This window comes from Capricornis sumatraensis, chromosome 5 (genome assembly GCF_032405125.1).
Source record: "Capricornis sumatraensis isolate serow.1 chromosome 5, serow.2, whole genome shotgun sequence".
Lineage (NCBI taxonomy): Eukaryota > Metazoa > Chordata > Mammalia > Artiodactyla > Bovidae > Capricornis > Capricornis sumatraensis.
In genome coordinates this window covers 80585205-80657293 of record NC_091073.1, presented here as the reverse complement: position 1 = coordinate 80657293, position 72089 = coordinate 80585205, and positions in this window count along the sequence as shown.

The window sequence follows — 72089 nt, the reverse complement described above, 5'->3', positions numbered from 1 at the left end:
CACAATTATTGACTACCTACAACATAGCTAGTGCTATAACAAACCCTTAGCCTTTCTGCTTTTAAAATGTGCTCATTCAGATGTTCATCAATTCTCCATTCAAATATGCTTATTCAAGATTGCTTTCCTTTCTCAGTGAACACAGCTTAGTTTAAATCTGTGACACCTAAAGTTTTGAGATGGTCCCACACTGAATTTATCCAACTTTTGTACTTTTTCTAAACTATCATTTTGCACAGCCCTGGGCAAAATAATATTCAATGCTTCTTTCTCCCTTAAGTTATAAAAGGTAAAATATCTTCCCTGCACCCATAGCTCCAAATAATTTATTGTTGCATTATAGCCTGCATAATCTTGAGGACATGTAAATATTAAAAAGCTGACAATTTTGAAATTAAAATGACTGAAATCTGTATTTGTTCCAGGTATCTGTTCAAGTCCTTCATGCAGAAAGGCTTTGAAGGGCAGACATTTGATCAGGAGCTTTCTTTTGCTCAACTTCTTTCCTGAGAGTTGAGTGAGAACCTCTGTATTAATCAAGCATGTCCCCCTCTTTCTAGTCGGAGTTGTCTGGTAAACAAAAGTGCATGTGGTCAGGATGACAAAGTGGATTTCTCCTCATTTGATGCATGAAATCTTTGGAGTGTGGGGATTTGCTCTGAGCTTTTGGACCCTAGGGTGTAGCCTCTGTGGTCTTAAAGATGCTCAGGTGTTGATCTATATCCATGTTGGTGACCCCCAAATGGCCCCCCTGTCTCAGGAACCCCTCCTCTCCATGTCCTCTCCCTAGTGAAGCCCTGCTCCTCTTATTACCATGCAAACAGGTTGTAACTCTGCTTTGATGACATTCAGGAAAGATATGGGAAGGAAGTTCTAACAGGAATGCTGAGATCAGACCCCATCCCTTTCAACTTCACAGTGTTCTCATAGGGAACAGGTGCAAGTTCAGCATCTATCTGCTTTCAGAGGTAAGAGGAACCATTATCTCTTTGCCGGGAGACAGTGTGAGGAATCCCACCCGTGGCAAAGGTCATGAGGAAGGAGGCCTGATATACGCAAAGGCGGGATCAGGCCTCAGGGGTCCCCCTGGACTTTCTCAAGCATCTAACCCCAAAACCAGAGTCTGCCTGCCTTACCGCATTATGCTTTTCGCTTATGTTTCTGACACTAACAGGGGCTATCCCCGACCACCTTTCTCTGGAGAGCATAGAGGCTCCCTGCGTTCACTTAACTGCCCGGGTTTCTAAGACCTGAACGGGAAGACGTTCTGCGTCTTCACTCCCTCGGGAGACCGGGAGGGCACCTGTGGCCTCTGTGAACAGGGCAAGCTCCTTGTCTCGGGGTTTTATTGGCTTTCTATGAGTCTTCCCCGGTGGCTCAGATGGTAAAGCATCTGCCTGCAATGTGGGAGACCTGGGTTCGAGCCCTGGGTTGGGAAGATCTCCTGGAGAAGGAAATGGCAACCCACTCCAGTACTCTTGTCTGGAGAATCCCACGGACAGAGGAGCCTGGTAGGGTATACCCCATGGGGTCGCAAAGACTCGGACACGACTGAGCGACTTCACTTTCACTTTCACATGTAAACCAAGGAATCTCAGCCTCTTTCTCTCCTCTATTTTCTTATCTACAACATTCTTTCCTTCAGTTCAGTTCAGCTCAGTCACTTAGTCATGTCCGACTCTTTGCGACCCCATGAATTGCAGCACGCCAGGCCTCCCTGTCCATCACCAACTCCCAGAGTTCACTCAGACTCACGTCCATCGAGCCAGTGATGCCATCCAGCCATCTCATCCTCTGTCGTCCCCTTCTCCTGCCTCCAATCCCTTCCAGCATCAGAGTCTTTTCCAATGAGTCAACTCTTTGCATGAGGTGGCCAAAGTACTGGAGTTTCAGCTTTAGCATCATTCCTTCCAAAGAAATCCCAGGGCTGATCTCCTTCAGAATGGACTGGTTGGATCTCCTTGCAGTCCAAGGGACTCTCAAGAGTCTTCTCCAACACCACAGTTCAAAAGCATCAATTCTTCGGCGCTCAGCCTTCTTCACAGTCCAACAGGACCACAGGAAAAACCATAGCCTGGACTAGACGGACCTTAGTCGGCAAAGTAATGTCACTGCTTTTGAATATGCTATCTAGATTGGTCATAACTTTTCTTCCAAGGAGTAAGCATCCTTTAATTCCATGGCTACAATCACCATTATCTCTTCCTCTGAAGAAACACCTGGAGTCCTTCTCCCCCAACTCAACATTTAGGACCCTGAGAACTTGAGGTCCAGGCAAAAAAGGCATTTCCCTCCCCCTCCCTTAGTTTAGTTTTTTTCCACTCAGACCTACTCTCAGTCCCATCTCCTGCCCTGGAATCTCCCGGTGTGACTCACAATGTGAACATCTCACCCCTTCAGAGGAAGACCTCCCTCCACCCACAGTGGGCATGTTTTTGCTTCAGATTTGGAAGTATGTTAGCACCAGACATATTCATGGGATTCTGTATGTTTCCCAGTCTAGGCTGTTCCAGATGCAAGTTAGCAAAGGCACATTCCCAGCTGGTCCTGATAAACCCCTCTGACCTGATGTGCTTTATTTATCTTCTCATTGTCCTATCACTGCCTCCCATGACTATGAACAAGGGCACATACATACACACTCAGACCTATGGCTGCTGTTATGGACTGAATGTTTATTCCCTACAATTCAAAAGCCCCAATTCCCAGTGTGATAATGTTTGGAAGTGGGACCTCTGGAAGGCAATTAGGTTTAGATAAATGAGATCATGAGGGTAGGTTATGGGATTAGTGCCCTTCTAAAGCTGGCTTAAAACTCAACATTCAAACAACTAAGATCATGGCATCAGGTCCCATCATATCATGGCAAATAGAAGGGGGAAAAGAGGAAGCAGTGACAGATTTTAGTTTCTTGGGCTCCAGAATCACTGTGGATGGTGACTGTAGCCATGAAATTAAAAGACACTTGCTCATTGGAAGGAAAACCACAACAAACCTAGACAGTGTATTAAAAAGCAGAGACATCACTTTGCCAACAAAGATCCACATAGTCAAAGATATGGGTTTTCTGGTAGTCATGTACATATGTGAGAGTTGGGCCATAAACAAGGCTGAGTGCCAAAGAATTGATGCTTTTGATTAGTGGGGCTGGGGAAGACTCTTGAGAGTCCCTTGGACAGCAAGGAGATCAAGCAAAGGAAATCAGTTCTGAATATTCATTGGAAGGACTGATGCTGAAGCTGAAGCTCCAACAGTTTAGCCACCTGATGCAAAGAGCTGACTCACTGGAAAAGACCCTGATGCTGGGAAAGATGGAGTGCAAAAGGAGATGAGGGTGGCAGAGGATGAGATGTTTAGATAGCATCACTGACTCAATGGACATGAATTTGAACTGTCTTTGGGAGATGGTGAAGGACAGGGAAGCCTCGTGTGCTGCAGTCCCATGGGGTCGCAAAAAGTCCGACACAGCTGAGAGACTGAGCAACAGCTTAGATTGGTTCTCTCTTTCTGTCTCTCCTTCCCCTTTCTTTCTTTCCCTCTACCCTATGTGAGGACACAGCCAGCAGGCTGCTGTCTGTAAGCCAGGAAGAGCACCCTCACCAGGAATCCAATCTGTCAGTACCTAGACCTGGGACTTCCGGCCTCCAGAATGGTGAGATATAGAAGTCTGCTGTTTAAGCCTCTCATCAGTGGTACTTTGTTATGGCAGCCTGAACTGAGTGAGATAACTCCATCTCAGGAGATATACTCTTCTGGGACTTTTCAGTTTAAAAATGTGCTGAGAAAGGTAACCATTTCAGATGAGAAACAAACTGCAGAGATACAGCCAGTAAGTCACTATTTATCTCCACATATCTGAGAGGCTGTCTGTCCTATCTAGTTCTATTTCTAGACTTTTCATCAATTTGTGGGTCTATTCACATGTGAATGGCAACCTGTTTAAATGATCACCTTTTCATCATGTTTTGCTACCTGATAAAGCTGGTACCTCTTTAGATCTCTTTCTTGTTTTCAGAGTTCTCCCCATTCTGGCTTTATTTTTTGAAATGAATTTTAAGATAAACTTCTTGCTTTTTGTTATTAAGACTGTGTAATTACCATTAAGTTGGGTAGAACTGTCCTTTTTATGAAGCCCCCTATTTCGGAATACCACACGTCTTTTCATTGCAGCAAGTGTACTTTTGGATCAGTAGGTTTCACACATTTCTTTTTAATACCTAGGTATTTCATCTTTTTTATGACTTTTAAATGGATCGTTTTTTCTCATGAATATATCGCTTACATTCTTTAGAATGAAGGTGTGCAAATGGCACTAGTGGTAAAGAACCCACCTACCAATGCAGGAAACATAAGAGACACAGGTTTGACCTCTGGGTTGGGAAGATTCCCTGGAAGAGGAGATGGCAACCCACTCCAGTATTCTTTCCTGGAAAATCCCAGGGACAGAAGAACCTGGCAGGCTATAGTCCCTAGGGTTGCAAAGAGTTGGACATGACTGAAGCAATTTATCATGCAGTTGAAAACTGAAGTATCAATTTTCAGTGTAATTAGCTTTAGGAAAAGCTGTCTCATAGCCCGTGCACTTCTACATTGTTGAGGAGAGTATTTGAATAACAATCCAGTTTATTTTATTAACAAACATTTTTAAAGGTTTACCCTATCTTGGATACTGTTCTCAGTAATTAAAAAAGCATTGAGACACTTCAACTTAATGGCAGCCCTGTGAGATCAGTACTACTATTTCTCTTTTTATGAAGGGGACACCACTGAGTTGTAGCCATCTGGTCAGTGTTATACCCTGGGGAGCTTCAAGCTAAGACCAGGATCGAGGCTTCAGTCTATGCCTGTGATCACAGTGCAGTCAAGTTGTCCAATTTAAAGTAAAATTACATTGAAAATAATTTTTTTCTGTTGTACAGAAAGAATGAATGTGAAACTTTATGTGCTAGTATGTAAATGCTGATGAAACTTAGAGAACACTGAGCTTTGTCTAGTTTAAACACCAGAGGGTCCAGTACGCACCAGACTCCGCAGGTCGCAGACCCTGCAGTGCAGATCACAGCAGTCCAGATGACAGACTATCTGTCCACTGAGTCAGCTGAAACCTACAACTGTTAATCAACGTCAAGGAATAACCTACTTCAAGTAATCATATGATAAAAAAATAGAAAGTCTGAAATGAAAAGTCTTACTGTTTCTCTAAACAATGTTCCAAATACGGTTTATTCAGGGACACCAATTTTTGTTGTGTTGCACAGAAAAACTGACTTCATTAATGGCTGATGAAGTGGGACTCCCTTGATCACACTTTTGATTTTGCCTTTTAGTTAATTTATTCTATTTATTTATATTTAACAAGGGAGGGGCTGAAGGTGAATTAAGGCAAGTCTATTTTTGTTTAGTCTACTTGGACCTGGGGCAACAACGCTTCACCACTTTGCACTCCCGGTCTTACCTCCTCGCATACCCACGCCCTCTCCAGAAGGTGTTCAGCATCTGCAAAGAAGTAGCCTTAAAAGAAAGAGTATTAAATAGTTTAAACAAAGGCTGGAGGTAAGAGAATTGAGGTTGAAAATACTGGCTGACTTGCACTGGCTCCCGACTCATATGTCACTGGGCAGGACCTAAGGCAATCTGTTTATCATTATGTGATACTCCCTTCCAGGCTTGTTGTGACAATGCCTGACATTGCTTATAATCTTCTATGTATGAAGAACATGCACAGTCCGAATTTTATGCTTTGTTTTCTCATGCTTCAGTAAGCAGTGGCAGAAATATCTCACTGTGGAAACCATGCAGTTTACATCCTTGTACAAAAATATTCTTTGAGATTTCTAAAATCTTTAAGTACATTATTAAATTAGGTGACAATGCTTTGTATCTCTTTTTTTGTCTATTTTTGGTATGTTTTCCTCAGTGATACTTTGTCTCTTTGTCAGTGGCTTTAAATTTTAGTTTTTCCCTATGTCTGTCTAAGATAAAGGCATTATTTTCCTCATTCTGAACCATGGAAGGGGTGGCCAGAGGAGTGAAATAATGAGCTCCTGGTCACAGAGTTTGCAAGAATCCACAGATGTTTAACTCCAAGTATGTGCACTTCTTACTCTCTTATGTTCACTCAGTGTGATTTTCATCCCCAATATTTAAAACCAGAGCCCACTTATACATGCAGTGAAATCTTGTATAGCCATGATTTCAGTTTTGCAGGGGAGCAAAACTTACTAAACCAAAACGTGTTTCTTTGTCGTGAGGGTTGACTTGATTATTTTTAAGAAACAGAAGACATAGGAAGTCTTTCTATTTACCTATCCCTTAGCTGTGTGAAGAATTTAGAAAAAGGCCTCGCTCCTGGAACAGTGCTGTCATCTGAGATACTCGCAAAGAATATGGGTGAGGTGTGGTGGGGGAGACCTGCTAGGGTCTGGAGATCAGAGTCCATTTTCTGTCTCATTGTCTCTGTACAGCTCAGCACACATTTGTTTACCAAACGTTTGGTTTTTTTCATCTCCATGCCAATTGTCTTTTTCCCCTTTGAAGTCCCAAACCACTACCCCAACATCTTCTCTTTTCATTAGCAGAACCTGATATTTAAAGTGAGAACTTTGGCCATTTTGGCAAGTTAGTTTGTTTTCCTGGGTCTCTCCCACTTATACATGTCATTAAAATTTGTTTGACTTTTTCCCCCCTGTTAATCTGACTCATGTCCATTTAATTCTTAGAGCAGTCAGAAGAACCTAGAAGTGTAAAGGAAAACTTCCTGAACTAACCTTTTCTATTGCCATGTGCAATACCAGCTAGTACATTTTCCACCTTCAACGCTGGAGTGATCATCTCTAGAAGTTTTATTTGTGTTTTTTTACATATTTTCCATGTCTGTACTTACCATACTCATCTTTCTTCTAGTCTTTCAAATATGTGGAATACAGTTATAATAACAGTTTTAATTTCCTTTTCTGCTATTTTATCATCTGTCATTCCTGGGCTGGTTTCATCATTACAGATTGTGTTACTTCTTTACATACCAGGTAATTTTTTTATTAGATGCCAAACACTGTGAATTTTACATAATGGGGCACTGGGTATGTTTTGCTCTTATATTGGTTTTGAGCGTTGTTCTGGAATGTAGTAAATTATTGACAAGGATTTGGTTCTCTCAGATTCTACTTCAAAGATTTGTTATGTAGACCCAGACACAGGCCTGGGACTAATTCTGGACCACTAGGGATGCTTTTGGGTGCTGTGACCAATATCCTGTGGATGATAAGATTTTCCACACTGGTTAGTGGGCAATAAAATATTGTTGCCAGTCCTGCTCCCTCCCATGCAAGCTGCAGGCCTGTTCCTTCCCTGGCCTTAACTTTGCCCACACCGATGTGTAGACCTGTGCTCACCTGAAGCTGTCAGATCCCTGGTGATCTCTCCAATCAATCTTTCTGCCCTGGGACTCTGCATGTGGCCAGGTGGCCTCCTAACTCCCAGCCCTTCTATCATTTCATAGAAATTTCTGGTGACCTATTTCCCATTTCACAGTTGGTTTACTTATGTTAAACGTAATTCAGTCTACACTTTCTGAAGAACAACATACATTTTAAAATGTGTCACCTCCAGACTCATAGAAACAATCTAGTCTTTGGCTTTTTAAGTGCATAAAAAGCTTTAGTGTTCCAAGGAACATTTCAATGAAACGTCACAGAATTTGAAAACAACCAGAATTTATTTCTTTTCCTAGAACTAAGTGCATCAAATACAGCAAACACAAAACAAACCTATAAAAATAAAAATAGATGGTGTGTATGAATATGTTGCAGGGATAACATGAAACGTGTGACTTCATTTAGGAGAAAGAAGAGATCTAAATGGCTAAACTGTAAACAGCAACATGCCCAGGAGGGTGTTCCATATGCCAGGGAGACCAGGCATCCCCAGGAATCATTGTCATCTCATCACACGAGTCAGACTCATCATCATCCCAGAATACATGGGAAAGTGGGGACCTCAGGGAGCTCATGCTGGAGTAGCACGCTTTTGCCCATTGTAGCTTCCCATAGATGTTGTCCCTGTAAGTCATGCTTTGAAGACTGATGTCTAAGTCGGTCAAGGTGAGACTTCTTCCCCATGATTTCTTCTGAACTGAACCTCTGCCAAAGTACTTAGATAAACTTCCACTTCCAAGAAAAGCTTCTCTTCTCTCCCTGGCCTTCAAAACATACCTACGTAAGGAGTCATTCCTCTTTCCTTGTAGACTCACCAGGTCTTTGGAATTCTAGAGATAGGACATGCTAAGGAGCAATCTACTCAGTGAAGTTGAGCTAGTGCTGGATTAGCTCATAGTAAACAGGCATTTTTTTTTTTTCTCAGAAGAATTTTCAGAGCATTTAATGTGCTCTGACATACAGTAGAATATTCCAAAGTGGGATATATAGAACATGAGCATCACCGACTCAATGGACATGAATCTGAGCAAACTTTGGGAGATGGTGAAGGACAAGGAAGCCTGGTGTGCTGCAGTCCACAGAGCCACAAAGAGTTGGACTTGACTTAGTGACTGCAAGCAACTCCTGGTGGCCGCTACGGGCCTCACTGTGTGAATCAGACTCATATTTGACATCATCATTTGTTTCCAGGCTTAGTGATCCACGTGATGATCACTGAATTCGATGTCATACTTTTCATATATTTTAATATAACTTTTCACACATTGATGTAAATTTAAATGAAAATATATAATATAAATGAAATATATGTTTAAGGTAAATTACGAAATGTTGAACAGAAATAGATTTTTTTCAAATGTTTTAACATAAAAAAGTACAGATTTTTCAGTTCATCTGATGAGGTAGAAGTGGTTTCCCTCACCTAATATATTAGAAAACTATGTTTGGTCAGTTAAATACATTGATCAGTTAAGTATCTTTAATCATCTAGTTATTTAAGTGACACAAATATGGCTCAGATATTCCATCCATGGTTCTTCATCCCTCATACAGCCTCATCTCAGCCACAAGTAACCAGACAGATGAGAAAATGCTGCAGGAGCAACTATTTCACAGAAGTAGAAATACAATTGTTTCAAATAAATAAATGTTTAAAGAGCAAAATTTTCCTTATTTCAACTCTGAAATTTGAAAAATTTTTTAAATTTTGAGATAACTTTGGACCGCTGGTGAAAGTGAAAGTCGGTCAGTTGTGTCCGACTCTTTGCAACCCCATGGACTATACAGTCCTTGGGATTCTCTAGGCAAGAATTCAGGATTGGGTAGCCTTTCCGTTCTCCAGGGGATCTTCCCAAACCAGGGATTGAACCCAGGTCTCCCACACTGCAGGTGGATTCTTTACCAGCTGAGCCACAAGGGAAGCCCCAAAATACTGGAGTGGATAGCCTATCCCTTCTCCAGTGGATCTCCCCGACCCAGGGATTGAACCAGGGTCTCCTGCATTGCAGGTGGACTCTTTACCAACTGAGCTATCAGGGAAGTCCCTGGACCTTGAGAAGAGTTGCCAAACCAGTACAGAGAGTTTCCACATAGAACGACAGTTTCCACTGTCATTCAGCTTCCTCTAATATAAACAGCTCACCTAACTAGGGAATATTTATCAAAATGAAGAATTCATATTGGTACAATATTGAATTTCAGATTTTATTCTGGTTTCATCAGCTTTCCCACTATTGCTCTTCCTCTGATTCAGTACCTAAGCCAGGATCTCACTGCACTCAGTCTTTCAATCTCCTGCGTCTCCTCCATACACGATAGGTCACCCCTCTTTGCCCATCTCTCTTGACTTTGCCACTGCTGAAGAATACCAGTCTGAGGTGCTGTAGACTGTCTCTCAGTTTGGGTTGGTCTGATGTTTTTCTCATGATCCAACTAGGATATGGATTTGGGGATGAAGGACACAGAGGTGATGTGCTCCTCCCATCACTTCCTATGAGTGCCTGTGATATGAACACAACTTAAAGGGTGTGATGTTGGCTTGGTCGCCTGGTTAAGGATGTGTCTTCAGGTGTCTTCACCTAATGTCACTGCTGTTCCCTTTCTGTTCTCTGGTCACTGGTCACTGAGTCCATCTCCATCTCCTAGGAGGTCACTGAAGTCCATCTCTGCCTCCTAGGAGGATGGCAGAGTTCTGAGAATTTGTTAAATTATCAACATAGATTAAATGACAGTAATTGATACATATTTGGGGGAGATAATGTGAGGTTATTCAAATATTTTGTTTTGCCTTAAAATCCCATCCGTTACTTTTGGCATCATCAGTGGATGTTGATTACAGCAATTATTGTGATGCTTTAATGTTGATCGCTTATTTCCCTCATTCCTTCTGTATGTTAATTGTGATTTTTTTGTCAATAAGATCTCTTTTCTCTCCTCTTCTTTTTCTCTTCCTCACTTCCACTCTCCTTCCCTCCGTTCTTCCTTCCCTGCCTCCCTCTTTCTTATGAGAGGGATTGTTGGGCCATAGGTAAGTATATGTTTGCTTCTATAAGTAACTCTCTAGTCTTTCCCATTCTATTGTTTTCCTCTATTTCTTTGCATTGATCATTGAGGAAGACTTTCTTATCTCTCTTTGCGACTCTTTGAGACTCTGCATTCAAATGGTTATATTTTTCCTTTTCTCCTTTGCTTTTCGCTTCTCTTCTTTTCACAGCTATTTGTAAGGTCTCCTCAGACAACCATCTTGCCTTTTTGCATTTCTTTTTCTTGGGGATGGTCTTGATCACTGCCTCCTGAACAATGTCACGAACCTCCGTCTATAGTTCTTCAGGCATTCTGTCTATCAGATCTAATCCCTTGAATCTATTTGTCACTTCCACTGTATAATAGTAAGAAATTTGATTTAGGTCATACCTAAATGGTCTAGTGGTTTTCCCTACTTTCTTCAATATAAGTCTGAATTTGGCAATAAAGAGTCCATGATCTGAGCCACAGTCTGCTCCCGGTCTTGTTTTTGCTGACTGTATAGAGCTTCTCCATCTTTGGCTATAAAGAATATAATCAATCTTATTTCAGTATTGACCATCTGGTGATATGCATATGTAGTGTCTTCTCTTATACTGGGCTTCCCTTGTGGCTCAGATGGTGAAGCATCTGCCTGCAGTGCGGGATACCTGGGTTCGATTCCTGGGTCGGGAAGATCCCTTGGAGAAGGAAATGGCAATCCACTCCACCACTGGAAGAGGGTGCTTGCTATGACCAGTGCATTCTCTTGGAAAAACTCTGTTAGCCTTTGCCCTGCTTCATTTTGTACTCCAAGGCCAAATTTGCCTGTTACTCCAGGTATCTCTTGAGTTCCTACTTTTGCATTCCAGTCCCCTATAGTGAAAAGGGCATCTTTTTTCTTTTCTTTTTTTTTTTGGTATTAGTTCTATAAGGTCTTGTAGGTCTTCAAAGAACTGTTCAACTTCAGCTTCGTCAGCATTACTGGTCACGGGATAGACTTGAATTACTGTGATGTTGAATGGTTTGTCTTGGAAATGAACAGGGATCATTCTGTCATTTTTGAGCTTGCACCTAAGAACTGCATTTCAGTCTCTTTTGTTGACCATGATGGCTACTCCATTTCTTCTAAGGGATTCTTGCCCACAGTAGTAGATATAATGGTCATCTGAGTTAAATTCACCCATTCCAGTCCATTTTAGTTCACTGATTCCTAAAATGAAGATGTTCACTTTTACCATCTCCTGTTTGACCACTTCTAATTTATGTTGATTCATGCACCTAACATTCCAGGTTCCTATGCAATATTGCTGTTTCCAGCATTGGACTTTACTTCCACCACCAGTCACATCCACAGCGAGGCACTGTTTTTGCTTTGGCTCCGTCTTTTCATTCTTTCTGGAGTTATTTCTCCATTCTTCTGCAGTAGCGTATTGGGCACTGAGTTCACCTTTCAGTGTCATGTCTTCTTGCCTTTTCATACTGTTCATGGGGCTCTCAAAGCAAGAATACTGAAGTGGTTTGCCATTCCCTTCTCCAGTGGACCACGTTTTGTCAGAACTCTTCACCATGACCCATCTGTCTTGGTGGCCCTACAAGGCAGGGCTCATAGTTTCACTGAGTTAGACAAGGCTGTGGTCCATGTGATCAGTTTGATTAGTTTTCTGTGATTGTGATTTTCATTCTGTCTGCCATCTGACAAATAAGGATAAGAAGCTTATGGAAACTTCCTGATGAGAGAGACTGACTGTGAGGGAAACTGGGTCTTGTTCTGATGGGCAGAACCATGCTCAGTAAATCTTTAATCCAATTATCTGCTGATGGGCAGGGCAATAGCATGGGAAAGACTAGAGATCTCTTCTGGAAAATTAGACGTACCAAGGGAACATTTCATGCAAAGATGGGCAAAATAAAGGACAAAAATGACATGAGGCTAATAGAAGCAGAAGATATTAAGAAGAGGTGCAAGAATACACAGAAGAACTATTCAAAAAAGATTTTTATGATCCAGATAACCATGATGGTGTGATCACTCACCTAGAGCCAGACATCCTGGAATATGAAGTCAAGTGGACCTTAGGAAGTATCGAACTTAGGGCCTTAGGAAGGATCACTACAAAAAAGCTAGTGGAGGTGTTAGAATTCCAGGGGAATTATCTTAATCCTAAAAGATGATGCTGTTAAAGTGCTGCACTCAATATGCCAGCAAATTTGGAAAACTCAGCAGTGGCCACAGGACTGGAAAAGGTCAGTTTTCATTCCAATCCCAAAGAAGTACAATGCCAAAATATGTTCAAACTGTGACACAATTGCACTCATCACACATGCTAGTAAAGTAATGTGCAAAATTCTCCAAGCCAGGCTTCAACAGTATGTGAACTGTGAACTTTCAGATGTTCAAGCTGGATTTAGAAAAGGCAGAGAAACCAGAGATCAAATTGCCAACATCCATTGGATCACTGAAAAAGAAAGAGAGTTCCAGAAAAATATCTACTTCTGCTTTACTGATTATGCCAAAACCAACAAACTGGAAAATTTTTCAAAAGATGGGAATACCAGACCACCTGACCTGCCTCCTGAGAAAGCTGTATGCAGGTCAAGAAGCAACAGTTAGAACCAGTCGTGGAACAACAGACTGGTTCCAAATTGGGAAAGGAGTATGTCAAGGCTGTATATTGTCACCCTGTTTATTTAACTTATATGCAGAGTACATCATGTGAAATGTTGGGCTGGATGAAGCACAAGCTGGAATCAAGTTTGCCAGGAGAAATATCAATAACCTCAGATACGCAGATGATACCACTCCTATGGCAGAAAGTGAAAAAGAACTAAAGAACCTCTTGATGAAAGTGAAAGAGGATAGTGAAAAAGTTGGCTCAAAACTAGACATTCAAAAAACGAAGATCATGGCATCCAGTCCCATCATTTCATGGCAAATAGATAAGGAAACAATGGAATCAGTGACAGACTTTATTTTTTGGGGCTCCAAAATCACTGCAAATGGTGACTGCATGCATGAAATTAAAAGATGCTTGCTCCTTGGAAGAAAAGCTATGACCAACCTAGACAGCATATTAAAAAGCAGAGACATTACTTTGCTGACAAAGATTCAAATAGTCATGTATGGATGTGAGAGCTGGACTATAATAAAGAAAGCTGAATGCCAAAGAATTGATGCTTTTGAACTGTGGTGTTGGAGAAGACTCTTGAGAGTTCCTTGGACTGCAAGGAGAACAAACCAGTCAATCCTAAAGAAAATTAGTCTTGAATATCCATTGGAGGGACTGATACTAAAGTATCAGTCTGAATACTGAAACTCCAATACTTTCGCCACCTCATTTGAAGGACTGACTCATCTGAAAAGACCTGATGCTAGGAAAGATTGAAGGCAGGAGGAGAAGGGGATGACAGAGGATGAGATAGTTGGATGGCATCACCGGATATGAGTTTGAGCAAGCTCTGGGAGTAGGTGATGGACAGGGAAGCCTGGTGTGCCACAGTCCATGGGGTTACAAAGAGTCAGACGTGACTGACTGACTGAACTGATAAGTAACTCTCTGAGATGATTTTTCAAAATGACTGTTTAATTTTGAACTCACAGTAGCAATAAATGTTCTTATCGTCTTAGGCCTTCATGATCATTTGGTTTTGTCAGTATTTCTTATTTGAGACATTTTAAGAGCATTAGTAATGTGGCTTTAATTTGTATTTCTCTAACAATTAAAAATATTGTGTATATTTTCAGGTGTTTATTTTCCATCCTCTATCTTATTTTGTGAAATATTTGTTCTTAACTCTTGATCATTTTAAAATTTGAGAAGTCTGTTTTCTTATTGTTGAATTTAAAGAGTTTTTTGCATATTATGGAAGTAAATCTTTTATTAACTTTGTGATTTTCAAGTCATATGTGTGGTTTATGGCTTGCCATGTGGCTTATCTTTTTATTCTCTTCACTGTGGTGTTTGGCAGAGAAAATATTTTAAATTTTATAATTAATTGTCTATGTCAAAGACTTGGGTTGCTTCCCTGATAGCTCACTGGTAAAGAATCTGCCTGCGATGCAGGAGATTCCAGTTCGATTTCTGGTTCAGGAAGATCCACTGGAGAAGGGATGGGCTACCCACTCCAGTGTTCTTGGGCTTCTCTAGTGGCTCACCTGGTAAAGAATTCATCTGCAATGTGAGATACCTGTGTTCAATCCCTGGGTTGGGAAGATCCCCTGGAGAAGGGAAAGGCTACCCACTCCAGTATTCTGGCCTGAACAATTCCATGGACTATATAGTCAATGGGGTCACAAAGAGTCGGACACAACTGAGCAACTTTCACTGTGCCAGGTGGCGTTAGTGGTAAAGAATCTGCCTGCCAATGCAGGAGACTTAAGAGATTCAGGTTCCATCCCTGGATTGGAAAGATCCCCTGAAGGAGGACATGGCAACCCACTCCAGTATTCTTGCCTGGAGAATCTATGGACAGAGGAGGCTGCTGCTGCTGCTGCTGCTAAGTTGTGTCAGTTGTGTCTGACTCTGTGCAACCCCATAGATGGCAGCCCAACAGGCTCCTCTGTCCCTGGGATTCTCCAGGCAAGAACCCTGGAGTGGGTTGCCATTTCCTTCTCCGATGCATGAAAGTGAAAAGTGAAAGTGAAGTCACTCAGTCGTGTCTATCTCTTAGCGACCCCATGGACTGTAGCCTACCAGGCTTCCCCGTCCATGGGATTTCCCAGGCAAGAGTACTGGAGTAGGGTGCCATGCTTGCAGGCTATATTCCTTGGGGTTGAAAAGAGTCAGACACAACTGAAGTGACTTAGCAGGCATGCACTTAAAAGACTTATTTTATGGATCATATTTTTGATGTCATGTCTGAAAACTCATCTTCACACTCAATGTCATACAGATTGTCCCTTATGTGTTCTTCTAAGTTGTATGGTTTTATGTTCTACATTTAAGTCTATGATGCACTGAGTTAATTTTTATATCAACACAAGGTGTCAGGTTTCTGACCTTCATTTTTTCCTTTTTACATTGGAATGTTCAATTATCCCAACAGTATTTGTTAAAACCAGGAGTCTTTCTTCATTAGTTTGTCTTTACCTCTTTGCCAAAACTCTCTTTCTGGGCTTTTTTTTTTTTTTTTAATTTATCTACATGTCTATCTTTTTACCAGTACTTCACTATCTTGATTACTGTACTGGCAAATCCACCTGATGCTACGAGCTGACTCATTGGAAAAGACCCTGATGCTGGGAAAGATAGAAGGCGAGAAGAGAACGGAACAACAGAGGATGAGATGGTTGGATGGCATCACCAGCTCAATGGAAATGGGTTTGAGAAAACTCTGGGACCTGGTGATGGACAGGGAGGCCAGGTGTGCTGCAGTCCATGGGGCCACAGAGAGTTGAATCTGACTGAGTGAGTGAGCTGAAAAGCAGTCTTGAATTTGGGTAGCGTGAATTCTCCAGCTCTGTTCTTTTTCAGAATGATTTTGATCTTGCAACTTTCTTAGTATTTCAATATACATTTTAAAATTAACTTGTTGTTATCTACAAAAAGAAAAAATTTGCCAAGGTTTTCAGATATCAATTGTGTGTTTGAGTTAAATTTATTGGTTAAATGAAGGAGAACTTAAATATTAACGATGTTGAGTCTTCTCATAAATGAGCATGATTTATCACTTCATTAGTTTAGATATTTTTCAACAATTTTTTTTCCCTCAGGTTTTTCAGTTTTCAGCATACCAATCATTCTGCTTGCTTTAGGCTAGCTTTGCTATTTACAGTTTCTTTTCTTTTCAACTTAAAAAAATTTATTTATTATTATTATTATTTTTTACTTTACAATATTGTATTGGCTTTGCCACAATCAACATGAATTTGCCACGGGTGTACATGTGTTCCCAATCCCAAACCTCCCTCCCACCTCGCCCCCCACATCATCCCTCTGGGTCATCCCAGTGCACCAGCCCCAAGCATCCTGCACCCTGCATCGAATCTAGACTGGTCATTTGTTCCTTATATGATATTATACACTTTTCAATGCCATTCTCCCAAATCATCCCACTATCTACCTCTCCCATAGAGTCCAAAACTCTGTTCTATACATCTGTGTCTCTTTTGCTGTCTTGCATACAGGGTTATCATTACCATCTTTCTGAATTCCATATATATGCATTAGTATACTGTATTGGTGGTTTTCTTTCTGGCTTACTTCACTCTGTATAATTGGCTCCAGTTTCATCCACCTCGTTAGAACTGATTCAAATGTATTCTTTTTAATGGCTGAGTGATATTCCATTGTGTATATGTACCACAGCTTTCTTATCCATTCATCTGCTGATGGACATCTAGGTTGCTTCCATGTCCTGGCTATGATAAACAGTGCTGCGATGAACACTGGGGTACACGTGTCTCTTTCAATTCTGGTTTCCTTGGTGTGTATGCCCAGCAGTGCCATTGCTGGGTCATAAGGCAGTTCTATTTCCAGTTTTTTAAGGAATCTCCACACTATTCTCCATAATGGCTGTACTAGCTTGCATTCCCACCAGCAGTGTAAGAGGGTTCCCTTTTCTCCACACACTCTCCAGCATTTATTGTTGGTAGACTTTTGGATCGAAGCCATTCTGACTGGTGTAAAATGGTACCTCACTGTGGTTTTGATTTGCATTTCTCTGATAAGAAGTGATGTTGAGCATCTTTTCATGTGTTTGTTAGCCATCTGTATGCCTTCTTTGGAGAAATGTCTATTTAGTTCTTTGGCCCATTTTTTGATTGGGTCATTTATTTTTCTGGAATTGAGCTGCAGGAGTTGCTTGTATATTTTTAAGATTAGTTGTTTGTCAGTTGCTTCATTTGCTATTATTTTCTCCCATTCTGAAGGCTGTCTTTTCACCTTGCTTATAGTTTCCTTTGTTGTGCAGAACCTTTTAATTTTAATTAGGTCCCATTTGTTTATTTTTGCTCTTATTTCCAATATTCTGGGAGGTGGGTCATAGAGGATCCTGCTGTGATATATGTTGGAGAGTGCTTTGCCTATGTTCTCCTCTAGGAGTTTTATAGTTTGGTTTTCTTAAGGTGGAGTATTAGGTTACTGATTTCAATTTTTTTTCTTTTCTAATATAAACATTTAAGACTATAAATTTCTCACTAAGCACTGCTTTAGCTGCCTTGTGCAGATTATAATATGGTTTGTTTTTTCATTTTCATTAAGTTCAAGGTACTTTTATGGATTCTAGGTTTTTTTTTTTTTTTAGTATTATGATTTCTGCTTTAATTCTTTTAAGTCCATTTAAATAATCTCTATTATTTTAATTTGCTGAGAGATGTGTTACAACCCAAAATATAATTTATCTTGGTGAATGTTCCACATGCACTTGAACTATAATCTGTATTCCTCTGTTTAAAGTGTATTTATTTTACGTATTTTACTAATATCAGTTAGTAAAAACAAAGGTCCGTCTCGTCAAGGCTGTTTTTCCAGCAGTCATGTATGGATGTGAGAGTTGGATTATAAAGGAAGTTGAGAGCCAAAGAATTGATACTTTTGAACTGTGATGTTGGAGAAGACTCTTGAGAATCCCTTGGACTACAAGGAGATCCAACCAGTCCATCCTAAAGGAGATCGGTCTTGGGTGTTCATTGGAAGGACTGATGTTGAAGCTGAAACTCCAGTACTTTGGCCACGTGATGCAAAGAGCTGACTCATTTGAAAAGACCCTGATGCTGGGAAAGATACATGTGTGTGTGTTAAGTCACTTCAATCATGTCTGAGCCACCAGGGAAGCCCTGTCTGCATGCATAAAGGCATAAATAAAAGCAAGAGAATGAGGAAAGACAGACCATGCATATACTAAATAAAATAAAGCTAGGTTAGCTATAGTAATCACAAATAACTTAGGCTTTAGAATAAAATGATTAATCAGAGATATGAGATAAAGTAACAATTCCTTAATAATAAAGTGTCAAATCTACAAAAAGATAATAATCTTAAACATCTATGCACCAAATAAGAGAACTTCAAAACAGCATAAGGCAAAAATGGGTAGTTCTGAAAGGAGATATAGACAAATTCACAATTATACTTTGAAATTTAACATACTCTTCTAAGTATCTCATACAATGCATGGGCAAAAATAAGTAAATATATACATAACCTGAATAACATTATCAACCAACTTAACATAATTGATATTCAGTTCAGTTCAGTCTCTCAGTCTTGTCCCAATCTTTGCAACCCCATGAACCGCAGCACACTAGGCCTCCCTGTCCATCACCAACTCCCGAAGTCCACCCAAACCCATGAGTGTTAAGTCACTTCAGTCATGTCTGCGGAGAAGGCAATGGCAACCTACTCCAGTACTTTTGCTTGGAAAATCCCATGGACAGAGGAGCCTGGTAGGATGGAGTCCATGGGGTCATGAAGAGTCGGACGCGACTGAGCGACTTCGCTTTCACTTTTCACTTTCATGCATTGGAGACGGAAATGGCAACCCACTCCAGTGTTCCTGCCTGGAGAATCCCAGGGACGGGGGGAGCCTGGTGGGCTGCCGTCTATGGGGTCGCACAGAGTCGGACAGGACAGAAGCCACTTAGCAGCAGCAGCAGCAGCAGTCATGTTTGACTCTGCAGCCCGCCAGGCTCCTCAGTCCATGGGATTCTCCGAACAAGAAAATTGGAGTGGGTTGCCATGCCCTCCTCCAGGGGATTTTCCCAATCCAGGGTCCAACCTCCTTCTCTTAAGTCTCCTGCATCAGCAGGCAGTTTCTTTACCACTAGTGGCAGCTGGGAAGCCCATATGCCTTTATATTTAATGTGAGTTTCTTATAGATGCCATGCAGATAACTTTTAAAAAATCTAACAGTCTGTTTTTTGATTAGTGTGTTTATTCATAATGTTTACGTTGCAAGTGCTTATTGGTATGACTGGATTAATCCCATCTCACAAGCTGCTTCATATTTGTTCCATAGTCTTTTTTGTTTTTTTTCTGTTTCCATTTTTTTTCTACCTTCTCTAGGTTTAATTCGGAGAAGGCAATGGCACCCCACTCCAGTATTCTTGCCTGGAAAATCCCATGGACGGAGGAGCCTGGAAGACTGCAGTCCATGGGGTCGCTGAGGGTCGGACACGACTGAGCAACTTCACTCACTTACTTACTAGGTTTAATTGAGCATTTTATAAGGTTTCATTTTATCTCCTCAGTTGACTTATGATTTAGTCTTTTAAATAAATCATTACAAAAAATCATGCTATAATGGTTACCCTAGAGTTAAAAGTACTTGAACTATTAATTTTGCTTTGAGGTAGTAATGTCATGTATAGAAAACGTTCTATGTATAGATATATTAATATTTTACATTGGTTTTTTTAATAGAAGATATTTAAAAATTCCCTAAATGTTCAATCGCATGTTAAAAGTTGAATCAGTTATAGTATATCCTTTAGTGTATTACAAAATTAATTATGCATCAGTTAGAAGGCTGGATCTAAACAGAAGTGTGTGAAACTTCAGACATAGACAAAAACATACAGGTTAAAACTCTGGTCTACTTACCAATTGTGGTAACTCAATATCATTATCTGTAGAGTCAAATAATGGCACACTGTCTCACTGGTTTACTGGTGGAGACCAAGAAAATCACTTACAAAAGTGCCTACACACAATGGTGGCTCAGAGACTGGAAAGAACATGCATTAATTAGTTTTCTTTCCATGTGAAATGCTTGTGGACTGGAAAAAAAAAAAGTGTTGGTAAGTCTTTGGTTTGAAACTTAGCTCTGTGTGTGTGCGCTCAGTTGCTCAGTTGTGTCCTACTCTTTGCAGTTCCTTGGACTGTAGCCTGCCAGGCAACTCTGTCCTTGGGATTTTCTAGGCAAGAATACTGGAGTAGATGGTCATTTCCTTCTCCAGGGGATCTTCCTGACTCAGAGATGAAACTTGTGTCTCCTGTATTGGCAGGTGGGTTCTTTACCACTGAGCCACCTGGAAAGCCTGAAACTTATCTCTACCTCTTATTAATTATACAATCTTGGTGGAGCTCTTAAATCTTTCTGTGAGTTATTTCATCTGTGTGGAAGCAAGCCACCTATGCACAAGGTTGTTGAGAAGATTAAGTGAGATCATAAAGGACTTGACATAAGATTGGGTACAGAGCAGAAGCAAATTAGTTTATCTCTTTTTTCCTTTCTTTAGGGCACAGGTTCTACAGGTGTTGATCACAAACACAGGGAGACAAGACAATATGACTTTTGTTAATTGAATTAAAAATAATAAACACCATGATTTATTAAGGGTTTATTGTTTGCCATGTTCTTGGTTTGTATATAAGAATTTCATCACTACAAAGAAACAAAAATAAACTTTTCTAAGTAGAAAATGATAGTACTAGAGTTTGGGCAGTGATCTAAGACTCAGTCCTTTCAAGATTTAGGATAGTTTATTGCAATAAATTGCAATCACTGAGAACTTACAAAATCCATAATGAAAGTCATTTCTCCACATGGAGAGAAGTAGAGGATAAGATGCTTTGGTTTGAGGCTGTGAACAATAGTTTAGATGAATGAAGCAAGACTGGTCCTCTTTCATGAGCACAGTCTGTAAAGAAATGTGGCCTTTTAAAAAAAAAAATTACAAAACTAAGGAAGTTTCTAACTTTCACTTACTTATTTCAATGACTTAGCATTGTCACATCCTCCCTTTTTCTTACACCTTTGGTTTAGTGGAAAAGATACTGTCTAAAATGAAGACAGAAGAGTACATTCTGTACTGCCCAATTAATAAAAAATTTTAGAAAGGAAAACCAGTTTATAATGACAGAAAACAGGTCACTGTTTGCCTGAGGATGGGGGTGGTGAGAGTGAGATGAGGTGGTGGTGAGGCATGAGATGGAGGAGAAATTACAAAAGGACATGTAGAAATTTTAAGAGGATATGGATGCATTCTCTGTGATGAAGCAACACTTAGAACTGAACATGGAACAACAGACCTATTCAAAATTGGGAAAGGAGTATGTCAAGGCTATATATTGTCACCCTGCTTATTTAACTTCCATACAGAGTACATCATGTAAAAAGCCGGAACTGCTGGGAGAAATATCAGCAGCCTCAGATATGCATGATACCACTTTAAAAGCAGAAAGCAAAGAGGAACCTAAAGAGCCTCTTAATGAAGATGAAAGAGGAGAGTGAAAAAACTGACTTAAAACTCAATATTCAAAAAACTAAGATCATGGCATCTGGTCCCATCGCTTACTTGCAAATAGAAGGGGAAAAAGTGAAAGCAGTAACAGATTTTATTTTCTAGTGTTCCAAAATCACAGTAGATGGTGACTATAGCCATGAAATTAAAAGAAACTTGCTCCTTGGAAGGAAAGAAGTGAAAGTGCAAGTCACTCAGCCGTGTCGGACTCTTTGTGACCCCATGGCCTATATAGTCCATGGAATTCTCCAGGCCAGAATGCTGGAATGGGTCACCTTTCCCTTTCCAGGGGATCTTCCCAACTCAGGGATCAAACCCAGGTCTTCTGCATTGCAGGCAGATTCTTTACCAGCTGAGCCACAAGAGAAGCCCAAGAATACTGGGATGGGTAGCCTATCCCTTCTCCAGTGGATCTTTCCAACCCAGGGATTGAACTGGGATCTCCTGCATTGCAGGTAGATTCTTTACCAACTGAGCTATAAGAAAGCCATGACAAACCTGACATCTCATAAAAAGCAGAACCATCTCTTTGCCAAACAAACATCCCTATAGTCAAAACTATGGTTTTCCCAATAGTCATGTAAGGATGTTAGAGTTGAACCATAAAGAAAGCTGAGCACTGAAGAATTGATGCTTTCGAATTGTGGTGCTGGAGAAGACTTTTGAGAGTTCCTTGGACTGAAAGGAGGTCAAACCAGTCAATCCTAAAGGAAATCAACCCTGAATAGTCATTGGAACGACTGATGCTGAAGCTGAAGCTCCGATACTTTGGCCACCTGAAGAGCCAACTTATTGGAAAAGACCCTGATGCTGGGAAAGATTGAGAACAAAAGGAGAAGAGGGTGACAGAGGATGAGATGATTGGATGGCATCACCGATTCAATGGACACGAACTTAGGCAAGCTCTGGGAGAGAGAAAGGGACAGGGAGGCCCAGCGTTCTGCAGTCCATGGGGTGGTAAAGAGTCGGACACGACTTAGCGACTGAACAACAGCAGCAAAGAATTCCATAGTCATCCAGAATGATGGAATCCAAGCAAAATAGCTGTTTCTCTGCCTTTCTAATCGCTGTGCCATCAGTGCTGATTCTGAATGTGCTACTGACTGCTTTCCTCGAGAGTGTGTGGTCTCCAGGGACTGTCGCGTGCATGGCACTCAAATCAAACTCGAAGGATTTCTATGTCTTAGAAACTGACTCCAGAAACTAGAGCTTGTAGCAGAATCCTCCAACCACAGAACCAACATATTTGGGTGAAGGAGTATTTTATCACTTTTAAAATTGCCTGAAAAGAGTGGCAGTAATAACCAGACTGACTTTTATTCAGTTTTATTGTTTTTTTAAAGTTTTCTCCAGGCAATGTATCCTTTATCTCCTGTGTGTGGCCAGGGGAATTCCCTCTGCCCTGCCCTTGACATAACTTTGCACTTGGGCCATTTTCATATAGTTTCATTTTGCTGGAACCCAGTGATATTAGAGACCTCACAGTTCTGGCTTTCTACTCCTCTGCCACTGGATAAGCAGGAACCTTCAACTCTAGGACCACTGGTGACTTGAAAATCAACTTTTCTGTTCACAGAGAAAGGCTCACCTTTACACCTGTAATTAGGAGTCTCCTAAACCTTGCTTATTTAACTTATATGCAGAGTACATCATGAGAAATGCTGGACTGGAAGAAACACAAGCTGGAATCAAGACTGCCAGGAGAAATATCAATAACCTCAGATATGCAGATGACACCACTCTTATGGCAGAAAGTGAAGAGGAACTAAAAAGCCTCTTGATGAAAGTGAAAGTGGAGAGTGAAAAAGTTGGCCTAAAGCTCAACATTCAGAAAACGAAGATCATGACATCCTGTCTCATCACTTCATGGGAAATAGATGGGGAAACAGTGGAAACAGTGTGAGACTTTATTTTGGGGGGCTCCAAAATCACTGCAGATGGTGATTGCAGCCATGAAATTAAAAGACACTTACTCCTTGGAAGAAAAGCTATGACCAACCTAGATAGTATATTGAAAAGCAGAGACATTACTATGCCTACTAAGGTCCGTCTAGTCAAGGCTATGGTTTTTCCTGTGGCCATGCATGGATGTGAGAGTTGGACTGTGAAGAAGGCTGAGTGCCGAACAATTGATGCTTTTGAACTGTGGTGTTGGAGAAGACTCTTGAGAGTCCCTTGGACTGCAAGGAGATCCAACCAGTCCATTCTGAAGATCAGCCCTGGGATTTCTTTGGAAGGAATGATGCTGAAGCTGAAACTCCAGTACTTTGGCCACCTCATGGGAAGAGTTGATTCATTGGAAAAGACTCTGATGCTGGGAGGGACTGAGGGCAGGAGGAGAAGGGGATGACAGAGGATGAGATGGCTGGATGGCATCACTGACTCGATGGACGTGAGTCTGAGTGAACTCTGGGAGTTGGTGATGGACAGGGAGGCCTGGTGTGCTGCGATTCATGGGGTCGCAAAGAGTCGGACACGACTGAGTGACTGAACTGAACTGAACTGAACTGAACTGAAGCACCCCTAACTAGAGAAGGAAGCATCCTTGCCTTGCCTTTCTTCTAGCAATGGTTCAGATTCAGCAGAGGTGGACTGAATATTGACTTTGCAAACTTTACCTCTGTTAACAAAGGTTTATTACAATCTCTGAAGAAGAGGGGGCACTGATATTTATTGAATACCTACTGTGTTTCACAGACGGTCATTCTCTTTTTATGAGAGTAAGTGAAGGCTTGGTTTTCAAAGACTCCCTGGTTAAGAACAAAAGAAATGGTACAGATGTCCAGATTCCAGGCTGCCTTGACATGCAGTGGAGCTCATCCACATTTATAACAATGGCCAGGCTTGGGTGAAACCACGCAGCCAGCGCAGTTCAGCCCAAAGCTGCCCCTGGAAACAGCTCTGCTGGCTTCAGGGCGGAGTGCAAAGTGTCGATTTAATCTACAAAGCAGCTCTCCTGCTCTAGGCTAGAGGAGCCACCCCACCCAGCGGGAGAGGCGCCAGGGCCCCATTACTCAGACTCATCCTCCCTGAGAAGTGGAGTCGACAGCCTGCCCCACCAGGCATGTGGGCAGCATTGCCCAGGCCCTGTGGGTCATCCCAACACACCCCAGGGAATGCACATGTCTTCTGGTGATCTCTCTCATGGAGCTCAGAAGGGATTTTTTTTGTGTGTGGGTTTCCCAGGGAATTATGGATCCAGGCACATTTTTTGCTGCCTGGTTATGTGTGTCTTTCTGTTAGTCTAAGACTCTACCTGGTACAGACAGACATCATGGCACTTAGTGCCTTGATTTCATCTGTGTCCCTGTGCTGAATGGCATGGCTCATTTTCTCAAGGAAAAAAAAAAAAAGAAAGAAAGAAATAATTAATTTTTTTCTTAAATGTGTCCTCTGAGAACCCATTTTGATCTGATCTGAGAATAGATACTAACCACCCTCGCCACTGCCCCCACCCCTGGCTTGTTCATCCCTTCAGCAAAGCTGACAGGTTATTTTCAGTATCATTTGTAACCATTCACATTAAAATTTGATGTGCAGTGATGATATACAAATAGTTTTAGGGAACATTGAATCAACCCGTCATGCCCCAAGGGTACAAAATCTGAAAATAACTAGTGAATTCCTGAACACAGAACAAGCAATGTCTGACTTCATCAGCATTGAGGATTACCAGCTCTTCCTGGAGGGGAACACCCCTGTCCCTAATTCACAGGGACTCCCTTAGCCTCTGTGAGAGGGGCTCATTGCCCAGTCCATGCTGGGACCTGCACAGACAAGCCCACTTCTCACCATGAGGCTGCCTCAGGTCTACACTGCACTGCCAGCTCAGGAGGGCTAGGATGGGAGTGTCACTGGGTTTTTCTTGCTCCTGAGTGTCTGTTCATGTTCTAGTATTTATTTATAGCATTACCAATTTGATTTCTGAAACTCTTGAGTTTCAAATTTGGGCTGGAGTTTGAAAATTAAACATACATACACTACTCATAAATTAACATACACACACTACTATATAGAAAATAAATAACCAACAAGGACCTACTGTACAGCACAGGGAATTGTTCTCAATATTTTGTAATAAGCTATAAGTGAAAAGAACCTGAAAAAAGAATGTATATATTTTCAGTTCAGCTCAGTTGACCAGTCATGTCCGACTCTTCGAGACCCATGGACTACACACCAGGCCTCCCTGTCCATCATCACCGCCCAGTACTTGCTCAAACTCACGTCCATACAGTCGGTGATGCCATCCAATCATCTCATCCTCTGTTGTCCCTTTCTCCTCCTGACTTCAATCTTTCCCAGCATCAGGGTCTTTCTCAATGAGTCAGTTTTTTGCATCAGATGGCCAAAGTATTGGAGCTTCAGCATCAGTTTTATATGTATTTATATATATATGTATATATGTATGTATCTATATATATCAGTTCAGATCAGTTCAGTCGCTCAGTCGTGTGTGACTCTTTGCGACCCCATGAATCGCAGCACGCCAGGCCTCCCTGTCCATCACCAACTCCCCGAGTTCACTCAGATTCACGTCCATCGAGTCAGTGGTGCCATCCAGCCATCTCATCCTCTGTCTTCCCCTTCTCCTCCTGCCCCCAATCCCTCCCAGGATCAAAGTCTTTTCCAGTGAGTCAACTCTTCGCATGAGGTGGCCAAAGTATTGGAGTTTCATAAATATATATATAGTTGCTAAATAATGTCTAACTCTTTGCAACTCCATGGAGTATAGCCCACAAAACTCCTCTGTCTGTGGGATTTCCCAGGCAAGAACTCTAGGGTGAGTTGCCATTTCCTCCTCCAGGGGATTTTCCTGGGTCGAACCTGGGTCTCCTTCACTGCAAGCAGATTCCTTACCGACTGAGCTGCCAGGTTAGCCCCATATATATATATATATACATATATATATATACACACACACACACCTGAATCACTTTGTTGTAACCAGAAACTGACACAATATTGTAAATCAACTACACTTCCATAAAACATTTAAAAAAGTGAATAAAATTATAAAATAAATTAATAAAAGATACATCTTATATTCATTCTGGCAACTCAATTATTATAGACAAGAGAACACTAAAAAAATAAAAACACTTTCATTCTGTTTAAAAATTTTCTTAACTCCAATCATTTGAAAAGAAAGCCTTATTTAAATCAGAAAGTTAGTTCCAGGTAACTTTACTTACAATCTATGTTCATTTCTTAATGGCACCCTTATAAAATTATACAAACAAATTCTGGGAAATTCTCTAATAGCAAATGATTGGGTTTTTCATTTGTTTATATTAGATAAATAAGTTTGGTTTGGAAAAATTATCTGTTCTCTGGGGAGATGTGTGTTTCTTATTTATTCTTCTCTCATTTTACCTGATGTAGTTTTATATTCTACCCTCAAAAGTCCATTTTAAAAGATATTATTTTTCAAAAAAATATTTAGTTAAAGCAAACATTCAAATGCTATAAAATGCTATCCTGATGCAAGTGTGTTCCCTCTCTGCTCGCCGCACTGGGTTCTGAGTTTTCCCATCACTGCCCCTGCTTCCTCTAAGTCCATCAGTCCAGACATGACTATGCAAGCCTTGCCATGACTAAGTGAAATGCCCTGCTCCATTTTTTATTTTAACATCCATGGGAGCAGAAGGTTGACACATTTTCTCATTTAGCCCCTTTCATGGGATAATTCTAGGGGACATTTTGTTTAATCACTTGGAGACTATTTTAATGACTATATTGGGTTTCTTTGTTTCAGTGAGCCTTAATTTATTTAACCATTATTTGTAAACTCTGCAGAGTTTATATATTTAGGCTGCTTTCCAGTCATTTCCTACCACACAGAATTCTACTTCAAATGCATGTATCTCTCTGTGCATGTAGAGTATGTATGTGTCCATAAAAGTCCTTAAAATTGAGATGTTTCAGACAAAGGGAATACATGTATATTTCTGCATGGCTATAATTAAGATCTAGAGGAAATGCCAGTGTTGCCCAATTGAGGACAAAAAGGTATACTGTGTACTCTCACCTACTAAGCATTTATATCCAAGATTCTTATTTTCTAATGGGAGAAATATCAATCACCTCAGATATGCAGATAACACCACCCTTATGGCAGAAAGTGAAGAGGAACTCAAAAGCCTCTTGATGAAAGTGAAAGAGGAGAGTGAAAAAGCTGGCTTAAAGCTCAACGTTCAGAAAACTAAGATCATGGCATCCAGTCCCATCACTTCATGGCAAATAGGTGGGGAAACAGTGGAAACAGTGGCTGACTTTATATTTGTGGGGGGGGGGGCCCTCCAAAATCACTGCAGATGGTGATTATAGCCATGAAATAAAAAGACACTTACTCCTTGGAAGAAAAGTTATGACCGACCTAGACAGCGTATTAAAAACAGAGACATTACTTTGCCAAAAAAGGTCTGTCTAGTCAAGGCTATGGTTTTCCAGGGGTCATGTGTGGATGTAAAAGTTGGACTATGAAGGAAGCTGAGTGCCAAAGAATTGATGCTTTTGAACTGTGGTGTTGGAGAAGACTCTTGAGAGTCCCTTGGACTGCAAGAAGATCCAACCAATCCATCCTAAAGGAGATCGGTTCTGGGTGTTCATTGGAAGGACTGATATTGAAGCTGAAACTCCAATATTTTGGCCACCTGATGTGAAGAGCTGACTCATTTGAAAAGACCCTGATGCTGGGAAAGATTGAAGGCAGGAGGAGAAGGGGATGACAGAGGATGAGATGGTTGGATGGCATTACTGACTCAATGGACATGGGTTTGGGTGAACTCTGGGAATTGGTGATGGACAGGGAGGCCTAGCATGCTGCGGTTCATGGGGTCACAAAGAGTCGGACATGACTGAGCAACTGAATTGAACTAAATGACTTCAAAAGTAAAATACATTACCAAGTGTGATGGTGTCTATAACCTGGAGGAAAAGTGTGCTATTTTACTTTTTGTTATAATTTCTTAATTATAAACAAGTTTGGGTCATTTTGTAAAACTTTAAGTGGTCTTTGGGTCTCCCTTTCTGTGAATGTTCTTTGCTCATTTTCCTCATTCTTGTCCCTCATCTTTGAATATTTGTAATGACACATCTACATGCAAACAGACATTCTCCCTGGCCCTCTTTCTGCATTTTACACTATGAAACTGTACATTTAAAAAATCCTTGCACTGTGTTAGAAGCAATGCGGGTCCAGGCCATGCTTGACATACATAACACAGTGACTCACCTCTGCCTCATTCAAACATTTCGAGTTTGTAAAGGTTATATTTAAAAAAGCCAAACTTGTAGTCCTGGTTAAACACAATGACAAACAAAAAGGTGCCCTAGAGGGAAGGTGGTGAGCTGGACTGAAACCCCAGGACAGCAGGAAAAGTACCATGGCAGGGAGTCTGGTACATGCCCTGCCCCCTGCAACCTGATAGAGGTTTCATCTCTCTACCCTAGCAACAGAAGTTGGCCCAAATGGGTGCATCTCTCACTTGGCCTGATGGGAGACTCCCTAAGAGTATCCAATAATCCAGACATCACCCCAGGGCAGACTGATGGGGAGCCCTGAAGCCAGGGCTTCTCTCCTTCCTTTCTAGGTCCAAAGTTCCCCTTTTCTACCTGGAGACACCAGTCTGGGTGAAGAGGAAAAGTTAAAATTTTACATAACCTCCTGATCTTTCTACCTCTGTAACTCAGCTTGCTCCTTGCAAAGTCTGGATCATGTAGGTCTCAGAAAGTGGGGACTCACAATACTAGGAACTGGAACTTATCTCACTCACCCTTGTCCTGCTCTTTGCAATCAACCAGCCCCTGAAAACCCACAAACCCACTTAATCATGACTGTCTGTGTATAAAAGCTCTGTAACCCCTTTGTTCGGGGCTCAGAGCTGGGAGTGTTAATTCCTCTGGGCCCACCAGTGTAATAAACCTGAGTTCTCCAGCTCTTCAAGTGTGGTGCTTGGTTTCTTGATTACCGGTTTCTGCAACATGGGCAAGTGAGAAAAAGGTCCCATTCCCAGAAAGCAGTCTGGTCCAGGGAGTCTTTGTCCTCTAGTCCAAGTCCCCTACATTGCTCTGACATGAGGAGTGGCCAGTTGGTAGAATACTATTACACACTTTCCTCCTGGATCACCAGCTTGTGGCTAACCCTTCTCCTTGTCAGGCATTACAAGAGGGTGTGGAGGAAATCTAGCAGCATCAGATAAACAAAGGACAGTAACTAACCCAGAAAGTCTCTGCAAATTAAACTTCCATTAGAACTGCAGCCTGCAAAGCAGGCCAAGAACTGCACGCTAAACCTAACCAGGGTGGCTGCCTGTAAAAATGAAAGGTTAAATAGGACCCAGAGTCTGCTTATGCAATAGACAAAATATGCAGGATACAACAAACATTACCAAGAACAAAGAAAATCACAGAATGAGTGAGATAAAAACAATCTATTGACACCCACACCAAAATGAATCAGTCATTGGAATTGTCTGGTAAGAGCTGTAAAGCAGGCATTGGAGAAATGCTACAGTGATCTATTGGAAATTTTATTGAAAAATAAATTTTAAAAATAGAAAATCTCAGCAAAGAAATGGAAGTTTTTAACAAACAAACAACAGCAACAACAAAGAACCAATTATTGGTTGGGCTCAAGAGTACAGTAGAAACAACTAAAAGTTGATAAACTTGGGGATGGATCAATAGCATTCAACTGACCTGAACAATTGAGAGTAAATAGGCTGGAAAAAGTGAATAAAGCCTCAGGGTTCCCTGAGACAATAACAGAGACTGAGCATTCAAATTGAAGGAGTCTTAGAAGCAGAAGGGGAGAGACTGGGGAGTAAAGAGAATTTAAACAGATGTTGGGTGAAAGCTGCCCAAATTTGATGAACAGCACAAATACACAGATTCAAGAAGCTGAACAAATCCCAAGTAGGATAAACCCCAACACATCCATGAATCCACCATAAATAAACTTTTGAAAATCATAGGCAAAGAAAGACGTCTTAAAGGAGCAGTAGAGAGAGAATGCAATACTATAGGGGACTCTAACCCACATGAAAATGGCTCTCTTGTCTGAAATCACAAGGGCCAGAAATGAGCAGAACACTTTTCATGGGGTGGAAGAAAAGAACTGTCAACCGTAAATTCTATACCCAGTGAGACTAGTGTTCAGGAATGATGGGGAAATAAAAGCCATTCTCAGATGAAGGAAAAGCAAAAGACTGTAGCAGACCTGCTCTTAAAGATTTTCTGAGAGAAGCTCTTCAGTCAGAAAGGTGATGACAAAAGAATCTTGGAGGATGAAGAAGAAAGAAAGGGCAATGGGATATTTAGGAACATAGTTACATAAAATAGGCTAGCATTTTCTCATGCTGCTTCTTCTTTTTTTTTTTTTTTGATGATTTACATAATAATCATCACACTAGCTGATACTCAGGACAATGATATTTAAAAGTGGGGAAGATAAGGGGACCTAATGGAAACAGGGTTTCCAATTTGACTTGAAATGATAAAGATTTGATAACTATAGACTGCCATTAGTCTGTTATAAGCATATTGTAATACTCAGAACAACTGCTATAAAGACTACACAGAAAGATACATGCAAAAACACTATCAATAAATCAAAATGCTTCCCTATAAAATATTCAAGAAATCTAAAGGGAAGCAAGAATCAAGGAATGGAGGGGTGTGACCAGAATAAATGAACAGAAAACAATGAGCAAATAAATGAACAGTCTAATAATAAAATGATAGACTTAAAAACTAACACTTTAATAGTTACCTTAATATAAATAATTTAAATGCAGTATAAGACCAAAATTAACAAATTGGATAAAAAGTGACCCAACTATATGTTATTTACAAGAAACTATGTTTCAATTCAAGAACATAGGTTGGTTGAAAATAAAAAGATGGAGAATATATTCCATGCAAATGCTGAAGTGATATTAATATTTGGTAAAGTTGACTTCAGAGCAAATAATATAAGTAAAAGAAGGGAAGAACATTAACCTAATGACAAAGGGAGGAATCCACACGGAGACAAGACAATCCTGAATGAGTACATATCAAACAATACAGCCTTAAAATACAGGAAGTCCAAGCTGGTAAAAATAAGAAGAGAAACTGAAAAACCAACCGTGGTAGTCAGAGACTCCAGTGCTCTTCTCTCAGCAACTGACAAAACTACCAGCTAAAAGGGAAGCAAGATTTGAATAACACAATTGATCAACAAGACCTAATGCAGAAGGAACATGCCACTCAATAACAGCAGAAGAGGCACTTCTCCAGGTGGCTGTGGAACATGCACCAAGAGGGATGAATCCTGGTTCTCCAGACAAACTTCAACACATTTGAAAAATTGAAATGATGCACTGTGTTCTCTGAGCATAATGGAATAAGATTATAAATTAGTAACAAAAGAACAGAAAACTGCTTGGAAATTAAATAATATACTTCTGACTAAATCATGAGTAGAGAGAAAGTCTTAGAAGACATAAAAATATGATAGTACTGAGTGAAAATGAAAACAGAGCATGTCCAAGTATACGATACAGTGGAAGTAGAGTTGAGGAAATTTATGGCATTACAGTGTACAGTATGATTGAAGAAAAGTCCTAAAGGAATAATATAAATTCCTTCCTCAAGAAAAACAACAATGAAATAAACACAAAGAAAGCAGATGAAAGAAAATGATAAAAAACAGAAATCAGTAACATTGAAAATAGAAACAGAGCAGAGGAAAAAATCGATTTAAAAAAACTGATTCTCCCTCCTCCCCAAATCAGTTAAACTGATATTTCTAGAAACATCAACAAAAATAAAAAGAGAACATACAAATCACCAATATCCAGAATAAAATGAGGGTATAACACTACAGATCCTGTAGCCATCCATAAGATAATGAAGAAGAACTGCAAACAACTTTACGCTCATGCCTTTCAAAGTTCAGAGCAAATGAACCAAATTTTTGAGAACCACAAAGTACCAAAACACAAACAAGATGAAACAGAAAAATCTCAATACGCTTATAATTGCTCAAGAAATCATATTTGTAATTAAAAGCTCCTGAAAAAGCAAGCTCCAGGGCCAGATGGCTTCACTGGACATTTCTATCAGGCATATAAATAAAAATTAGCATAAATTTTACAAAACCTCTCCAGAAAATAATAGAGGATGGAATACTTCCAACTCATTTTATGAGGCAGTATTACCCCAATAGTAAAACCAGGACAAAGCAGAAGAGAAAGAAAGACGAAGTACAGAAATTGGGGAAGGGGAAGAAGGAGGAGAGGAAAAGGGGAAGTGGAAGGAAGAGACAAGGAGAGAATGAAGAAGGAAAGGGAGAAAAAGAGAGAGGCGGAGAGGGGAGCGGGGAGGGAAGGAAGGAAGGAAAGAGAACACTATAGATGAGTGGATGCTGTGAACACAAAACTCCGGAACATCTCAGCACAGCAATACAACAATGTCTAAAAGGAACTGCACACTACAACCAAGAGATAGTTATTACAAGTGTGAAAGACTGGTTCAACACTTGAAAACCAAGCAATGTAATCTCTCTATTTCAACAAGCTGAAGAAGAAAAATCACAGGATCATATGAACTGATGCAGAAAAAGCATTTGATAAAATTCAAAATTATGATAGAACTCTCAGCAAGTTAAAAACAAAGGGAGAATTTCCTCAGCTTGGTAAAGAATATCTCCAACAACTAACACTGTACTTAATGGTGAAAATTTTCTGATTTTTTCCCCTTAGGTTTCAGAACAAGGCCAGGGTGTCTACTCTCAACAGTCTTCTTCAACATAGTAGCGGAAGGTCTGGCCCATGTAATTAGGTAAACAATAAATTAATTAAAAAAAGAAGTTGTTGTTGTTCAGTTGCTCAGTCTTGTCCCACTCTGCAACCCCAGGGACTGCAGCATGACCGGTTCCCCTGTCCTTCACCATCTCCTGGAGCTTACTCAAACTCATGTCCATTGAATTGGTGATGACATCCAACCATCTCATCCTCTGTCATCCCCTTCTCCGCCTGCCTTCAATCTTTCCTAGCATCAGGGTCTTTTCCAATGAGTCAGCTGTTTGCATCAGATGGCCAAAATATTGGAGCTTCAGCTTTAGCTTCAGCATAAGTCCTTCCAAAGAATATTCAGGGTTGATTTCCTTTTGGATTGACTGGTTTGATCTCTTTGCAATACAAGGGACTCTCGAGAGTCTTTTCCAACACCACAGTTCGAAAGCATCTGTTCTTCAGTGCTCAGGCTTCTTTATGGTCCAACTCTCATATCTGTATATGACTATTAGAAAAACCAAAGATTTGACTAGATGGACCTTTGTTGGCAAAGTCATGAAGCACCCACATCAGAAAGGAAGAAATAAAAATGTCCCTATTGAAGGTTGCCTTGTTCCTGAGCAGGGTCTCAGGGCTATTGGGCCCCAACGTGGTACCTCATGCATAACTGCGTCAATAGACACTCCCCTTACCCTGTACCCTAGAGGTCAGGAGATGCCCTGAGGGGCCAACTTATAACCCAGAGCACCCCTGACTGGATATTTGTACTTTTCAGGAGTTCTTACCCCCCAAGATGGCTACACTAGGTCACGAAGTCCAAGCATAAGAAGTGCAGAGTAAAACTCAGTGTGCCTGGGCCAGGCTCTGGATCCAGGACCCTTCTTTGAGGTTTGCTTTTTGTATGGTTTCAGGGGGATAATTAACCCTTCCCTGACCAATCCCCTCATCTTTAAATTGGAGGTAACAATTGCCTTCCCTGTAAAATTTCTATTAAAAAATTAACTCAATCTGTGTAAAATATTGAGAATACTGCTTGTTATTCAGTAAGTAGACCACAGAGGCCAGCTTTTATATATCAATGGATGCCTGCAACTCTATCCAGAATAATTCTGAGAGCTCAGCAGCAACAAATTATGGGATTGCCTGTGATTCTCCCACATCCTGTGATAGATGCTGGTCATCCACGCTTCCTTTTATGGATACTGGTGAGGGGCCCAGGCAGGAAGCTAGCAACTCTTGGGAAGCACAGCCACTCAGTACAGAGCAGAGGCTAACACTCCATCCTTTATGTGACCTAATTCAGTTGTCTTTTCTCTGTACTTCACGATATGCTATACTTACTGCAAATCAGTTCCTGTACTATGACACATCAGTCAATAAGGACATCTCAGAATGAATGTGGGAATTCTTTCCCAACTTCCCAGATGTATTCTACTATTCCAGATCTCAGAGTTGGAAATTAGTGCTTATAATCAGAGCTGAGACTGGAGGTGGCTACCTAATTTCCATTTTCCTCTTTTTCTCCATGAACACACTTCTGTTTATTTCAGGTAACACTGTTCCAAATAAAAAGTAACATTTTCTTTCCCCCTTCAAGCTGAAGTCACCAATGATATAAGTCTTTAAGTGGGGCTCTCAGACAACTTTCTCAAGGTCATGACCCAGCTGGTGTTCTTTTGACCTACTCCCCACTTTTTCCTATCTGGGATATTGAAAGAATCGCTGGGGTTCCAGCAGCCATTTTGGGTTACATGACAAATTAGAATAGAATCACATTGAAGGACAGAAGTTGCCATCTCATAGGTGAGATCATGGAGTCAGCCTGCCAGCTCTGCACTTCTATCTCCATACTTCTTTTATGTGAAAGAAATTAACCTCTGTATTTTTCAAACCCCTCATTTGAGCTTTCTGTTTCATGAAGCCAAACCTAATCTATATTGAACACCATAGCCTAGAAAAATGCCCAGGGTAAGAGTCAACAAGGAAAACTGGGTTTTATCAGTCTTTCTTCTCTTTTAGTTTATCCTTAGATACAGAAAAAAAAGAATCTCCTCAGTGTGGCTCACAATCTAGGAAACTCCACAAAACATACATACATCTCACTGTTATTTGGTAACTTGATGTTATGATATGCCTTTATATCACGTCTGATTTGAATTCTCTTTCTTAGGGATGGAGACACTTATTACTATCAGGCAGGGCATTTAGGAATATTAAATTAAATATATATATATTATATATAATGAGATATATTTGATAAAGCATAATTCTTCTGATATTTACATTGTAAATATTATCTCCATCTGATTTGAGATTTGTACAACCAGGAGATATCAAGACGAGAATCTAGTCTGCTCCAAACCAGTTTTTCTCTCAATTTTCAAGAAACCTAGGTTCCTCTATAGAATCCTAGACTTCACATTTTACAGATATTTCCCAGTCATCTTCATGAGAGCCTGGCAGGGGATGAGTAAGTCCGCACACCTACAGAAATGTCAGAAACATCCAAAGCTGCCCCATTGTTTGTTTCAGCCATGAAGACTCCTCCCAAGTCTGTTTTTAGAACTCACAGACTCCCTCAACTTAGCTTCTGCTTTCCATTGTTCCTGAAGAGCCACAGATGGGAATTTTTTTTCCCTCGACTGTCTCCTAAGAATGCCACTCATTCCTTTTATGACAGTGTACAACATTGAGGTTACATTTTATTTTAGCAGTTGTGCCTTGAGGCAAAGTCAGACGGTCCAGTTTCATGAATGGAATGGGATATGGGGCAGGAAATGTTGACATGATGTCTCCTTCTAAGTGATTCTCTGTGTGGCAGGAAGATAATTCGATTTGTGGAACTGGATTTGGTCATCATTTTAAATTGTCTAGACAATGCACATCTGGCTTATATATTGTTGCTATATTCCCCTTGGCACCTTTGAGTCCTTGTCATAGTTTCCATGATTGTACTTGGCCTATCTGGGGAGTTGTCATGCACAGTTTGGCATGGAAGGGGGTTATAGGTCACTTTGAAAGGAATGAGTTTAAACCTGCCTGTGTTCACTCCAAAGCCCCAACACACTGGAACTCTTGTGCCATAAAGACCATATGAGGATGAGGATCCGTAAGTAACTGCCTCCTTTTATATAGAAGTGACAAGTCAGGGAAGGGATTTGTGACTTTCCAGTAAGAGTGGTACTGATCTTCAAGCTCAGGTGTCCTTACTCCTGATCTTGTTACCTTTCCTGACAATTCCAGATCACTCTGGAGACTGTATGGTATTCACTGTTTAAAATTGTACATATAGCTGATTCACATGCCTTGTACAGCAGAAACCAACTTTACATTGTAAAGCAACCATACCCGAATTAAAAAAAAAACCAATCACCCAGTGAGGTAAAGATTAGCACGTTTATGGATAAGCAAGGTAAGGCTGTTAAAAAAAAAACAATCACCCAGTGAGGTAAAGATTAGCACGTTTATGGATGAGCAAGGTAAGGCTGTTTGAGACCATCTCAAGCACATGGAAGAGCTGGGATTCAACACACACTTACCAGCACTAGCTCTGTTCATTTTCCCACTGAATTTCCCAGGCTGACTCAGGATGAATTTTCAGTGACATTTTATGCTGGATTACACATGCTGGCCTTCACACCTATTTTGACATTCCTTATATTGACACGAGCAAGTGTTCTCCTGCAACATGAGACATCCCAACTTCCAGCCCTGAATGTAGGTGAATATCCATCAACACCACAACCTGAGAAGCACCAGACAAGAAGGGAAATGTGTATTCTAAAAAGAAATAATACATGGATCTGAATAGTGTCTACATTCATCAAGCTGAGACTCTTCTTTTACGTGGTTGGTTCTTTGTCGAAAGCACCAGGCACTGGATACATGACTAAACATCGGTCCTGCATCACAACTTTCAGCACATCTAGTTCTCACACTGGCCTTAAAATTAAGTATGCAGACATCATTTTTTTGGATGAGGGAACTGAGTGGATGAAAGGCTGAGTGGAATACTCAAGGCTGTGTTGAATATAAGTGAAACTGAGTGTGTTTGCCTTTCTTGTTTATTTACACTTCATTTGCAAGGGGCTAGTTCATACATTCCCTCCAGTTTTTTTTTTTTTTTTTTGACATGCTTATTTTCTCATACATTTAAAAAATATTGGAGTATAGCTGATTTACAATGTTGTGTTGATTCAGGTGTACAGCAAAGTCAATCAGTTATACATATCCATATATCCATTCTTTTTAAGATTCCTTTCCCATATAAGCCATTATAAGGTATTGAGTAGAGTTCTCTGTGCTATACAGTAGGTCCTTATTAGTTATTTGTTTTATATATAGTAGTGTGTATATATCAATCCTAATCTTCCAACTTATCTTCCCCCCATTACCACCCCCTGGTAACCGTATTTTTTCTTACATCTAAAACTGTATTTCTGTTTTGTAGATAAGTTCATTTAAGAGTTTTTAAGATTCCACATAAAAATGGTATCTCACGCAATTTTTTAAGAGCTTTTAATGGGCTGAAGATAGACACCACTGGTCTTCTGGGTGCAATGCTTAGATTTCTCTGGGTTTGGCATTTGTCTTTTACCTTTGGTTATGGCACCCCACTCCAGTACTCTTGCCTGGAAAATCCCATGGATGGAGGAGCCTGGTAGGCTGCAGTCCATGGGGTCGCTAAGAGTCGGACACGACTGAGTGACTTCATTTTCACTTTTCACTTTCATGCATTGGAGAAGGAAATGGCAACCCACTCCAGTGTTCTTGCCTGGAGAATCCCAGGGACGGGGGAGCCTGGTGGGCTGCCGCCTATGGGGTCGTACAGAGTTGGACACAACTGAAGCAACTTAGCAGCAGCAGCAGCAGCATGGTGAGGTTGCCTTTTCATACTGTTCATACTGTTCATGGGGTTCTCAAGGCAAGAATACTGAAGTGGTTTGCCATGAGAAACCAGTATGCAGGTCAGGAAGCAACAGTTAGAACTAGACATGGAACAACAGACTGGTTCCAAATAGGAAAAGGAGTATGTCAAGGCTGTATATTGTCACCCTGCTTATTTAACTTATATGCAGAGTACATCATGAGAAATGCTGGACTGGAAGAAGCACAAGCTGGAATCAAGATTGCCTGGAGAAATGTCAATAACCTCAGATATGCAGATGACACCACCCTTATGGCAGAAAGTGAAGAGGAACTAAATAGCCTCTTGATGAAAGTGAAAGAGGAGAGTGAAAAAGTTGGCTTAAAACTCAACATTCAAAAAACAAAGATCATGGCATCTGGTCCCATCACTTCATGGGAAATAGATGGGGAAACAGTGGAAACAGTGGCTGACTTTATTTTTTGGGGTCCAAAATCACTGCAGATGGTGACTGCAGCCATGAAATTAAAAGACGCTTACTCCTTGGAAGGAAAGTTATGACCAACCTAGATAGCATATTCAAAAGCAGAGACATTACTTTGCCAACAAAGGTCTGTCTAGTCAAGGCTATGGTTTTTCCTGTGGTCATGTATGGATGTGAGAGTTGGACTGTGAAGAAGGCTGAGTGCCGAAGAATTGATGCTTTTGAACTGTGGTGTTGTAGAAGATTCTTGAGAGTCCCTTGGGCTGCAAGGAGATCCAACAAGTCCATTCTGAAGGAGATCAGCCCTGGGATTTCTTTGGAAGGAGTGATGCTAAAGCTGAAACTCCAGTACTTTGGCCACCTCATGGGAAGAGTTGATTCATTGGAAAAGACTCTGATGCTGGGAGGGATTGGGGGCAGGAAGAGAAGGGGACGACAGAGGATGAGATGGCTGGATGGCATCACTGACTTGAAGGATGTGAGTCTGAGTGAACTCTGGGAGTTGGTGATGGACAGGGAGTCCTGGCATGCTGCGATTCATGGGGTTGCAAAGAGTTGGACACCACTGAGTGACTGAACTGAAATGAAAGTCAAAGACGGACTGTTGATTAAGATACACACAAACACCATTGTGGGACAGGTGTCATGAATGACCCATCACTACATACTGCAAATCATGGTCACCAACATCAGTGGTGGCAGCTATAGAAGGTGGAAATTGATTTGACACTAAAATCATTGTATCTTAAGCCCCTATTTAGTGAGCTTCCATATGAGCTTTGTACTTTCCCTGTAATCTCCTGCATTAGATGCTGAAAACATGGAAGGTGTGGTATCTTGGGATTGGGAACTTTAAAGTACTAAACTAGGACAGTTCAGACAAACCAAGGCTGTTAATTCACCTTACTGACAGGACAGTCAACATCAACCACCAAACATGTGAGGAGCTATCTGAGATTCCTGCCCAGTTCAACCTAGCAAGGCGTTATTGCCAGCCAACATCTAGCTGCAGACGGGCTCAGGACAGAACCACCCAGCTGAGCCTGTCCACGCACAGAACTGTGAGGTATGGTAATTAGTTATCTTTAAAGGATTAGATTTGGGAGGTTAATAGGTAATGAGCAGAAGGGAAATAGAATACTCGAGAAGAGAACTCCAGGTCCAGAGTCTTGCTATATAAGTCAGCCTCATAAAAGAGTGGGGTATGGACATTCCCAGGATGCAAACAGACTGGATGCTGAGTGATTGATATGGGAGCTCTGTGGTGAGGAGAGACCCCCACATTCCCTCCAGGCTATACCTTCTAGGCCATATCATCACTTACAATAGTACCCTGTGAACTCTTGCGGTAACAAAGCCTTGGTGAGCCTTCTGTGTTCTAAAAAAAGCACAGAGCTGGAAGTGGGTAGCAAAGTGTTTGAAAGGGCATCATTGAGGAAATAAAATCAAACAGCTGTGGAACTCTAGGTTAGGAGATCCACGCAAACCGAAGATGAATTCAAATGCTTATTTGGTTCCAGGCTAAAGGGGTGCCAAGTGCCTCTGCTGGATCAGAATTGGTGTTTGCTGCTGGGAACAAAAAGAAACTTATAATTCCTTTTCCCTGGGGGAACTCAACCTAGCCAGGGAGAAACACAGGTAAATAAGCACTTGCTACATCGTGAGCTCAGGTGCCTAGGAGCCTGGAGGGAGAGGCTGGGAGGCAGGCAGACCCACTGTCTAAACTTTGTGAGGTCAGTCCCTTCCCTTCCCTTTCTGGGTGTCAGCAAGTGGATTCATTTTGCTGACCTACAAGACCCTTGCTAATGGAATGAGGCAGAGTCTGTGAAATCTCCCAGGGCTCTCCTCTGGAAACTGTAGGTTCATAAATATGAGTTTTCTCCCTTCGCCCACCCTCTTCCATTTCATTAACATTACACATCAGTTTGTCAGCATCAGCTGCTCCTGGTGGATGTGTGTCAGTCCAGCGGTCTGGTGAGATGTGCTCCATCTTAGGCTGTGGGAAGGCTGGAATTTGTCTTTAGCTATTGCATTCTTTTTTTTTTTTTTCCTTTGGGAAACACCTTTCAACTTTCCATCAGGTACTTTTCGTGGAATGCAACTGTACCTGATAGCTTGCTTGAATGAATAAAGATCTTTTAAATCAGTGCTTATGCTGTTTCTAGAATGATCAATCTAGAATGAACCTTGTTCAGAGAATCCATGTTTAGAAGTGGGTGTGTTCAGTAGCTAAGTCGTGACCCCATGGACTGTAACCTTCCAGGTTCCTCTGTCCATGGGATTTCTCAGGCAAGAACACTGGAGTGGTTTGCCATTTCCTTCTCCAGGGGAACTTCCTGACCCAAGGATCAAATCCACATTTCTTGCATCTCCTGCATTGGCAGGCAGGTTCTTTATCACTGTGCCTTTAGAAGAATTGTCCAAAAGGGCCCTGAAGGACCAACAATGCTCGAAACCTCTGGTTTCACCTAAAACTAGAGTAAGGTCATTGTTTCTGAAATTTAAGGTATCTTAAGAAAACACAAGAGTGTAGAAGGCATTAGAGTCAATAGCCATTCTAGATAAAAGTCTAGGAAGTTGGGAATCAGACACTACTTCTGAAATTTTGTTTCTCATCTTGCTAAAACAATCATATCGCAGAACTAGGTCACATTCGATTAAGTCTCCACAATCCAATCCAAGACAGCAGAAAGGACCTTCCATCACCACCTTTTTCAAAGTCATTCTAAAAATTCTAGGGAGTGAAATAAAAAGCAACAATTAACTAAACTGAATTCCGACAGGAGAGCAGACTGAGTTATTATTTGCAGATTGTACCGTGGTCTTCCTGGAAAACTGGAGAGAAATTTGAAAAAGACTACAATATTTGAGTTCAGTAATGTGGTTTGCTAAAAATAACTATACACTCATAAGTAACTTCCTGATGTAGTAGTTATAATCCATTAGACAATGAGCCAATTAAATGATTTTTCAACAATAAAATGATTCATGATCATCAGAGCAGTATACATTTCCTAAGAAATACATAAGATTTATATGAAAAAAAGGTAAAAAAAAGTTTGCTAACTCTCATAAAAATGCCGAGGTTGATTGGTTATGTCAGGTTCTTGATTTCATCTGAGAACAGGTAGAAAGCATGTCTTGGATGCCCAGGGATATGGTCCCAAGATGAGGACTGGGACGAGGACACAGAGCCAGCGTGGCCACAGGAGAGAATCTCAGCAGGTGTTCTCACTGCTGGGTCTTGTTAAGCTGGTGGTGGTGAAGGGTGACGGTCCTGCAGTATGAAGAGCAGATTGTGTGGCTCTAATAGTGGTAGCTGATATTCTGCAGGAGGTATGGCCGTGGAGGAATGGAGGAGCCAGAGAAGAGAGGGTGTTCAGAAGAAGGTCCAAGGAGAGACAGCATGATGCTTTGGCTTGAGGTGGTGCTGAGCGGGGGAGGGAAGAGCTCATATGAACAGTTGGATTCCACCATCAACAGTATCAGGAAATCTAACTTTTGCTGGTGTATTTACTTATTTATTTATCATGACATCATGTACTAAAATAAACTCCAAGTGGATTGAAGATTGAAAGGTGAAAGGAAAAAAAATCTATAAAACAGCAAGAAAAAAAATGCATGCCAATATCATTTTTACTTGAAGAGAAAATCTAAGTGTTGCTCTATATCAGAAAATATATGAGATTAACTACAGGAGTACATTTTAAAGTGATACTTTTACATAGTGAAATATAGTACAAAGATAGCAAATCCTATAAATATTTGAAACTCCCTCACCCAACAACACGTACGTGAAAAACTTGGAGTGGCAGAACTCTAATTTCTACCTGAATACATAGCCGTCTGGGAAAAAAAGTCTCCATTGCCTGGGCATCTTGGCAGCTATGAGTGTTCAGTGACTAAGCTTTGTCTAGTGAGTGGGTGTGCTGGGAGGACTCCTAGGGAAGATACTAAAAGGAGAGGGAGTGGGCTCATCCTGCTTCTTCATTATTCTCCACTTCCTTCTGCTAATGTCCCAGAAGGAAGATGTGATGACTAGAGCCCCAGCAGCCAAGATGGCTTGTGAGGTGCTCCTAAATGTGAAAGCCACGTGCAGAGGGCAGTGGTGCAGGATGGTAGGGCCCCGGGGGCTATCTTATCAGTACTCAAGTGCCTTCCCCCAGGCTTCCTTCAGTTCACAGAGAATCAAGTTTCTGTTTTGGTTGAGACACTCCTATTTCAGGTTTTAGTGATACTTACAGAAAGCAAGATTACTCACAATGGCTTAGTAACCATAAGGAATTTTGTGAATCAATAACTACAATGAAAATCTCAATGGAAAAACAAACAAAGGGCATGAAAAAAATTCAGGGAATTATAAATATATAAAACATGAAAGATGTTTCATGCCATTTTATCGCTAAAATTTTTCAGTTGAAAGCAAAGCTATTTCTTTTTGTCAAGAGTGTAAATACACGTTTAAGTGATAATTTCAAGAATAGGGAAAATGCAGGGTTGTTATCAAAAGAGTATCTTGTTATAAATTCTCAAGAGGGCAGTTTTTAATCTCTCCAAAACTGTTTCATTTTTTATTCAATATGTTGTTTTTAGTTATAGGTCCTAAAGATGTAATTTATGGATGTATCCATGAGAGTGTTATTCAGGTAATGGGATGAACAGGAAATAACTTAACTGTTAAATATAGGAAATCAATGAAATGTTTGGTTCATTCAATTAATGAAACATGGAACAGCTATTACATTTATTGTAGAAGGATGATTAATGAAACAAAAAGATTTTTCAAAACATGCTTTGAAGTTTTAAAGTGAAGTTTAAAACCAGAAGATTCCTATTTTTATAATTTCTGTTAAAATATAATTTAAAATTTCTTAATCTCCTCTTTTATGCTCTATGCCATAGTAGCACTGGGATTTCTGACTCCCCTCATCTCTCATTCTATCATAGTCAAAATTACTGTATTAATTTCCTATATTAGTTGTTTTCATCTTATATTTTATTTGTGTCTTAGCCCAGTATAGTCTGATCTTTATTCCTAATCCACTGCTGAAAATGTATTTCTTGTTCAACTCTCTGTTGAAATCTTTGGCCACTCTCTCACCCTTGAGCTCTGACAGAACCCACACAGAGAATGCGTGCCTTGCACACCTGAAAGTACTTCTGGGATTTTTTCTTCTACTCCAACTCAGTGTAATAAAAATCAACTTGTTTGGAATATGTAAATTGGGATGCTTCTCCTAGTTGGGAGAGAGAGATTATTAGTTTTCAAACTAGTGGGAAGATAGGCAGGTTGGCAAAGATGGTGAGTCTAGTTTTAGATGGAGATCTAGGTAGAGGTGTCCTTTCGGCAGTGAGACTCTTGGTTCTTGAGCTCTGGAAAAAGATGGAGGCTAAATAAGGGGCACCAAATTTACAATAAACAGAGGTAGTAAGCACATCTGGAGAGAGAGCTCTGAGAAGGAATAGAATCTGGAGAAAGAATCCACTGAGGAGCAGGCTGGAGAGAGGAGCAATGAGACAGTAAAAGAATGCAAGAGTATATTGTGGTGAAGGATAAGAAGGAAGGATATTGAATATAGTTCTCTCTGCTATGTTCAAGAGCCTATGATAAACCATGATGGAAAAGAATATTTAAAAAGAATATATATATATATATATATATATATATATATATATATATATATAACTGAATCACTGCTGTACAGCAGAAATTAAAATAACATTGTAAATCAACTATAAGTCAATAAAATTTTTTAAAAGATTAAAAAAATATTAAAATGAAAAGAAAGAAGGATATTGAAACAGACAGAAAGGTCAGAGGCTGAGCGGGCAGGGACTGCAAGGCAGCAAGGCTGCAGAGAAGGCTCTGGGTGGTGGTCTTCAAGAGCAGATGCAGGACAGTTTGAGCTGTTCAGAGCCACTCGATCTGCAGAAAGGTGCTTGCTGCTTGGCCAGTGTGGTAATGCCAAAGGGTAAAATGCACAGCGCAAGCATCCTATGAGACAATTGACAGATCAGTTTCATAAGTGTTGGAGAATTTGGGGCAAATGTTCCAACTATTTAATCTACCCAAGTCCTAGTACCAAATTTGTATTATATAATTGAAAACATCTGAGCTATAAATTCCAGTGTAAAAGAGCAAGCATATGAAGTCAGTGAATAATTGTGTTCTTATGTAGCCAAGGAAGCAGAAGTTCACCATACATTTTCTGTGTTTTAAAAGTAGAAACCAAAATTCACCATCATTAATTTAAACCGTACCAGAGAAAGTGAATCTCTTAAGTCTGGAAACATCTGTACCCCATACCTGGCTTTGGTGTTTATTATTTTTGAGACATTGAGCAAAGTACCTGTAAATCAGGTGTTTTTGATTGTGAAATGGAGTAATGAATAACCCCCCTGCCAACTTAAATGGGTTTTTGTTACAATAAAATGAGCTAATGAGCATGAAGGAGAGTTGCAATCTGTAAAACATTCTTCCAGGAATTCTCAGATTCTATGAAAATCAGGACTTTCCTAGTGATGGAATTTTTGAGATTTTCATCAAAGATATTTTAGGCAGCATGAATAAAGAGAAATTTCTCTCCTCAAATCATATCATGAATTCTTTTTCAACCAGAGATTGTGCATGAATATTGATATACAATAGCAGAGGATGGTCAGGGCACAGGGCCAATAAGAGGAATCCGGAGAAGCAAGTTGCTGAGAACTTTATTGTGCATTGCCTGGTGGCCACCTGACTGGTGTGCTCCAGTGGCAAAAAGAATATAGAAACGTCCATAACAATTTAATACTATATATTATTAAAAATTTGGTACATCACATTTGGAAATTAAGGTAAAAAAACAAACCTGGTCCTGCATCCCAGGTAGTTTTGGAAGCACTAGCATCAAGAAAAGAGAACAGTAAGTGATATTTATATTAAAATCTACTAGAAAACATATATTCAAGTGAAATATCTCTTCATCATTAAGGCAATAAAATATCACCCATTTTTAAAAAATTTTTATTTTTACTTTATTTTACTTTACAATACTGTATTGGTTTTGGCTTACACTGACATGAATCCACCACAAGTGTCCATGAGCTCCCAAACATGAACCCCCCTCCCACCTCCCACACCACATCATCCCTCCAGATCTTCCTTGTGCACCAGCCACAAGCATAGAGTACATTTCAAATGTACTTTACATTTGGTCATACATACACATATAGGAGCTTCCCTGGTAGCTCACCTGGTAAAGAATCTACCTGAAGTGCAACCCCAGTTCAATTCCTGGGTCAGGAAGATACCCTGGAGAAGGGATAGTCTACCCACTCCAGTATGCTTGGATGTCCCTTATGGCTCAGCTGGTAAAAGAATCCTCCTGCAATGCGGGAGACCTGAGTTCAATCCCTGGGTTGGGACGATTCCCTGGAGGAGGGCATGGAAACCCACTCCACTGTTTCTGCCTGGAGAATTCCCGTGGACAGAGGATCCTGGTGGGCAGGACGGGGGGTTGCATGAAGTTGGATGTAACAGAGACTAAGCACAGCACAGTGCATACACATATAGATACACACACACACACACACACACACACATACACACACACCTACAGGGTTCACTATTGGCTCTTTGAATTTTATGGATTCTAATGACAACTGCTATATTCTCTTAACACAGGTTATATTGTCGTATCAAATATGATATGAATTTCATATATGTCATATCAAATATGAGTTGAATTTCATTATTACCTTCTAATGTAATGACACACACTAGATTCATTGTGCTAAATAAATTACTAGTGGGATTGTGAACTAAGTCTATTTTGAAGAATTTTGCATGTAAGGAGTCCTACTGTGTTAATAACTTTTAATTCAAAGAAAATGAAGCTTCTGAAAATAATGAAAGACTTCCCTAAACTCAACAGTTATTTAACAGTGACTTCCTTTCTCTCAATCTCCATTAACACTTTCTCCAGCAAGCTAAAGCCAATTGTATAGGTCAAGATCTATCCAAGATATGACTTCCAGGCTGAAACACTGAGCAGCTTCTCCAGACAGTTCAGTTGCTCCTGCTTATTTTAGGTAGAGACTTATTTTCTCAGTGTTGGTGAGTGTGTTCGCTTCCTTCTACATAGGGACGTTCTCAACTGGAGTAACTGTTATTCCTTTTCTTTCCTTCTTTCCCCCCGCTCTGTTCCCCTTCTTTTTTACAAAAGTAAAAATTCAGTTTATCAAAACAAAATAAAACAAAACAAAAAATAGTTCACCCGTTTCTCCCTACCACTTTTTTTTACTGACGTATAATTGGCCTACAGCACTATGCTGAAGTGCACAACATGGCAACTTGAGGTTTCTACATATTACAAAATAATCTAATCATAAGTCCAGTTACCACCACCGTACAAAGGTACTCCAGTGTTTGTGGCAGCATTATTGTGGTAGTGTGTATTCTCCATGCTGTACGTTTCATCCTCACGGCTCGTTTATTTTGTAACTGGAAGTTTTTACAGTTTAATCTCCCTTATCTATCTCTCTCACGCCCCTACAACCCTGTCCTCCAGAAGCCACCTGCTCGTTCTCTGTATCTATGACTCTGCTTCTGTTTTGCTATGTTTGTTCATTTGCTTTGCCTTTTAGATACCATATATAAGTGAAATCATAGTGTTTATCTTTTTCTGTCTGACCTTTTTCACAGGACATAATAATTTCTGTATCCATTTATGTTGTTGCAAATAGCAAGATTTTGTTCTTTTTCATGACTCTTATTCCATTGTATAAATATGCCACACCTTTATCCATTTGTCTGTTAATGAACACTTAGGTCAGACACGACTGAGCGACTTCACTTTCCCTTTTCACTTTCATGCACTGGAGGAGGAAGTGGCAACCCACTCCAGTGTTCTTGCCTGGAGAATCCTGGGGACGGCAGAGCTTGGTGGGCTGCCATTTATGGGGTCGCACAGAGTCGGACACGACTGAAGTGACTTAGCAGCAAGTCACTTCTGTATCTTGCTGCAGTGAGCATAGAGATACATGTATCTTTTCAAGGTAATGATTTTGTTTTCTTTAGAAAAATACCCAGAAATGGAATTCCTGAATCTCAGGGTAAGTTTTATTGTAATTTTTTTGAGAAACCTCCATGCTATTTTCCACTCGTATTAATAGTGCACACGGGCTCTCTTTTCTCTACATCCTCGTTGTGCTTGTTATTTGTTTTATTTTTGATTACAGTCATTCTGACAACTGTGAAGTGATATCTAATCAGGGTTTTGATAGGCATTCCTCTGATAATTACTGCTGTTGAACATCTTTTCACATGTCTGTTGGCCATCTGAATCTCTTCTTTGGAAAGGTGTCTATTCAAGTCCTCAGCTCATTTTAAAATTGGGTTGTTTCCATTTTCTGAGGTTGAGTTGTCTGAGTTATTTGTATATTTTTGATATTAACCTCTTATCAGATTTATCATTTGCAAATTTCTTCTACCATTAAGTGAGCAACTTTTTGTTTTGTTTTGTCAATAGATTACTTTCCTGTGCAAAAGCTTAAGTTTGGTGTAGTCTCATTTTTTCATTTTTGCTTTAGTTTCCCTTATCTGAGGAAATACATTCAAAATTATATTCAAAAAATTCAAATTATTTCCTTTTTCTCTCCTCTTCTCCCTCCTTCCATTCTTTCCTTTCTTATTCCCTTCTTTTAATTCCTTTTCACTGTGGCTTTCAAATACAAGACATTCCCTTAAAATATTTCCAATAAATAGCTCCACACATGTAGAGGGCTTATATAAACAACCTTCTTCTAGTTTATTAGGAATGTCAATATAAAACAGATACCATATTATAAAATGTGATAATTATACCCAATGAAAAATTCAAATTAAATTATTAAAATTATAAATTGAACCTGGGCAGTAGAATGTGTCATTTTTATTCTATGTTTCTGTTTATATTTTTAAAATTCCAAAGCAAACTTATACTATCTTAGAGTTAAGAAATTCTGCCTTTAAAAATCATCCGAATGCAAGTTTATTATTGTTTTGGTTGTTGATTTTTGCTAAGACACACACCTAACATATTTGGGGTACTAAGACAATACCTGCGGTAAACTAGCATTTAAATATGTATAGACACAAAGTCAGTTAATGTACTTAAAAATCTACTACACTAGCCTAGAATACTACTTGGAAGAGTAATTTAAATAATACAGTCTTTGACTTTTTCTAAATTCACGTGGAGTTCATTGTCTTCATTATGTAATCTCACTGTAAAGCTGGTAGAAGTAAATGCTGCAGCAGAAATTTTTGTGACCCCAGATAGTGTGCAATGCTAATAAACACTGTCCAAAGCAGAAACAAAAGCAGCCCTCTGAAGGTACAGAATGAGGGTGAGGGAGGAGATGGGAGAAGGGCTCTGCACTGGTCATCTGGCCTCAAGCCTCTGCATCTTACTCACCTCACTGGAATGTTTAGAGAAACTAAATGAGCACCTCATCCCTCAAGGAGTATGAGAAATTTTGAAATTTCATTAGCACAGCAAGTTATCTTAATTCAGCGCTAAATTATCATGGAAATTTTGTTTCCTATTTTTATATTTGAAAACCTTCCATAGTCTATATTTTCCATGAAATACAAATTGAGTTAGAAGTGAATTTGTTGCTAGTAATAGCCACAATGAAGAAATGCGCTATTGGGTTATAAATTCTGGAAAAGTGATGTGCCTGTTGGAAACAGTGACTCAAACAAAAGCTAGGGGACAGCTTGAATCATTCATCCCCACAGTGCTTTCTAGCTCAAGCTCCTTGATAGGTAGAACAAGTGTCTTCGATGATCTCTTCCACAATGTGTCCATATTAAAAGTTAAAGGAGCTTCTAGCATTCTTAGGGATAAAGCAACTACTATGATACAATTTAAATTTTTAAAAATGCTTTCTTTTTTGAGGCAAAAGAATGTGGAGCTATAATTCACAAGTCACAGATTTTGTTCCCCATTGGACCAATTTGGGCTGGATAATGTTAAGTAAGTTTCTAACCTCATGTGACCTCATTTCTCTATTAAGTGAGATTGAGGATTCTCATCCCTGTTCTGTCTACACCACTGGGCAGCATGGAGAACTGAATGGAATGAACAATGTTCAATTGGTCTGCACACTTTGCAATTAAAGAGTGAGGAACCACAGTAACCTCACAGTGGAGACAATTGAGACTTACAGAATTATAACAAAATATCTAATGTCAAACATCTAGAAGATGATAGAAGTAAACTTGAAAGCTATAGAGAGAGTTGGAGAGCAGGAAAGAGTGTCACTCTCAGTCTTACTTTGAAAACAACCTGGGTGATCTGCAAACTAAGGAATACAATTGTCCATAAGACTGTTCTATACATCTGTGTCTCTTTTGATGTCTCACATACAGGGTTATCGTTACCATCTAAATTCCATATATATGTGTTAGTATACTGTATTGGTGATTTTCTTTCTTGCTTACTTCACTCTGTATAATAGGCTCCAGTTTCATCCACCTCATTAGAACTGATTCAAATATATTCTTTTTAATGGTTGAGTAATACTCCATTGTGTATATGGCAAAACCAATACAATATTATGAAGTAATTAGCCTCCAATTAAAATAAATAAATTTATATTTAAAAAAAAGAGTACAGTTGGACTCAGGAGAAAACTGAGGTCACAGGGCCAAAAAATTACATGAAAAGAGAGAAACAGTGGCAGCTGACCATTTGCTTATCTGGAGCAGATGCTTTCAGATAAGATTAGCAAGATTAAGCCAGAAGTTTTAATGAGCCACTCAAGGTAGAGTGTGAGGTGGCATGAGTAGCTGGGGCCCTGGGGAACTCAGACTTGCACAGTTTTTCTTCAAGGACTCCAAAAGATAGGGATATCAGAGGAATCCTGAGAAACTTCCCATGGGGTGCTCTGTAATGGAAGGAAGAGCAGTCAAATCTCTGTAAAGACTCAATGCTTCCATCTCCTCTAAGGATCACATAAAGGAAAGACAATAAGGTAGGGCCTGTGGGCTCTCTGGAAATTCATTCACAGGGGGAAGGAGAACATAGGAAAAAAAGCTCAATTCTTGGGATTGTCAGGATCCAGTGTTACATCTGTATGAGGCTCAGGAACATATGCGAAGACCACACCAGGAAACTCACCTCAATGCCCACCAACACTGAGTCTTCATAAGAACCACAGAGAATGCATCCCTCCTCACCCTAGGGCCATGCCATCACCCACTGGTGAAACACAACAGATACAGTGGAATGAAGTGGAGAGCTTTCCAGAGACATTTCTCTAGAGAACATGCAGAGGGGAGACTCAAAGTCATACATAAGATTTAGATCTTGAAGAGACGACCATAAATCCCTCATCAGAATCCCAGCAGAGGAAAATGTATGCTCATATCTAAGCTTCAAAATGTTTATTTCATTATTTATTATTCTATACAACATATATTGCTTTCAAAAAAATATTATGAGCAAGCAGAAAGATAAAGGGAAATGCAATCCGAAGAGGTAGAGCTATCATCAATACCATATTCTTATTTGAAACTGTCAGAGAGGATATTTTAAATATCTAGGATTAATAGGTTGAAGACTTAGATAAAGTATAAGCTAAGCTAAGTTGCTTCAGTTGTGTCCGACTCTGTGCAACCCCATAGATGGCAGCCCTGAGAGTCTCCAGGCAAGAACACTGGAGTGGGTTGCCATTTCCTTCTCCAATGCAGGAAAGTGAAAAGTGAAAGTGAAATCGTTCAGTCGTGTCCAACTCTTAGCGACCCCATGGACTGTAGCCTACCAGGCTCTTCTGTCCATGGAATTTTCCAGGCAAGAGTACTGGAGTGGGGTGCCATTGCCTTCTTTGAGATAAACTATACTTCAAAACAAAATTAGAATCAAGGATAAATATTGCATATTGATGCAAGTCAATTTTCAGGAATATAATAACTCTGTGCGTGTACCTAACCACAGAGCTTTGAAACATGACAGAAAAATGATAGACCTGAAAGGAGAAATGCATTAATGCACAACTATACCTAGAGATTTCAAAATCCCTCTCTCTGTAATTGAAAGAACAAGTAGGCCAGAAGCAGTTAAGGATATAGACGACTGGAATAGGGCTATGAGCCAGTTTGACCCAAATGACATCCATAGAAAGATTTATCAAGCATCTCAAGCATCTCAATCATCTTTATAATACTATTCTATTCTCTTCTATTGCACATAGAACAATCTTCAGGGTGGACCATCCTGAACCATAAGGCACACCTTAACAAACCTAAAAGAACAGAAATGACACAGACAATGTTCTAAGACTACGAGAGTATTAAACAAGAATAACAAAAACATCAACAAAACCAAAAGACAACCTATGGAATAGGAGAAAATATTTCCAAATGGTGCAACTCACAAGAGGTTAATAGCCAAAATATACAAATAGCTCATAGAATTCAACATCAAGAGAACAAACAATCCAATGAAAAAATAGTACAAGGCCCAAACAGACATTTCACCAAAGAAGACATGCAGATGGGTAATAGGCATATAAAAAGATGCTCATCATTGTTAATTATCAGAGAAATGCAAATCAAAGCCACAGTGAGATATCACCTCATACCTATTAGAATGACTATCATCATAAAGTCTCCAAATAATAAACACTGGAGAGGCTGTGGGGAAAAGGGAACCTTGTACTTTGATGGTGCAGTATAGTGAATACTCAAAAAACTAAAAATAGAACTACCATAAGATCTAGCAATTCCACTTCTAGGTATTTTTACAAAGAAAACAAAACTGCTAATTTGAATATATACGTGTACCACTGTGTTTGTTGCAGCATTATGTATGAGAGTCGAGATCTGGAAGCCATCTAAGTGTCCATCAGTAGATGAATAGATAAAATGTTGCACACACGCACATACATATACAATGGAGTTGCACTCAGCCTTGAAAAAGAATAAAATACTGCCATTTGCAGCAGTGTGGATGGACCTAGGAAATATTATGCTTACTGAAATAAGCTAGTCATAGAAAAACAAATACTGTACAATATCACTTATATGTAGAATTTAAAAAAAATACAAATGAATGTGCAAAACAGAAACAAACTCATAGATGGAAAATAAACTGGTGGTTACCAAGGGAAGGGGAAAGGGACAAATGAGGTAAACGGGATTAACAGATACAAACTACTGTATGTAAAACAGATGAGCAATAAGGGCATGCTGTATAGCACAGAGAATTATACCCATTAATTTGTAATAGCATATAATGGAGTGCAATCTGCAAAAATACTGAATCACTATGGTGTACACCTGAAACTAACACAATATTATAAATAAACTATACTTCAATTAAAACAGACAAACAAAAAACAAAATCAATAAAAGTCAAGAGCAAAATGATGTCTGGAAGGTACTGATAATTCTGAACATGAATGATATATTTCCAAATTACATATGGGTCAAAGAGTGAAATTAAAAAAAAATAAATGAAGATAAAAATACAAGATTTCAAAACCTAGAGTAAGAGATCAAAGAAAATCTAGATAGATGGGAACACACTGCATTCACTGATTGGAAGAGTCAAAAGTATCAAAAAATCATTTTCTCCCAATTTAATCTTTGTATTCCAAATAAAAATTCCAATGAGTTTCTTTTTGTATATGTTGCTATGTTGATTCTAAGAATTATGCAGAAAAACAAAGGAACTAGAGTAACCAAAACACTTCTGAAAACAAAGTTGGAGAAATCAAAAAGTCTAGATCAAGAATTTCTATAAAGCTACAGTAACCAAGAGAGTTTGGTATTGGCAAAAGGATGGAGATGTAGCTCAGTGGAAGAGAGCAGCCCAGAAACAAACCCTCATGATTGTAATTTATTGATTGTTAAACTGGTTTTTGGTTTCTCTGGTGGCTCAGTGGTAAAGAATTCACCTGCCAGTGCAGGAGATATGGGTCTGATCTCTGGGTCAGGAAGACCCCATGGAGAAGAAAATGACAACCCAATCCAGTATTCTTGCCTGGGAAATCCCATGGGCAGAGGTAGTCTGGTGGGCTATAGTCCACGGGGTTGCAAAAAAGTCAGATATGACTTAGCAAGTAAACAACAACAACAACAAACTGATTTTTAAACAAAGTTGTATAGGCAACTCAAGGGAGGATGATGTTAGTGGGAAAGCTGGACCTTCAAGTGCCAGGAAAAAATAAATCTTGTTTCCTTTCTCACATCTTACACAAAAAAGTAACTCAAGTATTATTGACGTAAATGTAAACCACAACATTATAAAACATCCATACGAAACATATGAAAACATCTTCATGACCTTAGATTTGATAATGAGTTTTAAAAAACAATATCAAAAGTATAATTCATGAAAGAAAAATTTGACAAATTGCATTTCATCAAAACAGAAAAAATTTAATGACATTGCTCAGAAAATGTAAAGAGGAACCAGACACTGACAGAAAACATCTGCAAATTACATGTCTGGTAAAGGACATGTTTCCAAAAAATATGAACACTTAAAACTTAACAATAAGAAAATAAACCAAAAAAAAAAAAAAGCCTAATAAAAATGGGCAAAAGATTGAACAAATGCTTATCAAAGACGATATAGAGATGACAAATATGTGTATGACAAAAGTTCGACATCATTAATTCTTAGGAAAAAGCAAATTAAAACCACAGTGAGATAATACTGCATTCTTATTAGAGTGGTCAAAAGAATTAAAAAACACAATGCCAAATGTTGGTAAGGATGCAGACCTACAGGAATTTTCATTCACTGGTAGGAATGAAATATATTACATTCACTCTTCAAAACTACTCTTCAGCTTCTTATAAAATTGAGTGTACACATACCATATAACTTAGCACTTCGGTGCTTGCCCCAAAGAAAGAAAAAGCTTATATGCACACAAAAATCTGTACATAATTATTTATAACAGCTTCATTTGTAATCACTCAAAACTAGGACTGATACCGATACTCTCCAACATGAGACTGGACAAACAAACTGTGGAACATCCAGACAATTGAAAGGTACTTGGCAAAAGGAAGGAATAGCTATTAATTCATGTAACAATGCTGATGGATTAAAAAAAAATTCAGATCTGAAAGCCAATTTTGTATGACTTCACTTACATGACATTCTGAAAAAAAGTGGGGACATGCACATATAAAGGAAACAGATGCGATTGCCAGGGTCTGGGGAGAGAGGAAGGCCTCAGGAAGCTGCCCATGGCATGTTTTAAGGTGATGAAATGATCTGTTTGGTACTGTGGGGATGGATACAGGGTTCTATACATTTGTCAAAACTTAGAGAACTTTATGTGCTTCCTGGTGGCTCAGGAAGGGTGGAGGTGGGTTTGATCCCTGACTGGGGAAGATCTCTTGAAGGAGGGCACAGGCAGCCCACAGAAGTATTTTTGCCTGGGAAATTCAGGCAAGAGTCAGACACGACTGAAGCGACTGAGGACGCGCACACAAAGAGCTCTATACTGCAAAGCACAAACTTGATTGAATTCAGATTCAGGTCTCAACGAAAGGGGTAGAGGGGAAATAATGCTCTGAGTTACTTTATAAAACAGTGTATAGGCATGAGGACCATAAGGCAAAAGAGCAAACAAACTGTGTACAAGCTGTACTCTATTGTGTCTTTTTTTTCCCTCACAGGTATATGGGTTAACAATTCCAAGGTGGCTTAACATGTATAAGTAAGGTTGAGCACATTAAGTAACTGCTGCTAAGTCGCTTCAGTCATGTCCGACTCTGTACGACCCCATAGACGGCAGCCCACCAGGCTCCCCTCTCCCTGGGATTCTCCAGGCAAGAACACTGGAGTGGGTTGCCATTTCCTCCTCCAACGCATGAAAATGAAAAGTGAAAGTGAAGTCGCTCAGTCGTGCCCAACTCTTAGCGACCCCATGGACTGCAGCCTACCAGGCTCCTCATCCATGGGATTTTCCAGGCAAGAGTACTGGAGTGGGTTGCCATTGCTTTCTCCGTTCATTAAGTAACTAAATAGTAGATAATAGGATTCAGGAATCTCCTAATTAGAAAACAAAGTTACACATATAACAAAGGAAGAAAAATTACTAGAAAACACACTGTAGCGTTAAGTGGGCTTTCCTGTTGTCTCAGCGGTAAAGAATCTGCCTGCAATGCAGGAGACGCAGGTTTGATTCCTGGATCGGGAAGATGCCCTGGAGAAGGAAATGGCAACCCACTATCTTGCCTGGAAAATCCCACGGACAGAGGAACCTGGAGGGCTACAGTCCATGGGGTCGCAAAAAGCAACAGTGTCAGACACAACTTAGCAATTGTAGCACTAGATTAGTTAGAAATATCAGTATAAACATATATTTATTTCCATGTCTATATTTAAATATTGGTCTTCCCTGGTGGCTCAGATGGTAAAGAATCTGCCTTCAATGTGGGAGACCTAGGTTCAGTCCCTGGGTTGGGAAGATCCCCTGAAGGAAGGCATGGCAACCCATTAATATATTTATAATTATTCTACTAAATGCAATGTATTTTGATATCTTATTTTATATATTATATAGGTATGTGTGTGTGTATACACACAGATGTAGAAATAAATATAAATAGTATGCTTATTTGTTAATAGTATATCTGCTCTGGTTGGCATATTTATATACTTACATGTATTTCTCAGCTTTGTCTGCTGAGAAGGCCTAAGGGAGATCACATCCCAGTGGCAATGAACATAAATGACCAGATGTTAGTTTCTATTAAGCTCTTGCTTTTTTATATACATTTTAAAGTAACTTTTCCATTTACACATCAATTTATGAAGCTGATATATTTAAAAATATTTTGTCAATGTAGTATATTTCTCCATTTTTAGGTGTTTAACACCTGCTTTATTATAGTCTAAACCAAGATATTTCAGGTCCTTCAAAACTTTCTCCTAGCTATAGTAGTATATTTGCTATTGTAGTTAGCATTTCATTGTTTTATTTTGTTGTTATTTTCAATTTGTGACTGTCCCTGAGGTAGAAAAGTGTATTTGATTTTTGTATTTAAATTATCTAGTTGGCAATCTCACACACACACACACACACACACATACATACTAAGAGTATGTAAGTTGATTACAAGCTGATTACTAGATCTTGCCAACATAGATAGTGGGGCTTCCCTAGTGGCTCAGATGGTAAAGGGGTATATTAGGTTTACTCTGTTTTTCTAGGCCATTTAAAAAATGTATCTGTGTGTAAAAATGCACTATATATTTTGCTGACATGATGCCTGAATCATGATATATGATCAAATATATGCATATAATATACATATCATATGTATATATATATGTATAACAGATATTTGAAATTTATCTTTCTCATTTAATAATATGCTTATGATATTTTAGTTTATATAATTTATCTTCATTCTTTTGTATTAGTTGCTTAGTTTTACATGGTCTGTTTATATAACATGAATCAATTACTCTTATACACAAGCTTATATATGTCTGCAGGATAAAATATGAAGCAGGTAGTCACAAATTTAAAGGGTTTGCATATCTTGGACTTGGATAGTTTCCTGAGACAAGCAGTTCAAATCTCTGCTGTGATCAGCACAGCTCAGATCATTTCCTCTCACTTGAACAAGAACTGGATATTGTGGTCACATTAAGAGCTACTTTTGCTGAGACTGGTAGAGTTGAACTTTGATTAGTCTGACAGGTAAAAAGGATATTTCATTTATTTTTAAAATTTCCCTGAATGGCCCTAATCTGTATCGTCTCTGAAGAGGCAGATAAATCAAAAACTCATGAGAGGGGCTTGTTTTGAAATTACTGGTCTAGATGACTACTTGAGTTCTGTATAACTCTAGCAGTCTGCTAAATATGTGCACAAGAGGTGATTTCCGCACAGTATCTCCCATTTGTTAAATATTTACAAATACATATCTTGAGTGGGAAAAAGAATGTACTCAACCTCTTCTGTGTTTCTGTGAGCCCTCTGCAAGTCTCAACAAAGCCACAAGTAATGATTGTATTGACTGATAAATATCATATCAGAACCAGCAAAGTCTCTCCACCCTGTGAGCTATGATTCTGAGTATGGTGATAAATTACTCAGAAACACACCATGAGGTGTAGCAGTCCTGGGGATTTTCGTTTTCCCCAGAAACACCAAGAACAGGTGAAATAGTAGGGTGATTCAGCATGAAATCACAATGACTGATGTCATTCCCTCCAACTTCTGAGGAGTTTCTCTAAATTATTCATGCCTCGGTATACTCAATTTCCTTTTCAGGAGACACGCCCGTTCTAGTGTTCCTTCTTTTCTGTTTCTGTTTTAATGTTCTAAATCCTTCTTAGGACTATTTCAGTGGGGTTGATAGTAAAGATGATCATATTTCTTGATGTCTCAGGGGAGGATTTATGGAATAGGCTGATGGGAAAGAAATTATCCTGTAGATGTGTGAGTTTTAGAAAGATCCTTCCTTTAGGATATGAGGAGGAAAAAAAATTACCATAGATGACAAACACTAAATTAATACAGTGCTATGGGAAAAGAAGGGCTGGATAATTACTTTTGCCTGGGGAATATGAAGGCGTGAAGATCTGGGACATTTATAGAATGGAGATGGAACTGGATTTGATTATGGAGGAACATATATATACCTATATTGCAGACATATTTGGGGGATAAAGGGCATTGCAGGAATTGGTGAAGAACTGAAATAAACTGAGAGGCTCTTGGTAAAATTGAGGTCTCAGCAACTCGAGAATGAGGTTCCCAGAGGTCGGTATTTTAAGCAGATTTCTAAGGTGGCCCTGAAGTCTCCACCTTCTGGAACTGGTGCCAATGTGTAATGTTCTCCATTTTATGGGTACTGGACAAAATGACTTGCTTCTAACCAGAGAAATATGGGAAAGTTTTGGGGTGCAGCTTCATGATTAGGTTGTAAAAGACTATGGCTTCCCCCTTCTTCATCACTTTTTAGTCTCTAAATTGCCTTCTTGGTTTTTTGCTTTGATGAAGCAAGCTGACACGTTGGAGGGACACAGATGGCAAAGAACTGAGGGCAACATCTGGACAGGAGCCAGAACAAAGTGAATCTGTCCAACAAACACGTGAACTCGGGGGCAGTTTCTTCCCCAGTAGAGCTTTCAGATGACTATAGCTCAGCCAACACTTTAAGGCAGCCTGAGACAGACCTGGAACTTAGGGTGCCCAGGACCAAAGGGAGTGTCTGAGATTTTTATTTTTACCACTGGAAGCATCCCAAGAAAACCATCCCAGAGTGCCCTGAACTGAGAGGTTTCTCGGAATTTTCAGGGTTAAAACAGGGGAAAATCCCAAGCAAATTCAGGTAAGTTGTTCATTCTATGAGGAGATGCAGGAAGCTGTCTATGGATTCCTGACCCATAAATGTTATGTGATACTCATGCATGCTGTTTGAAGCTGCTGACTTTTAGGATGGCTTGTTACCAAGCAATAGATAAGGAAGTGAAAAGGGATCAGGCTGAATTCAGTGAAGAGATTAGAGATGCAAAGTTTTGTTTTTTGTGGCAGAGCAGGGAGTTTAGATTGTTCCATGGGCAATGGAGTGTGATTATGACTACTAAGCAGAAAAATGCCATGCTTGAGTCATGCTGTGTAAAGCTCTTTCTGGTAGCAAGGTGGTGTGAGTTTCATTCAATAAGAATTGTAATAAAAATTTAAAATAATACATACACGGAGTACTTAATAAGTGCTAGGCCATGAACTCTGTCAGTAAAACATTTCATCTTTCTCAAAGGTCCATGTTTTTAAATTCCCATTCCAGGAAAGGGTCACAGACATGAAGGAACATGTTTTTGGTCACCCAAGCAATAAATGAGAGTCAAGATTGGGATCTTAGTCTATGAACACCGAGGAGAGTGTCAGCAGAGTCAGAGTTTAGCATGGATGACATTTTCAGGTGTTGAGCCGTGGATCAAGTTTTCAAGTAGCATGAATGTCCTACTCGTAGAGATAGCAATGGATAATGATATTCATCTTCATCATTTGCTAAAGTTTGAAAGTGTTTATGTCTTCTTTTAAGAAAAAAACAAAACTGTATTGTTTGCCAAACTGAATGTAAAACTCGTATGTCTGAATGCCTGTCCCAGAGGGTCACCATGTGGCTATTTGTGCCGGTTCCTAGTTGGGGGTCTAACTAGGATATGGGTGGGCTTGGAGGATTTTTCCAGGAGCACAAACACTGTTGTGGGTGAAGAGAACAAATACCAGTAAGAGAGACAACAGCATTAATGTGGTCAAGCTGCAGTTAACTTAATCAGTGGGAAAGAGGAGAATGATAAAGCCTACAAATTTGAAAGTGAGACTGAGAAATAAAATTGGTTCCCAGGGGCTTTCAGTATTTATATGAATTGCTAATGTGCAAATAAATGCAAAAACCCTGGGAAGCTTAGGGAAATATGGATGTTTAAAATGGCCCCTTCAGAGAAGACTTAAAAAAAAAAAAACTGGAACAGCTCTGCTCCACCAAGGGATGTCAAGGTCACTGGAGGAAATGGGCAGAAGGGACTCCAACACAATAAAGACCTGGCCCAGACACCTCCTTGTCCATCCTTGCAGGCCTAGGACTCTTTAAGCTGAGACAACCAGGCAGCCAGGGCAGCAACCAGAGGGACCCAATGCAAGTAGCCTAGATGGTGGCTTCTTTGTCCCCATAGGATTGAAACTGGGGGGCTACAGGAGATACTAGCATAAAGGATGCCACAAAATACTGAAATCAGCCCACATGTCCTCTGACTAGTGAATGGTCAAACAAACGGGTGCATTCATTCTATGGAATCCTGCCATTTGCCACACAAACAGGGTGTCAGGTCTGCCCTGAGTCACTCTCTCTATTTGTAAGTGACAGCACAAAACTTAGAAAGGGCTTGTTTTGATCACTCCTTCCTTTCATAAGTTATTTTCGACCAACAAATTTCCTTGCTTGTTATTTTGCTTCCCACAAAATTAGCTAGTGTGATCACTGTTGGTTTTATTGATAGTCAATACTTGAATAAACTACTGAAATATTTACATACTTTTTTTGGTCTATAAATACTTCTAGAATAGTAAACAAAGATAGGGTGAAGACATTATAGAATAAAATGAAAAAGTTTAAAACAAATATCATTGGATTCCAGTGAAGAAATAAGTGGAACTAGTAGAGACAGAGTTCAGAGAGGTAAGAATGAGAGTTTTCCTAAATTAGATGAAATTCTCAAGATGACAAAACTGTCTCTCTCTTTGAAAGATTTTTTTCCTTACGTTGAAGATTCCCAGCTTGCCAGTGATGTCTTTACTGTAAAAAGATGGAAAAGAAGATACACCAGGGAGGCAGTAAGACTTGTCACTGTTACATTAGCCAGTGATTTTTTTCACATTCTATTTTGTTGCTACTTTGCTACAGAAACACCTTAAATCTCAGAGGGTGTGCTGTGCTCAACCAAATGGGAACCAGTTGGATTGCCCAGTGGCACAGGATGTGTCTTGAAATGAACATCTTGAAATGAACATGATCAAAAGAGCAAAGTGTTCTCTTGCTACTGCTGCTAAGTCGCTTCAGTCATATCCGACTCTGTGCGACCCCATAGACGGCAGCCCACCAGGCTCCCCCGTCCCTGGGATTCTCCAGGGAAGAACACTGGAGTGGGTTGCCATTTCCTTCTCCAATGCAGGAAAGTGAAAAGTGAAACGGAAGTTGCTCAGTTGTGTGCAACTCTTTGCGATCCCATGAACTGCAGCCCACCAGGCTCCTCCATCCATGGGATTTTCCAGGCAAGAGTACTGGAGTGGGGTGCCATTGCCTTCTCCGAAAGTGTTCCCTTATTCTGCTGGAAATACAAGGTCAGCAACTGTTTCCCATGACGGACATTCTACTTGTGAATGAAATATGTTCCCTGCCATATCAGTAAACAAAAATGTTGTAGCCATCAGGCCATCACATTACAGCCTTGTTGATTGTGAGCCCTGAAGGAACTCAGGTTGGAGACAATTGGGCTGCTGGCTTCCAAGCCTTCAGTCACTGCAATCATCCCATAGTGGTAGACCTTAAAGGGATTCAGGATGGAACCAGGGTACTGGCCCCAGATAGCTGAGGTGCATATAAAAGAAATGATTTCAGTGAGCCCAGACTCTTGTATCCTTCCATACCTAGACAAGTGCCAACTTCCTTAACTTGAGATATCTGTTCTTTTTTTTCTTTTTTTAAATTAAAAGTAATCTTTTGATGGTTCCAACTACCAGGTCTTTGTTGCAAAAACTCTTAAAAACTGCCTCTCTGGAGCAGTCCCTCAGAATGATCAGAGAGTCCTGACTCTGGGGCTTGAAGTCTTAAGAATGTCTGCCAAATAAAATGTAATTCTCAACTTTTAGGTTGCTCATTTTTTAACTGACATGATCTATAATATTCAGCTGTTAATCTTATTATCCTTCAGAAAATATATTTTTATGCTGCTGTGTTCATAAACCATGTCATGGATGAGATGAACTCTCAACACACAGACAATAACTCCAGTATCTGTTGTATACCTTAATTTTTCCTGATGTCAAACTTAATTTTTTCATCTTTCTAGAAGGTATGACTGCATAGATCATGAATTATGCACCTCCGCTGCTAAGTTGCTTCAGTCGTGTCCGACTCTGTGCGATCCCATGGACAGCAGCCCACCAGGCTCCCCCGTCCCTGGGATTCTCCAGGCAAGAACACTGGAGTGGGTTGCCATTTCCTTCTCCAATGCATGAAAGTGAAAAGTGAAAGTGAAGTCTCTCAGTCGTGTCCGACTCTTAGCGACCCCATGGACTGCAGCCTACCAGGGTCCTCCATCCATGGGATTTTCCAGGCAAGAGTACTGGAGTGGGGTGCCATTGCTTTCTCTGTATGCACCTCTAATGACTGATTATATCTTGGTGGCACAGTTGGTAAAGAATCCGCCTGGCAATGCAGGTGATGCAAGAGATTCTTGGGGTAGGAAGATCCCCTGAAGGAGGAAATGGCAACCACTCCAGTATTCTTGCCTGGAAATCCCATGGACCGAGGAGACTGGTGGGCTATAGTCCATGTGGTCCATGTGGTTGCAGAGTCACGACTGAGTAAATGAGCTCTCATGTACAGTGAATAATTATGCATATGGCAAACTGATCATCAAGTAATAATCACGTGGTATTAAATACATATCCTGACAAGGACAAAGCACAGACATAAGAATGAGTTTGAAACACGTGTATTTGACATCAGCTTGCCTCTAAATGGTTGTTTTCAGAGAAAATATTTTAAAAGTTGTTATTCTGATACAAGATATGTTTAAACAAGTTCTAAGTTGTTATATAAAGGAAATTTTGTTGGAAAGCTCAAGACAAATATACACATATAGGGACAGATTATATTTCTTGTGAAACAGTGTTAGAATCAGATTTTAGCTTTCAGTTTTTTTTTTGTATTTACTCAATGAGAAAGAACTAAATACCTCTGATTTGTACAGTCAAGAGTATTTCAACAGAAATCATCCTTTTCAGAAGAAATTATACTTTACTATTCACTCTAAGCTAATTCGACATTGCCTACTAAGCACCTTTGCTTCCTTTTAATTAATTTTTTTGTTCATTACATCACTTAATATGCTGACGTAGAAATATGCAAACCCAAGTCACAACTGTTCACTCACAGACTATATTTTGGCCCTCTACATTCTTTTAAAGACTTCCTTTTCAAGAATGTTAAGCACATCCAAGTGGGGACCACCTGGACTTTTTGAGGGTCTTTTAGGTGGGACAACAGTGGCACCTAGTGGCATATACTATGGAAGGAAGCACCTTCCGGAGAAAGCTGAGTGCAAGTCTCCCTCCATTCATTCGTTGGTCCCCAGGGCTTGGATTTACTAGCTCTTAATAATATACATTTTAGTTGCAAGAGTCACAGCTAAGTGACTTTGAGTACTAGGCCTCAAGAAACGTTGAGAGAACAAAAGTACTATGCTGGTTTTTAAGAACACAAAAACTAGTTTATCAGTTCTATCTTCTGTAGAGTGGTTGGTCAAAAAGCTAATGACCTAATCAATGGTCCATCTTGTCTAAAGTATTGGGATAGATAGTGTAAAGAAAACCCCTCCTCAGAGCCAAGCCATTTTCTTATATGTCCCAGAGGCATTTAAGTCCTAATAAGGATGATTCATACATTTAAAAAGTTTTACAAGTCATTTCCCAGGGCTCTTTGAGAGATGCTGAGAGTGGTAGAAAAAGAAATAAGATGGGCTTGGAGTCAAGGCATACATCAGTCTCTTAGCGGTTAGTGTCCTGGGGGTATAGGAAAGAAGTTATGTCCAGGTTTCAAGTGTACTATAAATAGAAAGTGAAATTGAAGTTGCTCAAAGAGTCGTGTCTGACTCTTTGCGACACGTGGACTGTAGCCCACCAAGCTCCTCCATCCATGGGATTCTCCAGGCAAGAATACTGGAGTGGGTTGTCATTTCCTTCTCCAGGTACTATGAATGGAGGGAGGACAATTTACTTCAACTAAATAGAAACACAGGAAGAAGAGCAACCCCCCGAGAAGGCCAAGCAGCTAAAATGGTAGATGTTGTGAGCCCAGTGTTGATTGTGGAGTGTGGTAGGAGATCTGTGTTTCTGCAGCTGTGGACTTGGTCTTGGGAGGCCATGACAGCTGTCGGTGTTAGTGGTGAGGCTAGGGCTCCTGGGATCTACCACGAAGGAGTTCTCATACAGAGTTCTCCGGCTCCATGGTCCAAAGAGGGACATAGTCCCCATGTAAAAGAGGAAGAATGAAAGCCATGCCCTGTGGAAGGAGAAGATCAGCATCCTTCCAGAACAATACTCTGCCTGTGTTGGGGAAAACCAGGTCTGGACCACATAGGCCTTCTGCTGTGACCAGAAAACTTGCCCAAGGTGTCCCCAGGAAGCTCAGAAAGTGAGAATCAGATTCATTCTCACATTCTCAGGTAGATAGAGCAGGGAGGAGATGGGGTGTCAAAGGGGATGGAGGGGGGGTGTTCAGTGAAGAACTCCAATCCTTGAAAGATATGCCTTTGCTTCCCTCCATCAGACTGGCTCCCATCATAGATCTGAGAGCTCTGGGATGGGTCCAGGATTTGGCTCTGTAACCTGGGGTCTACTTCCCTCTGTCACACCCCAACAGGTGTAAGTCACAGGCATGCTGAAGGTAAGGTGGTGCCAGAAGACGTGAGTCAGGGATGGGCTGACTCTGGGCACTATGACTAACTGCAATTTTCAATGGATGGGGTGCACGTACCCACGTGCACACTGGCTGTCCCTCCAAATTGGTCCAAGGGGGACCCTGAATGTGGGGTGATGTGTGAGCTTGGAGCCCTGCCAGTGGTCTGCTGGGCACAAACTTGCACATACGCTCAGCCAAGAGCACTTCGTATTGATTTCTGGCTTTTCTTCATATTCCACAGTTAATCTGTCATCTGAAGCCTCCGTTCTGCCTCCAACCCACTTTTCAACTCCTTTCCTTGCCTGCAGTCATTCTGCCAGGCCTGAGCCCTCTGCTTGGCTTTATTCTCTTCAAAGTCCCCTCCCCTCAGAATGAAAGGATGTTTTTAAAAACATGACCACAAACAACTGAGTCTACACCAAGCTGACTGCGTTGTTGTGCTTACAGAAACATTCAAAAGGCAGGGGCTGCGCCTCCGCATCCACCCCACACACTACCCACACCTGGTCTCTCTGACCTTCCTTCCTATGATGATCCCTGGCTCCGAGGACACTGGATCCTTCTCCCTCATGACTTTTCCTTCCATTTTCTCGTGCCACATTCCTTGCTGGCCCTTGACTCTTGTTCCTACAGCACCTCTGGCAGCAGTCCCTCGGCTACTTCACATAAAGTGGTCCATCAGCTCCCAGCACATCTCTCTTTTCCCTTCCTTCTGCTTAGGCATCCCAAGAACTAGATCATCACTCCAGGGTAACTCTCACTATCATGTCCCCAGTATTGGAAATTAGTAGGCACTTGATAAATTTCCACTGAATAAATGAAGGTGTACATGTCCTCATTCAGCAAGGAGTGAGCAGTTGCCAAGCAAGTTGGCAAGTATGTGCCCAGTGTGTACAGAGCCTGTGAGAGTCTGCAGTCTTGTGGGAAGCTGGATGCTTGCATGGCTAGTGACAGACGCAGGAGGTGATGAGGCAGAGGCATTCATCAATTACCACACATAAAAAGGACCCATCTGTTGGAAGAAGCTTCTTAGCGGAAGTGATTCTGAGAAGACCTTGTGAGTGGAGAACTTCAGAGGGAGGGGTAAAAGAGCGCCTGTGGAGTCAGCCGGGCTTAGATGGGAATCCTGGAGAACAGAGAGGATGGTGAAGAGCCATGAGCTGACTAGAGGTGCCCGTCACAACTTCAAGGGCAGGGCTGGGCAGCTTTGAAGGATGTGATGAACAGCCAAGGAGAAGTCCCCAGGGCTGACTCTCAGATTGCTGCTCTTTGTGAGTGACTGGATACTGGCACCTGAAACAGTTTTTTGGACCCAAGATGGGCGGGTCATGGTGGAGAGGTCTGACAGAATGTGGTCCACAGGAGAAGGGAATGGCAAACCACTTCAGTATTCTTGCCTTGAGAACCCCATGGACCATATGAAAAGGCAAAATTATAGGATACTGAAAGAGGAACTCCCCAGGTCAGTAGGTGGCCAACACGCTACTGGAGATCAGTGGAGAAATAACGCCAGAAAGAATGAAGGGATGGAGCCAATAGTTAAAACAATACGCAGCTGTGGATGTGGCTGGTGATAGAAGCAAGGTCCGATGCTGTAAAGAGCAATATCGCATAGGAACCTGGAATGTCAGGTCCATGAATCAAGGCAAATTGGAAGTGGTCAAAAAGAGATGGCAAGAGTGAACGTCGACATTCTAGGAATCAGCGAACTAAAATGGACTGGAATGGGTGAATTTAACTCAGATGACCATTATATCTACTACTGCGGGCAGGAATCCCTCAGAAGAAATGGAGTAGTCGTCACGGTCAACAAAAGAGTCAGAAATGCAGTACTTGGATGCAGTCTCAAAAATGACAGAATGATCTCTTCATTTCCAAGGCAGACCATTCAATATCACAATAATCCAAGTCTATGCCCCAACCAGTAACGCTGAAGAAACTGAAGTTGAACGGTTCTATGAAGACCTACAAGACCTTTTAAAACTAACACCCAAAAAAGATTTCCTTTTCATTATAGGGGACTGGAATGCAAAAGTAGGAAGTCAAGAAACACCTGGAGTAACAGGCAAATTTGGCCTTGGAATGCGCAATGAAGCAGGGCAAAGACTAATAGAGTTTTTTTTTTTTTAATTTTTTTACTTTATTTTACTTTACAATACTGTATTGGTTTTGCCATACATTGACATGAATCCACCACGGGTGTACATGCATTCCCAAACATGAACCCCCCTCCCACCTCCCTCCCCATAACATCTCTCTGGGTCATCACCATGCACCAGCCCCAAGCATGCTGTATCCTGCATCAGACATAGACTGGCGATTCGATTCTTACATGATAGTATACATGTTAGAATGACATTCTCCCAAATCATCCCACCCTCTCCCTCTCCCTTTGAGTCCAAAAGTCTGTTATACACATCTGTGTCTTTTTTGCTGTCTTGCATACAGGGTCGTCATTGCCATCTTTCTAAATTCCATATATATGTGTTAGTATACTGTATTGGTGTTTTTCTTTCTGGCTTACTTCACTCTGTATAATCGGCTCCAGTTTCACCCATCTCATCAGAACTGATTCAAATGTATTCTTTTTAACTTCTGAGTAATACTCCATTGTGTGTATGTACCAGCTTTCTTATCCATTCATCTGCTGATGGACATCTAGGTTGTTTCCATGTCCTGGCTATTATAAACAGTGCTGCGATGAACATTGGGGTACATGTGTCTCTTTTGATTCTGGTTTCCTCGGTGTGTATGCCCAGCAGTGGGATTGCTGGGTCATAAGGTAGTTCTATTTGCAATTTTTTAAGGAATCTACACTGTTCTCCAAAGTGGCTGTACTAGTTTGCATTCCCACCAACAGTGTAGGAGGGTTCCCTTTTCTCCACACCCTCTCCAGCATTTATTGCTTGCAGATTTTTGGATCGCAGACATTCTCACTGGTGTGAAGTGGTACCTCATTGTGGTTTTGATTTGCATTTCTCTAATAATGAGTGATGTTGAGCATCTTTTCATGTGTTTGTTAGCCATCCGTATGTCTGCTTTGGAGAAATGTCTATTTAGTTCTTTGGCCCATTTTCTGATTGGGTCATTTATTTTTCTGGAATTGAGTTGCATAAGTTGCTTGTATATTTTTGAGATTGGTTGTTTGTCAGTTGCTTCATTTGCTATTATTTTCTCCCATTGAGAAGGCTGTCTTTTTACTTTGCTTATATTTTCCTTTGTTGTGCAGAAGCTTTTAATTTTAATTAGATCCCATTTGTTTATTTTTGCTTTTATTTCCAGAATTCTGGGAGGTGGATCATAGAGGATCCTGCTGTGATTTATGTTGGAGAGTGTTTTGCCTATATTCTCCTCTAGGAGTTTTATAGTTTCTGGTCCTACATTTAGATCTTTAATCCATTTTGAGTTTATTTTTGTGTATGGTGTTAGAAAGTGATCTAGTTTCATTCTTTTACAAGTGGTTGACCAGTTTTCCCAGCACCACTTGTTAAAGAGATTGTCTTTACTCCATTGTATATTCTTGCCTCCTTTGTTGAAGATAAGGTGTCCATAGGTGTGTGGATTTATCTCTGGGCTTTCTATTTTGTTCCACTGATCTATATTTCTGTCTTCGTGCCAGTACCATACTGTCTTGATGACTGTGGCTTTGTAGTAGAGCCTGAAGTCAGGCAAGTTGATTCCTCCAGTTCCATTCTTCTTTCTCAAGATTGCTTTGGCTATTCGAGGTTTTTTGTATTTCCATACAAATTGTGAAATTATTTGTTCTAGTTCTGTGAAAAATATGGCTGGTAGCTTGATAGGGATTGTGTTGAATTTGTACATTGCTTTGGGTAGTGTACTCATTTTCACTATATTGATTCTTCCGATCCATGAACATGGTATATTTCTCCATCTATTAGTGTCCTCTTTGATTTCTTTCACCAGTGTTTTATAGTTTTCTATATATAGGTCTTTAGTTTCTTTAGGTAGATATATTCCTAAGTATTTTATTCTTTTCGTTGCAATGGTGAATGGAATTGTTTCCTTAATTTCTTTTTCTACTTTCTCATTATTAGTGTATAGGAGTGCAAGGGATTTCTGTGTGTTGATTTTATATCCTGAAACTTTACTATATTCATTGATTAGCTCTAGTAATTTTCTGGTGGAGTCTTTATGGTTTTCTATGTAGAGGATCATGTCATCTGCAAACAGTGAAAGTTTTACTTCTTCTTTTCCAATTTGGATTCCTTTTATTTCTTTTTCTGCTCTGATTGCTGTGGCCAAAACTTCCAAAACTATGTTGAATAGTAGTGGGGAAAGTGGGCACCCTTCTCTTGTTCCTGACTTTAAGGAGAATGCTTTCAATTTTTCACCATTGAGGATAATGTTTGCTGTGGGTTTGTCATATATAGGTTTTATTATGTTGAGGTATGTTCCTTCTATTCCTGCTTTCTGGAGAGTTTTTATCATAAATGGATGTTGAATTTTGTCAAAGGCCTTCTCTGCATCTATTGAGATAATCATATGGTTTTTATTTTTCAATTTGTTAATGTGGTGAATTACATTGATTGATTTGTGGATATTGAAGAATCCTTGCATCCCTGGGATAAAGCCCACTTGGTCATGGTGTATGATCTTTTTAATGTGTTGTTGGATTCTGATTGCTAGAATTTTGTTAAGGATTTTTGCATCTATGTTCATCAGTGATATTGGCCTGTAGTTTTCTTTTTTTGTGACATCTTTGTCAGGTTTTGGTATTAGGGTGATGGTGGCCTCATAGAATGAGTTTGGAAGTTTACCTTCCTCTGCAATTTTCTGGAAGAGTTTGAGGAGGATAGGTGTTAGCTCTTCTCGAAATTTTTGGTAGAATTCAGCTGTGAAGCCGTCTGGACCTGGGCTTTTGTTTGCTGGAAGATTTCTGATTACAATTTCAATTTCTGTGCTTGTGATGGGTCTGTTAAGATTTTCTATTTCTTCCTGGTTCAGTTTTGGAAAATTGTACTTTTCTAGGAATTTGTCCATTTCTTCCACGTTGTCCATTTTATTGGCATATAACTGCTGATAGTAGTCTCATGATCCTTTGTATTTCTGTGTTGTCTGTTGTGATCTCTCCATTTTCATTTCTAATTTTATTAATTTGATTTTTCTCTCTTTGCTTCTTGATGAGTCTGGCTAATGGTTTGTCAATTTTATTTATCCTTTCAAAGAACCAGCTTTTGGCTGTGTTGATTTTTGCTATGGTCTCTTTTGTTTCTTTTGCATTTATTTCTGCCCTAATTTTTAAGATTTCTTTCCTTCTACTAACTCTGGGGTTTCCAATTCTTCCTTTTATAGTTGCTTTAGGTGTAGAGTTAGGTTATTTATTTGACTTTTTTCTTGTTTCTTGAGGTATGCCTGTATTGCTATGAACTGTCCTCTTAGCACTGCTTTTATAGTGTCCCACAGGTTTTGGGTTGTTGTGTTTTCATTTTCATTAGTTTCTATGCATAATTTGATTTCTTTTTTGATTTCTTCTGTGATTTGTTGGTTATTCAGAAGTGTGTTGTTCAACCTCCATATGTTGGAATTTTTAATAGTTTCTTTTCTCCTGTAAGTGAGATCTAATCTTAATGCATTATGGTCAGAAAAGATGCTTGGAATGATTTCGATTTTTTTGAATTTATCAAGTTTAGATTTATGGCCCAGGATGTGATCTATCCTGGAGAATGTTCCATGAGCACTTGAGAAAAAGTTGAAATTCATTGTTTTGGGGTGAAATGTCCTATAGATATCAATTAGGTCTAACTGGTCTAATGTATCATTTAAAGTCTGCGTTTCTTTGTTGACTTTCTGTTTAGTTGATCTGTCCATAGGTGTGAGTGGGGTATTAAAGTCTCCCACTATTATTGTGTTATTGTTGATTTCCCCTTTCATACTTGTTAGCATTTGTCTTACATATTGCGGTGCTCCTATATTGGGTGCATATATATTTATAATTGTTATATCTTCTTCTTGGATTGATCCTTTGATCATTATGTAGTGGCCTTCTTTGTCTCTTTTCACAGCCTTTGTTTTAAAGTCTATTTTATCGGAAATGAGTATTGCCACTCCTGCTTTCTTTTGGTCTCTATTTGCGTGGTATACCTTTTTCCAGCCCTTCACTTCCAGTCTGTATGTGTCCCTTGTTTTGAGGTGGGTCTCTTGTAAGCAGCATATAGAGGGGTCTTGTTTTTGTATCCATTCTGCCAGTCTTTGTCTTTTGGTTGGGGCATTGAACCCATTTACGTTTAAGGTAATTATTGATAAGTATGATCCTGTTACCATTTACTTTATTGCTTTGGGTTTGGGTTTATACACGCTTTTTGTGTTTCCTGTCTAGAGGATATCCTTTAGAATTTATTGGAGAGCTGGTTTGGTGGTGCTGAATTCTCTCAGCTTTTGCTTGTCTGTAAAGCTTTTGATTTCTCCTTCGTATTTGAATGAGATCCTTGCTGGGTACAGTAATCTGGGCTGTAGGTTATTGTCTTTCATCACTTTAAGTATGTCTTGCCATTCCCTCCTGGCCTGAAGAGTTTCTATTGAAAGATCAGCTGTTATCCTTATGGGAATCCCCTTGTGTGTTATTTGTTGTTTTTCCCTTGCTGCTTTTAATATTTGTTCTTTGTGTTTGACCTTTGTTAATTTGATTAATATGTGTCTTGGGGTGTTTTGCCTTGGGTTTATCCTATTTGGAACTCTCCATGTTTCTTGGACTTGGGTGATTATTTCCTTCCTCATTTTAGGGAAGTTTTCAACTATTATCTCCTCAAGGATTTTCTCATGGTCTTTCTTTTTGTCTTCTTCTTCTGGGACGCCTAAAATTCGAATGTTGGAGCGTTTCATGTTGTCCTGGAGGTCTCTGAGATTGTCCTCATTTCTTTTAATTCGTTTTTATTTTTTCCTCTCTGATTCATTTATTTCTACCATTCTATCTTCTATTTCACTAATCCTATCTTCTGCCTCCGTTATTCTGCTATTTGTTGCCTCCAGAGTGTTTCTGATCTCATTTATTGCGTTATTCATTATATATTGACTCTTTTTTATTTCTTCTAGGTCGTTGTTAAACCTTTCTTGCATCTTCTCAATCCTTGTCTCTAGGCTATTTATCTGTGATTCCATTTTGATTTCAAGATTTTG